The 72089-nt window shown below is 42.1% G+C and overlaps 2 protein-coding genes and 1 long non-coding RNA gene across 4 annotated transcripts; all 3 read left to right on the forward strand.

Annotated features, from left to right (window-relative positions):
* The first annotated feature begins 32260 nt into the window (after window positions 1–32260).
* LOC119561807 (serine/arginine repetitive matrix protein 1-like) lies at window positions 32261–58228 on the forward strand. The gene is made up of 5 exons (XM_037875286.1): window positions 32261–32637; window positions 32797–33244; window positions 33307–33652; window positions 57799–57882; window positions 57945–58228. The coding sequence occupies exons 1-5, from the start codon at window positions 32261–32263 to the stop codon at window positions 58226–58228; spliced, it is 1539 nt and encodes a 512-aa protein (XP_037731214.1).
* Window positions 58229–66814: 8586 nt separating this feature from the next.
* LOC119561812 (probable cytosolic Fe-S cluster assembly factor GE22682) lies at window positions 66815–68861 on the forward strand. 2 transcript variants are annotated; one of them, XM_037875290.1, is made up of 5 exons: window positions 66815–66839; window positions 66901–66994; window positions 67073–67174; window positions 67232–67889; window positions 67944–68861. In XM_037875290.1, exons 2-5 carry the CDS (start codon window positions 66932–66934, stop codon window positions 68561–68563), a joined length of 1443 nt encoding a protein of 480 aa, XP_037731218.1. In that variant the 5' UTR covers window positions 66815–66839; window positions 66901–66931; the 3' UTR covers window positions 68564–68861. The 2 variants fall into 2 exon arrangements, with proteins under 2 accessions (XP_037731218.1, XP_037731217.1); XM_037875289.1 differs by lacking the exon at window positions 66815–66839 and having other exon boundaries at window positions 66848–66994.
* Window positions 68862–69646: 785 nt separating this feature from the next.
* Window positions 69647–70682, forward strand: LOC119561814. The gene is made up of 3 exons (XR_005221459.1): window positions 69647–69688; window positions 69748–69852; window positions 69907–70682. It is a non-coding gene; the product is annotated as an uncharacterized LOC119561814 (long non-coding RNA).
* Window positions 70683–72089: the final 1407 nt, after the last annotated feature.

A 72089-nucleotide genomic window follows, 5' to 3' on the forward strand; every position in this document is an offset into this window, starting at 1 on the left:
ATGGTGTCCTCAGGATTTTCAGTTAAGATCTGGAAGGCGTCGTTGTCTTTTTCTTCTTCTGGGGTTACGTAACCGGGGGTGCTGTTACACATGCATTTACAACTGATGCATCGAAGCACTTCGGTGGGGGTTGAGTGCTGGACCAACTTGAACTTGCTTCTTCTGCTCCTACTACTACTTGCTTGAATTTTTGCGTTTTGGTTTTTGCTTAGTTCTGGTTCTAAGTCTGGATGTTGGTGGTGGGTTATATAGTTCACGTATTTAGGGAATGTAAGTCAATTATGAACTGCCTTTGAATTTGACTGCCCAGCGCTATTTATGGCGAATTTCTGCCTACGATATTTTATATTTTTTTTTGATTGTATGAGGATGCTAGGTTTATTTTCACACAATCACTTGCAATACAAAGTATGTGTTTTTTTGTTTGATATGCCTTTAAACACCGGATGCGTGATAACTGCATCCAATGCAAAAAAAAAAATTATTAATTTTTTTCTTTTACCCCCCCGCTCAATTTTTTTATTTGAGTAGTTGCCTTGCTGAATTTTAAAGTTGTGTGTGATAACGAAGAAAAAATGTGTTTTGAATTTCTAGCTGTGTAATAACAGTATGCTTAGAGAAAAAAATGTGATTTAAATTCACAACTGCGCAATAAGTGTGTGTATGATAAGAAAAAAAAAATTCCCTTTAAATTTTTTAGATGTGTGAATTGGGGATGTGGATGTGGTTGCGATTTGATTTAAATTAAAACCCCCTCCCCCCTCCCGCTCTCGCTCTCCCTCTCGCTCTTCCTCCCGCTCCCCCTCCCGCTCACCACAATATTAAATACGATTTAATTTCACCACAATATTAAATATTAGTATTTTATTTAATTTTATAATTTTTTTTTTGTTTTTATCATTGTGAGGACAATAAACATTATAAAGTTCGTGATTATTATTTCGATCTGCTGCTGCTGTATCGACGATCATCGCAGCATTGATGCAGTCTATATAACAAGAAAAGACTATTTGAAATATTACAATTGCAAGATAGATTAACAAAAGCAATACTAAAAATATAATAGTAATGTTAAAATGATAGATATATTTTGAGATAAGTGGTGTTTTTGAAACGCTAACAATGTCAAATTCAGAAGAATCAGCGTCCTCGTCGTCGTTGTTTGATTCATCATAGGGTGCTGCTGCTGCTGAGGCTGGTTCTTTGGTGGTGGTTGTTGTTGTTGTTGTTGTCGGGGGTGGGGTTGTTGTTGTTTGATTTGAAGTGATTCCAGCGACTGCGCATACTAGCAGTAATGGGAATACGCAAAAATGGATTTTTTTTTGTGTTCGAAATGCTAGAGAGAGACTCGAGAATATTTTTCAACAAACTAAATCTACTGGCAAACATACAGTCAATTTTATAGCCGAATCTATACTATATATATATATATACAGATCGCATTCTATCTTGCTTTAATTTTCCATTTTTTTTTTGTTTCCTTTTTACAATCTCTTGCTCTATAATACACACACACAACACCTGAAGCCTCCCACTTATCATTCGGATATACTAGATGATGTCGATCTAAAATATAAAACCAGTAAAATAATTGTAGCGCATATATAGTAGATAGATATATATATTAGTAGTATACTTCCAAAATTTGGTAGGAAGTCATAATTTGTAATGCTTCATGCTCATCAACCAATTTTTGTTGAATGTACTTGGAATGTTGTTCTTTTTCACAATCTACTTCATCATCAGCTGCAGCAGCAGCAGCATAAGTTGTATTCATCTCTTTATTCGTTTCCATTTGATTAAAGGTAATATACAAATTTTTAATATGTTCTAATCGCATATGTATACTTTGGAGAGTTTCTTTATCCTCGGGCGACAGAATGTGAAGATATTTTAGAATGAAATCATAAATTTTTTTTGTAAACGTCATTTTTTTTAGATTTTTGTGTTGTTGTTATTATTGAATACGTATTTATTGAATATTCATATGCAAAACCTGTTGATAATCATTGATGTTATACGTTCCGATGTGTCTCACTAACTGAAGGCTGGTGGGGTTGGGTTCATCATCTTCCTCATCGTTGGTAAAGTCTCGTTCAAACAAATAATTTTTCTCTACCAGGTTTCGCTCATTGGTATTGCTTACAGCTTTATAGTGGTGGCCATAAATTCGTAATGTTTTATTTTTGAAATCGCTATGATAACTGCATCGAATCTTGACAATACTTCTCAAGTATCTTAATTTGAAATATCTTCCTATCTATATCCCCTTCTTTTCTAATTAACTCTCGGCAAAAATTTTCAACTGCCTCATCGATCGTGGGGAAAGAATGAGGCATTCGCTCGTATAGTACCACATCTCTACCACATCTATTATCATGTTGATTTTTGCTGTTCTCTCGAATCACTTCCACAAATGCGGTATTAAGTTCAAAAATTAAATTTACTTTGATAGTCAATGTTTTATTTACAACGAAATCAAATCTAGAGTATTTAATTTCCGTTTGATAGGGAATTTTGTTGATATCATAATCCCTTTTTACTTGCGCTATTCCGACCCCAAGTACAAATAATAATAATATCAAAACCGTAATTATTTTAATTTTTTTTTTAATTTTATTAATTTATTATGCGATTATATACTTTCCCTGTAGGCGAATGCTTAGCGACTAGTTTTACAGAATTGTGATTAAAGTAAATGCATTTATGTCTATATAGTATATAGGTATAAAGATTATAAATTTTTTTTTGTCGTCTCTCTCTCGGGCTCTGGCTCTCTACTGATTATCGGGTATTAGCTCCATCTGTTTTGGGGTGATACCTTAGCAACACTAGTTTTACTCACAGAATTGTGCTTAAGTAAATGCATGAATAAAGTATGTGTATTTATATATTTATATATATATATAGGTATAAGTATAAAAAAGATTAAAAAAGTTTTTTTGTCTGCTCTCTCGGGCTCCGGCTCTCCACTGATTATCGATTATTGGCTGCGTCTGTTGTTGCCATCGACCTCTAGCGCGTGCCCCCTCTCTCTCTCTCAAGTGATTGTCATTGCCTCAGTTTGCACATAGTTGTTGATGTCTTCGTTGAGGATAATGTGCTTCAGGGTGTTGGGGTTTTTTTGACAAATGTTTGTTCAATCTCACCGTTTGCCAATAAACGTTCAACTATTGTTGTCTCAATGTATTGAGTGCATTTTATATTTAAAGTTTTTTTCTCATAATTGCTTTTATACAAACAACGAATTGATATAGCCGACTCTTTATATTGGAGATTAAAGTGCCTATAGAATGGTACTGTTGCATTCAGTATTCCTCCAATATTTTTCTCCTTTTCTATTAGGTTTGCTTGAAACAATTCGATTACTTCATCCACTGTAACTTTAATATTATCCTCGGCATTGTCCTCATCGTTAGCTTTTGATGTTGGTGCTGCTGTTGTTGTTGGTGGTGGTGGTGTTGACGATACAGTTATCAACTTCACCCACTCACTGGGTTTTATTGTTGTGGTTGGTGGTGGCGCTGATGCTGCCGACATTGATGGTTGTCTCATAAATTCGAATGAGAGGTTTACTTTTAACACCTCGTTGTTCGATAATGTTATATTAAATTCCACACTTTTTGTATTTGCATTGATATTATTGGTGATATTCAGAATAAAAGCAAATTCAGGATTCGGAATAGGATTACAGTTTCCTCCCGATTTATAACCGAATAGTTAAATAATTGCAATGATTATTATTCGCAACAATTTTATTTATTTTTTTATTCCCGTTTGATTGTAGTCTCTAGCTTGCAGTTTGACTTGCCACTAATGCTTGCTTGCTTGTATATATGTATATATATTTATAATATTTTTCTAACCTCGTTTGATAGCGGTGTATATTCGAATAATTTATCATGAATTATGAGACAGTATGCAGATGTTTTTGGAGGTATATTACTTTGTGTTTTAATCTCAATTCGTATATCAAGGGGTCCACTTTTTACTAAGACAATAATGGGAGCCTTATTTTTATAAGTCTCTAGCGATAATAACGGTTGTGACTCACAGCCGTAGTAACTTTTTTTGAAAATTGATATACATATCGAATAATAGTGCATATCTATTATACTTGTAAGTAAAATTTTGGTTTAATCCATCATACGGATATACTTCAGAATTTAGATATACTTTCACATCGACTAAATCACAATAAACATACTTCTTATTGTTTCAGTAGCTAATTTAACACTCCAAATAAATGTAGTAGTCTGTGGAACTACTGGGTTGTAATATATAACCCAACTCTTGAAGGGAATCAATAATGGCGTTTGTTTGATTATCACAGTAAGCATGTACAATTTATAAGCATCAGACAATTGTACATGAGGCATTTTCCAAACAATGCTCGAAATCGTCATTTTCAATTGACTCATTGTTAAAGCTACAGCAGTGCTCTTATAAACATCATCGTTATCTTTTCCTCTTAATAGAACTAGCTCGTGTTTCCCATTAAGCAATATTTTATTGTAGTCTTCAGCAAATCCAAGTAACACATTCAACGGCACGCAAAAATTTAAGTTTCCTCTTTCAAGTTTTAAATTGTCTGTGATGGACCATCCACAATTTTCGAGTAAGTGTTCTTGATTTCGTTTAATTGATAAATAATTTTTTAAATCGCTTGTTACACCCAAATGTCGTGTTCGATCAATTTCAATACCATTCAATTCATATCGTATTTCACTAAATAGATACGCCATACAATTATTCAATAAAGCTATTGTGGTTTCGATTTTATCATCAACTTTTGAGATATGTCCTTGAATGTGAAGAGAACTTTCGCTTGGCAACACATACAAATCTTGATTTTGTATCGCAATCCGAATTTCGTCATTGTTCTCATACGACCGTAAATAGAGTAAATAACTATGATAATCTTTCATTATTATTGAAATATCAATAGTCGGTTTCTCGAGCACGTTAATTATTTGAGACATTTTTTAATTTGAATCCTAAACTCAATAAAAATTTTTTATTGCACTCCGTTCATGGGATTTGTTTTTGTTGTCGTCGCCGTCGTCGTTGTTGTTGTTGTCGAGTAGCTAATCTGTTCAACGTTGGTAAAGCGAGTGAGGGAGATTTAAGTGATACTGCCTTTTTATAGACGTTGTTGTTGTTGTTGTAGTTGTATATAATCATTTTTTTTATATTGGTTTTAAATGCAATCTTATTGTAATTCTTTCACCGCGAAAATTAATCAGATTACCGTCTTGATCACAGATTTTTAAAGTTATCGAATGTATTTCTTTTGTGTTTACTGGTATATATATAACATTTTCTGGTACCTCAGTTATTTTATATCCAGGACTAACGACAAGCGCAAACTGATGTAGTGTGTGTGCTGTTTCGTTGTTTATATATGTTCCATTTATAATATTGCATTGTACACAAATGGTATTAATTTTTGTGATATCAATTGCCTTATCAGAAGTATGTAATATATTAGGGCTTAATGTATTCGAATCCCAATAAAGAGCCGATTGACTTTTCCTTATTGAAATATATTTCATCAGTTGCAGAGAAAATTTTCGATTGCAAAGTGTTATAGTTTGGAACTAGATAAAATTTGGGACTTCCGTCGGGCTCATTCTGTGTTAACTTTCTATATTTTCGCGTCAATAGGTCATTAATATCGCTGATTTCATAGGAACATACAGGGATTTTTATCATATGTTTACCAATGTGAAATAAATTATTTCCTACGTCAACGTTTGGAATCGAATTATAAGTGTCCAGACTGATTAACGCACACTGATAGTTCTGATCAAGTTCAATTGGAGGAAAATAATCTGCAACAAGTACTGACGTATTGCCTGTTAGTGTTAATGTTATCGACAGCTTAACGGTTCGGGAGGGAATGATTTGTTAATAGGCTTTACACATACACATATATAGTACGGTGTGTGTGTGTTTACAAATCAATCCAGGAATTATGCTCTGATGAGAATTCTAACCATTTAACGAATGCTGTACCATTTCGACGTATAATAACCTTCTCCACTAGATATGTATCGGGAAATTTAGTTTTCATTAACTCATATTCGTAAAATCCTCCCTTAATATCATTTCCTTGATAATCTTTCAATATATACGTAATGGGATTGGTATTTTGTATCAGTTTGATTTGGAACATCTCAGTTGTCCAGTTTGGAGTATAACCTTTTTCGAACACATGTTTATATTTACTTATTCGCACATAATCGTCAACTTTGAATTTTGGTTTATGAGTGATTTTCAGATGATTGTAAACGGTATCGAGGAGTAATTCTTCATTTAGAAAACTTACATCGTTTGGCGCCATCAGAATTGTTTTATGGTATGTGTTATTATATTTAGCAATCAATGCCTTATAAATATTAATCCATTTGTAGCTACCTTGATAGCTGAACTCTTTCGACATCATATATTTAATGGTCCTATTAAATCGTTCAACGATGCTGGCTTTTAAAATACTATACGTTGAATAATGATTAATATGATTTAATTTCATCAGATTTTGAAATGTCTTATTGATAAATTCTTTGCCATCATCTGTTTGTAAGTTTTCGGTTTTCTTTGTGCGTCATCGAAAATGCTTTTCATACTTTTTGTGACGCTGTCTCCTGTTTTGTTTTTAATAGCAACAGCCCATGCTTGCTTCGGAAACGTGTCAATAACAGTTAGAAGAAAACGATATCCCATATTATAGAATTGATAAGGTATCATTTCAACTAAATCGGCTTGCCATAAATCATCTATCCCCTTCATTATCACACGTCGTCTGATAAAATGTTTTCGTCCTTGTCTATGCAACTCTTCGGTGAGTTGTCTTTTATCCGCATTCAAGTTGTTGTTGTTGTTGTTGTTGTCACTCATTTTCTTTATTTTCAATACCTTTAATAATAATGGGCAACTGGACTTTAATTCTTTTCACCTCATCCGTAGGTAGGTGTGTAGAGAGTAATTTAAAGAGAACGCCCTCAAGCCATTGAATATTTTCTTCTAATCGTTCTATATACTTAGTATAAATAACTTGAGAGTAGTCCTCTAAGGCTAATTTTATAAAATTCGCACTTTCAGAGACATCTGCTTGAAGGTTTGATACTAATGTAATTATTTTGCTTTTTATAATATTTATGCTCTATCCAAGCTGTTTAAATCAATATCCGTTTTCTCTAGTCGATTTAAGATATATTATTTTAGACTTGAACCGCTTCCTCCTCCTCCTCCTCCTCCTCCTCCTCCTTCTCCACGGGACGACAAGGAATTCGAGCACGAAGAGCTTTCACCAAATTTATTTATCTGATTCATTTTATTATATTTGCCTCTCTAAGCTCTTCTATAATGGATATAATTTCGTTTTTGTGATTGGTATTTCCAGCACTCTCGGATGCTAATAGTAATCGCATTAATTCATTCGGATCATCCCAATACTTGTATCCTCTATCCTCCTTGGAGTAAGATTTTGTTGTTGTTGCTGCTGCTGCTGCTGTTTGTGTTGTAAGCATACCTTTACCAATAAGTTGTGTTTTCGGTTTGAATAGATTTTTTATAATATGCTGATATTTAAAGGATTTAGACCCCTTAACTTGAGAACTACTCTGATATTTTCGTTTGTGTACGTTTGTTCTTAACACAATATCTCGATAATTTATCAAGTCCAGATTTGAATAATGCACGGGCTTCGTGTGAAATAGCAATTCAAATAGACCAGGAGTCGATTTCCATTTTTCCTTATCAGTAATAATTGTATTATTATTATATTTCAATTTTCTATTGCCAAAATACCACTCACCATTTTCTTTTATATTCAGACCATACAACATGTCCAATTGTTTTTGACTTTTTAAAAGTTGAATATTACGCAAAAACGGTGATTTCATCGAAACTTTTCTCTTGATTGCAATTTGTTTTTCCTTTTTGATCACATTGTTGTTGTTTTGTTGTTGTTGTTGTGGTTGTTGTTTTGTCTTGTTATATCTTGGATATCTGGGTCCATTTATCAAAAAACTTTTTTCAAGCATAGAATCTCTTTTTTCGATTAATTTTAATCTCTTAGTAGAGGAAGAAGAAGAAGACTGAGGTAGAGGTAAATTTTCTGTGTGAGCACTTCGTTTTTTGTGTGGTCTTGACGCAAAATTTATAGTGTTCGACGACGTCTGTGCTGTTTTTTTAAATCTATGAAATGAAATTGTTTTTGTTGTCGTCGTCGTTGCCGTTGTGTGCAGGAGTGTTTTCTAATGAATTTGAGTATTTTGCTCTTTGACTATCTAAAAATGAAGTATAGTTTGATAGGATATCGTTGGAAGTATCTATAAAGTCGGTGGGTTGTTGTTGTTGTTGTTGTTTTTGGTTATTGGAAAACTCGTTATTTGCGGACGATCAAATTCCATTTCAAACACATCAACATCATCATTGTCATGGTCAGCAGCAGCAGCATCCTTATGCTGGATGTTTATTCGTTGATAAGGTCTTCTTTTCCTTCTGATTCCATTATAGGATTTTACTTTTCTCACTTTATCCCAATCGTTGTCGAGTCTTCTTCGCATAAACCTCTTTGGAGAGTATCGTCTTTTGTGTTTAAGCATTTCAACATGTTGTTGTTGTTGTTGTTGCTGCTGCTGTTAACCTTGTCGACGACCTCGATGCTGATGATGATCATCATATTTTATCAGTTCACGCTTATTGTTGTTGTTGGCGTTCGGGTTAGTCGGGTTCTCAACGTTGTATTTATTTGCCTTCTTGTTATTTTTTAAAAAATTTTCCGCAATCACATTCAAAGGTTTTGTAATTGGTTTAAAGGTATTTTCCAGCATATTAATTCGATCCATTTCATTCGACTTCATGCTCTTCAATTTCTGTGTCAACAACAATCTGGTTTGAACCAGATCATCCAACACTTTAGACTTATTTTTTGATTTCACCATTGCTGCTGTTGTTGTTGTTGTTGATCCAAAGCTGATGCCGAGCTGATCAAGAGTTGATCCAAAGCTGATGCCGAGCTGATCCAGAGCTGATCGAGAGCTGTGTGTGTGTGTGTGTGTTTTATAGATGTATAAAACTATAGAATCCTTTTCTATGTCGTCCTTTATCAATACCATTTTTTTTTCTAATGAGAACAAAATCATATTTTTGCTTCCAGCATTCCTCGCAAATTTTTATAAATTGCTTAAAAGTCATATCGCCTATAACATGATCATTGTAAATAAGTTTAATATTCATTTCATCTTGTTTAAAAATTATAATCAAATAAGCGTTGTCACGTATTAAATGTTTTTGTATTTTTGTATAAGAATGAGTCTATGTATTTGTGGCGACCCATACAGAAATAATCTCTTATTGCTGTTTGCTTATCACAGATTACGTCATCAAATATCATTATTGAGTGTGGTCTAGTTCTTTCTGGACTGACGACTTTTTCCTTGTCTGAAAACGTGAACATGTGTATCCCCTTAATTGGTTTAATCAATTTCATTAAATATTGATACTTGGGCTGATACAGCGATTTTAAAAAAATTTATATATTTTGAAATTTAAGTCCATTGGGACTTTCGATTAAACTTATCATTACGTTTGTCTTTCCACAATTAGAGCGCGTATCGAATTCGGTAACAATGGGCTATGTGTAATTTTTCCGCTCCTATCCCCCTCACCACAAATTTGATCGACATTTCGTTGCTATTGTTGTTGTTGTTGTTATATTGAACAAATTTTTGAAACTTCTAATGAAAATACTATAAATATTTGAGTATATATTTCGTTTTTGTTAATATGCGATTGTCATTGAAACAGAATAGTCATAAACAAACATACACACACACACACACACATACAGAAATGCAAATACATAAATGCAATAATTCAAATAACAAAATAAATAATGCGTATAAATTATAAACATAAATTAAACAATCAGTCCGACCAAGTTTTCATCGAGGTCAACGACGACGACGAGGTCGACTAGGTCTATCGAACAATATCTCCAATATTCCGAAGGTGATACCATTACCAAAAATTGGTGGACTCCTACCGTTGATACCAATATTGACAGCACTTGGTGCACTTGGTGGTCTTGCTAGTGGTGGATCTGCTGTTGCTAAAGCAATAAACGCTATCAAAAATTGTAAAGAACAATTAGCCGAAGCGACACGTCATAGCCGCTATATGGAATCAATTGCGATGGGAAAGAGACTTTTCCTGAAGCCATATAAGAAAGGCTATGGACTATTTTATAAGCCATATTCAGCAAAAAACTAATAGATATGCTACCCAAACAAGCACTTACCGATATTGAATTAATTGATTTTGGTAAACAGCATTTTAGACCCTTTCGTGGTGTTTTTATGCGTGATCGTCTGCCCAAGAAACCATGGACCAACGAATGTGGAATAATAAATTTAGATAACGAAAGCGGTAGTGGCACGCATTGGGTAGCATATTTCAAGAATAGAAATTGAATTTTCTTTAAAATCAGTCCATGCCGAAGACATTGCTGTAAATTTCTATAGTGAATTATATAATTACATTTGTTTGTCAAGTCTGCAATCAATTTTGATTGTTGCATATTTTCATTTTTTTTGTATTGCGAACAAAATGGTAAATCATTGTGCTGGCTGTGTAAGTTTTCGGTGTATTCCAAATCTACCTTTAAAATATAACCAATTGATTGATCATCTACGCACGTGCTTAAATCGAAATTTTCAAAATTTCCATCTTCTGTTTTTTCTAGCCATTTATAATTTTTTTATGGAATAGCTTGTGACATAGCATACCCATATATATTCTTAACATCTAAATATGCAATATAATTTGATTCTTTCTCACAGTCGTAATCGTTATTTAGATATTTGTTATTTGCAATAGAATGACGTTTACTACATTGAACAAGACCGCCTCTAATACCTTTCATCATAAAATTATACATATAAATGTCTGTGAGTAGTTCTAATTCAATTTTATTTGTCTTTAACATAGCATCCCATGATTGACCAGGAGTTGTATAATATTGACAAGGATCTAAATTATAGATTTTTTTTACATACTTTTCCAAAATTCTCAAAGACATCACATAGCAACAGCACATCTGCCTTCAAATATAACAATAAATAATCTAATAAATTTGTGCACTCGAAGGCATTCCAAACGTTTTGAGCGTGCTGATAACTCTCTTCAGAACAGTGTCTATCAGTAAATTAATTATACAAATTTTCGTGCGACGGTAATTGTGTATCTGACAAGCGTTCAACTGAATTTAAATAGCTATACGGAAATATGCCTTTACGTTTAACCATTTGAAATTTGTTCGAGTCCGTGAAAAATGACTTTATTGGGGTTAGATTTTCTTCTTTTAAATAACTGGCTAAGCTGTCGAAGTTCTAACATTTCATTGGGATTTATATAAATTTTCTTTGAGATCGAAATATAAAACTCTTTGCTTAGCGGAATTATAGAAATTTCACCAGGAATTTTAAATTAATTCTTTCACAAATAAATGAGCATCGTATGCCGAGAGATTATGGAAAAATATTGGGAAAAATTTTGCTTATTTATAGTTTAAATTGCAATTATTATGAGCTACACCTTTATATTTGCCTGTTAAGTGACAATGATCTATAACTTTAGATTGATCAGTGAATAAATTACCGCATATACTACAATTTTGTTCTAAGTCAATTATTTTTTGTTGCTCCATTGATAGCGGATATAAGGGTATCGTTACATTTAAGTGATTTTGATATAACATTAAACAATTGATATATATTCTCTCAACAAAATGTGCTGCACAATCTTCACCACAATATATTCGATATATATCCAAACTATTGCCAAATGAACACTTTATATAATAACTATATGCATACGGTGTATGCTTTTGAATTAAATTTATGTTATCCGAAGTTTTCAGATTCATTCCTTCTAAAATCCCCTTAAAATCAGCATATGCTACATCTAATTGATTTTTAAAATTTTTAAATCTTAAAATCGCCGTTTCATTTGAGGGCATCTCAGTTATAATCAAACAAAAACACCTCTTAACGACTTAAAAAGTAGTGGCGAACGCGTCTTTAACAAAAATTTCTGATATCAACAATTGTGACGAAATATGATATTACATTCGATAAAATAAATAAACTATATTAAATTTATGATTTCGGCCCGCAACAGTAAATTTTTATTTACCTACACGTAAATTTTCAACAACAGTAGCGTGCCGATAACATAAATTTAATATAGCTTGTATATTTTATCGAATGTAATATCATTTTTCGTCACAATTGTTGATATCAGAAATTTTTGTTAAGGACGCGTTCGCCACTACTTGTACCTCGTTAAGAGGTGTTTTTGTTTGATATCAGAAGTTTTTTTTTGCACAAGAGCTTAAGTACCCCAATACCATGACTAGGAGTCGTCCCCATGAATATTAAACTTTTTAATAACAAGTTTTATCGCTTCAATAACCTATTTTAATAGCACAAGTTTGGAATCTCAAGGGCTGTATAGTTTCAGATTCCAAGAGAAATCTGTCGTTTCTTACATTTCCCGATGAACAAGCGGGTTTTTCCAAAGTGGTAGAATAAATAGATCAAGTTTCCTAATTCGATTAGCTTTATGCAAGTAAAGGACCCTGAAACCAGATTTTTCGTTTGAAAAAATCTAATAAGAATATTTTTGATCAAATTGGTTTTTTCTTGTTTACTCCAATAAGTATGAAATATTTCGTATACGGAGCTGAAACGAGTTGCACTTTTTATCGCTTAGTATCTTCCAAACGGTAATTTTTAGCGCAAAAAGTGTTATATATCAAAAGTTGAGGAATCTCAAGGGCTATATGATTTGAAATTTAAAAAGAAAGAAAATGAAAATTTTGAGAAAGTAGTCAAAAATTGGTTTTAAAAAATAACTTTTTGTCATAGCTCTAAATCTATTATATTCAGACAATTTTACTATATAAAGAGTATTTAGCAAATTAAATTATCTTTTCAGAAGCACGTTTCTGTAGCATTAGTTGTTTAGATACTATAAGCATTTTAAATCTGGCTTTTTTTTTTGATTTTCCGCTAAACTAGCGGGTCTTTCCAAAAGTCGTAGAACAAACGTTTTCTATTTCAAGCTACTTTATACACCCATAGGGTTTCCAAAACCCTAAAACTAAGATGGGATGCATACAAGCCCACAAACAAAGGGACAAACATTTTCATTTTGGGAAGAAGAAGAAAATCTTGTTTTTTGAATTACTTTTGAACGGTACATCGGATTTCAACAAATGAGGTGTCATTCGACGCGTATTCTCAGTAAAAATAAAACTAGCTAAACAGCCGGGGGCTTTTATCCCCACCGTATACAGCACCTCCAATTTTCTAAACATTTACTTTTACACTTTCACCGCTTTTTCTCGCAAACAAATCTATATTGTGAATGTCTTGGTATGCATTCTTCTTAGTTTTTGCGATACCATTCGATTGGTGTATCACTCGTTACGATCGGACCATAATGGTAGATTTTCAATTCTGCGGCTATATATAGTAGTTGCCCTTCAGTTCTGCAGTAGGGACGCGGTGACATGGCTCAAGGCAAAAAGCTTTTTTTGTTTTTTTTTTTGTGCCTAAAACGCTGTGCCGCTGTTGACGTCAGCAGAGCAGTCGGCGCAGCGTAGAAGACTGCCCACGAAAACGATCGTGCAACAAAGAGAGGCAGATACTCGGATATTTCCCTCTCTTTCTTGTCTTATAATCTGCCTGCACTCCGTGCTCGCAGAGACAAATTTCGGCCGGTCCGTTATTTTTTTTTGCGTCTCTCCGTTATGTTCGGCTAGCGACTAATATTTCGGCGGAAAAATTTTCGTGAAGCAGCGACATGTGAATGCCCTAATATTTTAGGAGCATTATTGTGTATCGAAAATATACAACTTATATTGATTTATAAAAGTAAATTATTTGATTATAGTAAAATTAAGTAATTTGGATTTACTTATAATGTTATGTTTACTTATTATACATTTTTATTACAATATATTTTTTTAGTGTAATTATAGAAAATTAGTCCGTTAAAATTGATTTCAATATTTAAAACATTAGTAGTATTAGTATTAACATTTTTAAAAAATTTCATATTGTATTTGTTACTCAAGAAGTAAAAACTATATAGTCGGATATATTTCACTTTAGAAAGGGTATAGGTGCAGTGGCACGCGCCAACAGCGAAGAGAAAACAAAATAAATCTAGTAAAGGGGTGACTTGGTGCATTCTGTTTGAGTGATTGAAAGGGAAGCATCCATTTTAATGGTGCGCAGCAGAGTTACTTTAATCGTTTAGTTAATATAATAATATCAGGTAAGTGCTACATTAAGTTTAAGATGTTGTGCATTGATCTTAGTTTAAAGTACGTAAATTTTGAAGGTATTGGTTCCGTTAGCCGAAAGTGGATGACGAAATGTTTTGTGCCAATAAAAATTCTGCAACCTAGCTATAAAAGGTAAATATACAATTAAACAAATAAAACGCATTTTTTAAACATATGTTTTTTCAGGAGCGTTGGCCAAGGATTCAGAGGACCCGGACAAAGGTTTAAGAACGGCGATGTCTAACGTTAAAAATAAGCCTACGAATCAAAAAACAGAAACAATAATTGTAAAATTTTTGAAAATCTAAATAATACCATATAATTAAAATGAAAACTCAAGGAAAAATTCTGATTTTCCCAAGTGATTCACTTGGGACGAGTCACCGGCACGTGACAGGCCATACGAAAAATGAGTATAAGGAACAAGTGAAATCCCGTAGGACTTTGAAAAATTTTCATTTGAATTTTCACTTGTGAAAATGCGGACATCCCATAAAATTTTCTATATGGAGCGTCACTTGTTCTTCACTTGTGCACGAGGACATGTCCCAGGTGATTCCCAAGGTGATTCACAAGTGAAACTTTTTTTTTGGAACTGAAGGGTGTCTTCGCACGCTCTCTTGCGCGCTTCGCCACTACGTGTACTGCCGTCCACAGTGATTCTCTTACACTCCATAATATGTCGTTCCAGTTTGTCGCTATCGTCGAAATGTTGAAAACAGCCATTGCATAGAAGAATCTTCCTCGTACTTTTCGTTATTTGTTTGCGAAGTTTTTTTTTTAATTTTCTAATTTAATACTTGGAAATATTTTTAATCCAAGCATAATGATATTTGTCATCCTTCTCGAGAAGTAGTAGATATATAGTGTGTAAGACGTTGCTAGTTTTATTGTTAGTTAAATAATATGGACCGATGATTGTCTTTTCATCGCTGTCTACAACCAACACAGTTATACTAATTTCAGGATTATTTTCTTCAAATATTTTTATGCTTTTAACCCACTAAAATTTAACGATTTATTATTTATATTTATTGTATCCGACCTAATGTTGTAAATGCCTTTACGTTTATATTGATTGGGTCGATTCATATGATAAGGAAATATCACAAAAGCCGATATTAATGCCCATTTAAAACAATATTCGTCTCTATTTTGCACGTTGATGCAGGCTTTTCTGTTTACTATTTGTCTTGGCAAGTCAATGTAATTCGAGCCCTTTATGAGCTGATATTTATTTATATTAACTTCTAAATGAACTATTTCAATTAGTGACCAACCACTGTCTCGTTCTTGAAACTCGCTCATTTCACTCTTTTTATAGTCATTTAAATTATTGATTATTTCATTTAGATTTTCAGTCTGACTCGTTGTTGGATTTAAGGCTTGCATTTTTGTTCGAAATGACTTTAGATTTTTTTCACAATGATCTTCACTCTCTTTAATCAAAACATAATTACAGGATTGTTCAAAATTAAATTTGATATTGACGTGTTTTTTGAGCTTCTTGGAGTAGAGTGATCACTTGTTATTTGATTGATTGTTGAAATAATTTGATATCCAAGCATTCTTCACTGTGATTTGTGATTATAAAAGTTTCAATACGATTGCGAAATGCTCTTCTTATACACCGCAAGTTATCACTTATTTGCGCACTAGATAATTGTTTATGCATGTTGGTGCGTAAGTGATGCGACCAACTAATTTTAGCAACATTTAGATTACAAACATCACAATATTGTATTTCACTAGCGACAGGATTGTTACTAGGCCCAGGATTGTTATTGTTATGTAAAACACCAGCCATTTTTTTTTTATAATAATTAAAAAAGTTTATTGATTTTTAGTTTTATTTCTCTTCTTCGTTATAAAAGTTTAGAGTATAATTATCTCCTTCCGATTGATGCTTGATTAGCTTGTAGCCCCCCGTCGCAATGTGCTCCACAGCTTTCGGAGGCAGCGAACTAAACCGTTCTGGTAGGAATACCACAAAGTCTTCGCACGTAAGCATATTTTTTTCCCCGAAGCGTGTCCGTTTTACTTCGGCGTTCTATATCGGGATAGGCGTGTTGAATGGCAGAGCTTTAACACTCTTTATTGGGGGTAGAGAGACGGCGCCAAGCTCGTTCCACTGATCTTCAAAGTGATGATGATGATGACGGATTCTTCAAATAGTGCGAGTGACTTCTTGGTCTGAATTTGACTTCTGCTTTCTGAATTACTCTAGTACTCTACATCTCATATTTATATTAGTTTGCGAGACGAAAAAGTCTGAGAAAGTTTGCGATAAATACTTATATTTAAATAAAATAAATACTATGAGAAAGTTTGCGATAAATACTTATATTTAATTAAAATAAATACTTGTGTTAAGTGATAACAATACAAGGTGAGTTCCAAAGTAAACAGGACTTTAAAAAAAAAGACAGAACAAATAGTTTTTTCGGCAAAATCAATTTATTTTAATCAAAATAGTCTCCTTCTGCTTTAATACAGCGTTTTGCACGGTCCAAACCCATGTCGAACGAGTGTTTTAGCTCGTTGCGCGGTATGGCCGCCAGTATGCCGGTGCAAGCCTTTTGAATGGCCTCTTCGTCTGCATAACGCTTTCCTTTCATAGGCAAATGCATTTTTCAGAAAAGGTAGAAGTTGCACGGTGCCATATCAGGTGAATACGGGGAGTGGTTGATGGTTAAAATGTGATTTTTGGTCAAATAGTCGGACACTAGCGTCAATCGATGAGACGGCGCATTATCGTGCAACAACCCCAACTTCCATCTTCGCGATATTCGGGCCGAACACGTCGAATACGGCGCACCAAACGCTTCAAAACTCCAAGGTAGAATACCGCATTGACGATTTGGCCGGCGCCTTCCATTCAGCACTGTGGCGTTTCGTTTCGGGATCATATTGAAAACACCACGTTTTGTCACCAGTTACAATCTTGTAAAGGAAGTTCGGGTCATTTTTTGCCTCTTTAATGATGTCCTTCGAATGTTGAATTCTGAGCAATTTTTGGACGTCAATCAATTTGTGCGGAACAAACCGTGCACACACCTTTTGTAAGCCCAAATGTTCGGTCAAAACCGATAAATCGATGTTTTGGAGATGTTCAATTCTATCTGCTTCGCAATTACAGCAACGGAGACAACACCGCAGTAAGCCTGGAGCTGCAGAGTGGCTCTATAAGGGTCCTATCGGCTTACTTGGCCTTTGAAAAGGAAAAGCCCCCAGATGCGCTGGTCAGAAAACTGACAGAGGAATGCGAAAAGCTCAGAAAAGGTTTAGTAATAGGCTGTGACGCCAACGCCCATCTCACCCAGGGGGGTTGCCGAAACAACAACGACAGAGGTGAATTTTTGATTCTTTTATAAATTCTTATGCAATAGGGGCAATGTCCCTACATTCATAACCAAAAATTTGCCAAACGGTCATAAATCTTACTTTGGTATCAGACTTACTCGTAGGCGCAGTCAAAAACTGGGCAGTCTCTGACGAGCACTCCTTTTCGGACCATAGATTCATAGAAACCGTATTGTCCCTTGATCTGCCCTTGCCGGTCAGCTTCGCTAGCATGCAACACTGCCTTCAAAGTGGCATGCCCCACAGAGAAACCAAGGGAAAGGAAAAAACCCCCCTGGTGGACCCAACAACTATCAATCCTCAGAACCAACTGCAGATGCCTGTTTAACAGAGCAAAGGCGTGAAATGAGGACACTAATTGGCTGAAATACAAGTATGAACTAGCCTCTTACAAAAAGGTTAGAAGTGCAAAACGAACGGCATGGCAGACCTTCTGCTCTGACAAAGAAAAAACAACTGATGCCGCAAGGCTCAGAAAAATACTCTCTAAGACAGCCGCGCCTTTGGGCTATCTTCAAAAAGCAATTGGATCATGGTCAGACTCCAGTAAAGAGTCCTTAGACCTGCTCCTAGACGCCCACTTCCCGGGGAGCCAACAAGCAGGTCATCCTCCTGAAAGAGGAGCAGGAGAGGGAATCGAATTAGATCCACTCCTATCAGCCCGCAACCTGAAATGGTCCATTCACAGTTTCAAACCATAAAAATCGCCGGGACCAGACGGGATAACACCGTCTCACATCCAACAAGCAGGACAGATAGTCATAAACTGGTTGAAAAAAATCTTCCAATCCTTCCTGGCGGTAGGAGAACTACCAACAGCATGGCAAGAAACAAAGGTGGTATTCATTCCCAAGGCAGGGAAGGCCACTCACACCACAGCAAAGGATTTTAGGCCAATAAGCCTAACATCATTCCTGCTTAAGAGCTTTGAAAGAATGATAAGCCTACACATAAGGGTAACCATAGACCCGACACAAATTTCAGAACCACAGCACGCATACACCAAAGGTAAGTCAACCGAATCGGCGCTACACTTGGTGGTAAGCAGCATCGAGAAATCACTCAGCATCAAGAAATACACACTGATCGCCTTCCTGGATATAGAGGGAGCCTTAAATAATGTGCTCTTCACTGCTATAACAGAATCTCTCACAGAACTAGGGGTTGAGCCGCCAATGGTGAGGCTAATCCATAAATTGCTGATAAGCAGAATGGTCACAGCCACACTAGGGACCTCAACCCAGACTAGACTAGTGAACAGAGGCACCCCGCAAGGAGGTGCACTATCACCCCTCCTGTGGAATACGCAGTAAATAAACTACTGCGGATTCTGGAAGGAGGAGGTTGTAAGGTAGTGGCATACGCAGACGACCTTTAATGGAAAATATCCACAAGCACTTTGCGATCTTATGACCGCTAAACTTAAAAATACTACATCGGAAATACTATCGGAATGGACGATAGAGAACGGACTTGGGGTAAGTCCCTCAAAAACGGAACTTGTTCTATTTACAAATAGATACAAAATTCCACAACTCAACACACCCATTCTAAACAATTGAAATCTCTCTTTTAGCGATCACGCCAGATACTTGGGGTTTGTATTAGATAAGCGTCTCAAATGGGGCTTAAGTAACCAAGAGAGAACCAAGAAAGCAACCATTGCACTTTACTCCTGTTAAAAAGCAATTGGGCTTAGATGGGGCATGTCCCCTAGAATGGTCAACTGGATATACACAGCGGTAGTCAAGCCAATCCTACTATACGGAGTGGCTCTGTGGTGGACCGCTCTGCACAAACAATGCAAAGTACAGCGAATGGCGGCTTTGTGGATTAGTGGAGCCCTTCGAACCACCCCGAATGAAGCTCTGAATGCGATCTTGAACATCCCTAGCCTGGACTTAGCAGGCATGGAAAGGGCCAAATCGGCCGCTATTTGATTGAGGGACACCGGGCAGTGAAAAGTCCAATTTTATGGCCATGCTAAAATCTTCCAGCATGCAAATCTATGCAAATCCATTGAATATAGGCCCTGATTCCAGATAGAGAGGGATGGGAGCAGGGTCGACAAGGCACGACGAACGCAATCTGCTTCTATACAAATGGCTAACAATTAAAAGGACAAGTTGGCGGAGTTGTATACTCCGAACAATTACATATCAGGAAGTCATTCATGCTCCCGGACCACTGTAGCGTCTTCCAAGCGGAGGTCCACGCTATAAAAGAAGCACTAACCTGTTTAGGGAACATAAGCCTCCAAAGAGGACACCTAAATATATATTAAATCGGCTATTAAATCGATCTACTCGACAAGCACCAACTCCCGTACAATAGCAGACTGTCGCAGATCTCTCCTCGAGATGGCTAATCAGTTTACTATCAGCCTAATATAGGTTCCGGGTCACCGGGGTAACGTGGGCAACTGCATAGCGGACGAGTTAGCCAGGCAGGACACCATCATGCCTCTCCTCCCAGGAAAGGAGAATGTCGGCATGCCCATGGCAACTTACAAGCTAAATATAAAAAACTATTTTAATAAAATAGCCAACACCCATTGGCAAAACGCACAACAGTGTCGTATCTCTCACCAGACATGGCCTGTGATAAACAATAAAAAAACCTCGGAGCTTCTCAAATTCATCCGCACAGCGTGTGGCATGCTAGTTCAAGCTCATACAGGCCACTGGCTCGTTGGCACACATGCCGGAAGGCTAAAAGCCCCAAAAAATTACTTCTGTAGAAGCTGCTTCTGCTTCTGTCCAGCCCTATGCAGACTCAGAATGAAACACTTAGGAAACCCCTTCATCGACGATCTTACCGAAATATCGGGGATTAATCTGAAAAACGTAAGTGCTTTTATTAAATCTTCCGGGTGTAAGGCTTGCTGATCAGCTAAACACAGGTTGAAACATATAAGTTATGGGACCCTAGAGAAGGAAAAGATCGAGACTATGTGGTATCACAATGGACCCATAGAGGTCTAAGTGTGTCGGACTACAGTCTGACAGCCGGCCAAACCTAACCTAACCTATCAAATCCCCATTAGGGACAAAGTGCATTTGCTTTTCTTAAGGCTGTCCAAAATTTTCGGCACCTTCAAAAGGCCGGAAAAAGTCAGCTTGTGCTGAATCGTTCGCGACCGCTTTACATAGGAAATTCCTATAGAAAAAGGCGAGGGCTTATTAATGTTAAAGCTAAAGAGAGTATCTTAGATCTAAAAATTAAAGATGAGTAAGGAACTTGTGATTATTTTCTTTCTTTTTGATTATTTTCTTAGTCCTGGGGTTCCTTGTAGGTTCTATTCCTTGACTTTTGAAGCGCCTCTCGGACATTTTTGGTATAGTCTCCGAAACTAGTGCCGTCAGACCTGTTGGCTTCTGAAAATATAATAAATAAAAAATGAGTAAAAATAATATTTTTAAAACTTAACATTTAAGACTGTTCCAAACCAAAATGTTTGTAAACAAAATAAATTCACATATAACATAAACATAAAAATACAAGAACAACGGCCACACACGCTACCGTGGCCGGCTCCGCCGGTAGTACAATTATACGTTTAAATCTAGTTTTGTTTACATATATACTGTCACTATGTTAGAAAAACTACAGCAAACAATAGTTTTGTTATAAAACACATTAAAAACAGTAAAAACTTACTTTTTTGGAGTTCTGTCACCTACACTTCTATGCAACACGCCAAATTCAAGGGGTGAAGACGAATAGCAAGTGCATTCGATAGCATTGTTGCATCCCTGAGTTGCAATTTAGTGTTTCCTTTTTGATTTTTGTAAACTTGAATTTGTTTTAAATAACTTTTCCTAAACCTACAACTAAATCTCTACCAATTTTTTCAATATACTTACCATTATTTTAACATAGTACGCAATAAATCCAATTTTCGCTCGCTTCTAAGGGAATATTTCCCCCTGAATTTGTTCAATGGAATTTCCTATGTACACGAGCAGCGAACGCTTCGTCGAAAAAATTCCGTATGGTTTCATAGGAGGGGTTTCCCCTGAAAAAGTTCACGTGGTGCCAACCCCTGAATTTGTCCTATGGAATTTCCTATGTACACGAGCAGCGAACGCTTCGTCGAAAAAATTCCCCCTGAAACCCCCTGAAAAAGTTCACGTGGTGAACTTTCCTATGAAAATTATTGTGGAATTAAGCACGACATGCCTGAAGGTCCGACTGGGGTCTTCTTACCTTTCAAACCCGCCTGTGCGTTGCCTACGTGGAAGTCGGATGCTGAAGTGTGATCCTTTGTTGATAAAGAATCACTTCGGGGTCACCAATGTTCTTGTCTAATCGAAATAGACAATGTTCGGGTTACTCCGCGGGACAAGGGGGTTACTGAACGCTTGTCGCTGGCACGGGGACACTAGATATGACAGGACGATCGCGTCGCGATTAACTATGGTAAGTACGGTGCCGGACCACAGGCGATATATGAACTATGCTGGGATGGGTTTGACGAGAGTTAAGCGATGATGGAAGTAATGAGTCAAGTGAGGTTTAGGCTTGTAACTTACTTTGTTGAACTGTTGATCAGGGCTTAAATACTACTCTGACCCGGAAATTTGGTCTATAAATTATCTGCTGTGTAGTGCATCTGTGTTGGGGCTGCGCCTGTACCTGGGTTGACCTAATTGTAGATTCTGGATCGTTAACCATACCGGCCTTGGTTAGAAGAGTTGTTCCTAGATGGTAACTGTGGCGACGATCCTTCCTCCAGTCAAGAGGAGCGGTGGATCTAGCGGTGGGGTCGCCAGTCGGATAGATGGGTCAGTACCTCCAACGAGCAGAACTCATGACACCTTATAAAGATGTGGTATTCCGGCAGAAGGTTCTTGTAAATCCTTTCGAGCTCCTGGTCGACCGAGTAGTTCGCCCGCTGCAACTCCGAAACTCCCGCTTGAATGTTTTCCAGAGCACGGCGTACCAGCCTTCTGCGTGGCCCGAGAGCAACCCGGCGATGGCCCGTGGCCCGCCTTCCTCGACCCGTTCCATGAAGTGCACGTCAAACAGGACGCCCCATACCCGAAGCTTTTCGGCGAACACGGTCGCTGACATGTGACGGGGCGGCGAGTGGGGTGCGGGGTTGGATACTTCCGTACCGCGTCCTGGGCTTGGCGATGTTCTGGAAGCGGCACGCATAGTAGGGTATCTCCTGCGCCTGGCATTGGTGAGGTGAACCGATTGGTCACTACTTTTTGCGAAGGGGCCTCCGGATATATTGCCTACAATGCGGCAAAACGTTCCCGGAGAGCCGGGCTGTGGTTCGATCCTCCGATGTGTCAAAAATACCTCTGCGCTTGTTCAGGTTGGTAATAAAGTATTTATTGACAAGGAATTTAATTAAATATACATAGAACACAAAGTTTATAGAAATCTGGTTAGCTTGTGAGCGTGCGGCACACGCCTTACTCCTTTGAAGTTGGCAACAGTATTGCCCTATTTTTGACATCTCGGCCCTTCCTGACGACAGTTAGTCTTCTGTTGAGTAGTCATAGTTTTCATCATTGGTATCCAGAACTGGGATTAAAGCACACCAAGGCTTCATGTGATCTATGGATACTACCTTGTATCGTCGTTGAGAAACTGAACGATCTGGAAGGTCCTCAATTACGTATCGGTCGTTACACAAAACCTTTTAACAATATAGGGTCCTTTAAAAGCTGGATCCAATTTATGTGTATCTCCTGTCGCAGCTGGAACAAAATCGATCATAACCAGATCGTGTACACCGAATTTCTTTGGGGAAGTATGCCTGGCATCATAGCGTATCTTCCATTTTTGCTGCTCTGCTTTAATGTTTTTTCTCCTTGCTGGCGATTTACTTCAACATTGACTTCTGGTTCAGATTCCTGAGTTTAAGCTTGATTTAACCGATTTTTGGAAGCATCTCTAACATTGAAGTTAAGTACCAGATCGTTTGGAGTAAGCTTTGTGGTGGAATTGTTGTTTGTATTCATGCTCCACTGAATTTTACCAAGGTTTTGATTCCAATCATTGGCTGTGCTAGTTTTCAATGCTCTTAGTAAAGTTTTATTCATACGTTCAGCCTGTCCATTAGCGCGAGGCGTGCGAACGGCCGTTTTGATGTGCTGAATTCCATTTGCATTAATAAAATGGTCGAGCTCCTTTGATGTAAACGATGTGCCTCTATCCGAAATGAACGTGTTGGTATTAGACAGGTGTATTTAGTAAAAGCACACACAACTACCAGTATGTGACAGTTTCCGATTTACTTCTTATGAACGGCCCAACGTGATCAATGTTAACTGTTCGGAACGGTATGGGTACTACTTCCTGCAAGTATAGTTCACCCTCAGATTTTCCGCCTTTTACCTTATTCACACAGCATTCAGGGCAAGAAGGAATGTAGGACTTTATATATCCACGCATTCTTGGAAACCAAAAATATTTCTTTAGTCATTCCAACGTCTTTTCGGTTCCAAAATGTCCTGCTTCAATATGGTTTGTGAGGAGTTGAATAACTCCCCACAAATAGAAGCAGCAGCAGATGGCCGGCCGCTTACCAGATACGCGGCGAATTCGCGTAGTAACGGCGCGGCGAGGAGAACGAGAGAGTTTGGAGACCAAGGGTGGAAATCGAGAGAGTTTGGAGACCAGCGAAGGAGAGCGAGAGAGTTTGGAGACCAACGAAGGAGAGCGAGAGAGTTTGGAGACCAACGAAGGAGAACGAGAGAGTTTGGAGACCAACGAAGGAGAGCGAGAGAGTTTGGAGACCAACGAGGAGAACGAGAGAGATTGGAGACCAAGGATGGAGATCGAGAGAGAATGGAGACTTCGCGGGCAGAGCAAGAGTGCCGTGTGCAAAAGCGGATAACGGAACTTCACCGGACTTTGGACTCTCCCGTGAACTTTGGACCGGGAGAAGAAGTGCCACATCTCGGCAGTGGAGTGGCACACAGGCGTGCCACAAACATCATGGGAATCAGCAGGACAGCAGCAGTGGGCGGAGCATCGATTGGAAGCGGTACGTGAAGGACAAGTGGGTCAACCAGGAGGCGCGGACTTGGGACCCGGAGTGGAGAGATCCAGCGTGCCGTGCGCAAAAGGGGAATAACGGTTCCCGGAGGCCCTATATAAGGCCGCAGAGCGCTGGCAGCTGGATCAGTCGATCACGAGGAGTCAAACCTTCAAGATCAGTCAAAGTACCAAGTGAACAATCAGTCAAGCAAGTAATCTACGAGGGAGCTACAACCAAGCGAGTCGTCGGAAGCAGCGCCGTGGGAAGCACACAAGGAGCAAGATCGCCACGTCGAGACGTTCGGGATTGGGACATCAGGAATCTCCGAATTGAGACACAAGTGGCTGAGTTCCGGAAGGCATCACCCGGCTAAGTCAAGGCTTTCGTTTTCCAACTTTGTCACGACCACACCCTGGCGAGTCGCCCGGCGGGTCTGTCAGAGACAAGCGAAAGAGTCCTACGACGAGGAACCGTCAGTTTGGGGAGGAAAGTTGTCTGAGACCCAGCGTACCTTGCCCGACCAAGCAGGACCTGGCGTGACGGACGAGCGGTAGATCGATTTGCGGTTTCGAGAGGCGAGCGCCTGGAGAGCCCTGCGATTACCGGCGAAGTTCCTGAACAGCAACCGCCCAACTCCCCGAGTGCCAGAACGACAAGCTACTGGTCAGGAGACAACGCAGAAGACATCGACAGCGACGCCAGCAGACATCTCCGGCAGCCACGTTACCATCGCCGCGCGGAGCTCACTGGGGAGCGCAGGCGCGTCACGGACGTTAAGCAGTAGGGTGAAGTCGGGTGGAACGTTCGTCTGCGCTAGGCGTAAAGCGAAGTGAACTGCTAGGCAGCCTCCTGGCGCCAGCCTGGACTGTCAGCGCGATCTGAGCAAGAACCTAGCGGGACCGTCCGGGACAGAGCAAGGGACAGGTATTGCCTCAAAAGGCGTCGGCCTGGAGAGCAAGGCTTGTTCACCCTAGTCTGAGAACGGTGACGCTTCCCTAAGCCCACAAGGCCGAACCATCTGCGAGTCTAAGGCGCAACAAGCGACCCCGAGGCAGCGCGTCGGCGAGTGAGCAGAGGCGGCCACTACGAGCGTCCAGAGACCCAGGAGCCAAGCGGAAGCCGAGTCAACGCGTCGACAAACCAGAAGGAGGAGCACCAGCAGTCAGAGGAACCAGAACGAGGAGATACAGAAGCCAGCATAGCCACACACCCGCTGTACCAATACCACGAGAATAAATCCCACTGTTGCCACTTGAACCCATTGTTTTCTCACTGATCTACGGGGCAGTCACGTCATATAAATTTGGTGGGACGAACACACAATCTTCTGAGCTAGCCGCACGAATCTCGTAGCGAGCAGACATACAAAATCAGTTCGTTACATCTGGCGCCCAACGTGATTGTCCCAACAGTGAGAACAGCACAGTAAAAATGGGAAAGAAGTGGATTTACCGCCTCAAAAAGGAAGACTTCGCCCATGTCGCACAGAGGCTCAATGTCGCCCTGGAGGGCAGGCTAGACGACATGAGGAAGGCACTATCGGAATACTACTCCGAAACGGAGAATGATCCACAACTCGCCGACATCTGGGCCGAGCTGGAGGCAACATACTACGACAGAGCCGGCCCAAGCATCACGCTAACGAACGCTGAAGGGGACAACTTGGTGGCAAGCCTGAGCATTGACAACATGCAAAAAGAGGCCCACAGGAGAGAATCAAGCCAAGAAAAGAAAGCAGCAGCGCTAACCCCGAGACCAAGCCAGTCGGACTATGCAAAGGTCGCTAAACAGGTCCGTGAATGGTCGTTCAGGTTCGACGGGGCGGAAAAACCATTCGAGTTCCTGGAGCAAGTAGAATGGTCCGCCAACACGTACGGTTTGGAGCTCGATATGATCCCTCGAGCGATGCCAGAGTTGCTAAAAGGAAGGGCTTTGAAATGGTTCATCGCCAACAATAAGCAGTGGAGAACTTGGGCAGAGTTCATTGAAAGTTTCCACACATATTTCCTGCCAAGAGATTTCTTCACCAGGCTGGCGGACCAGGTCCGGCAAAGAAAGCAGGGCTTCAGCGAGTCGTTCAAGGACTACATGATCGACATGCAGACGATGGTGAGGCCACTTAATTACTCCGCTAAAGAGACCCTAAGGATCATCAAGGAAAACTGCACCCCTAGTCTAAGGATCTTCCTAAGGGCATACAAAGTGTCGGACCTGGACACGCTGATGATACTAGCAGACGAGTACGAAGAACTCGAAAAGGAACGGGAAGTTTTCGCACAGGAGAACAAGTTCTCAAGGACCAAGTCGGCGTCACCAACACAGGTGACATGCAGAAGATGCGAGGAGACAGATAACCAGGACATACGAGGAAGCGACCAATGGTCACCACCACACCAAGCCAGACGACAGCAGGCAACAGACGCACCACGCGGAGGTCATGGCACACCACCCCCACAGCAACAGAGACACCTAAACAACACCTTGTGGAGGCCGCCAAGCAACACACAGAGGCCACAAGATGCCACCCATATCACAGACCCGCAGGAGGCCTGTCGGAAATGCGGTGGGAACGGACACTGGGCCAGAGGATGTCGTAACCAGCGGCTGCTGTTTTGCTGGATATGCGGCAAGGTGGGTGTTAGGAGCGTTGATTGCTGCCAACGATCGGGAAATGGCCAGCGATCTCAGCCGCAGAGAGGCGAGCGGGGATCGCACAATGCCACCTCTCCAAACTAACGGGCGAGCTAATCGAGGAGGAGCAGCAGTTGTCCGCAGCTGTGATGATTGGTGGGAAAAGCTACAAAGCCACAATCGACACCGGAGCAACGGCAAGCTTCGTTAGCGAAAAATTGGCGGACAATATTGCTGCTCTAGGAAAGATTACCAGGACGAGACGGCAAGTTAGGTTGGCAGATGGAAGGTGCGGCGGAATTAATGCGCAGCTCGAGGTGGAGGTCAAATTCGGCAACAAACAAGTGACCATGAGCCTGTTGATTTTACCCGGGGTAGTGGATCCATTAGTGTTGGGATGGAACTTCCTGAAACAAGTCGGAACCGAGATAAGGTGTGCTGGACACGAAATAATAATACCAGCCAGGAACCGACACAATGGATGGCTCGAGGAGAAGCTATCAGTAGCAGTCGTTCAACAAGTAAACGAGTTGGACGATACTACAGCGTTCCTTGAAACAGAGCTGGCAGACTTCAGCACAATGTCGGGAACATCGAATATGGCAGAACACCAGATCAAAATGAAGGACGACAAGCCAATCAAGCAGAGATACTACCCGAAGAACCCAAAAATTCAAGGGGAAATCAACGCAAAGGTGGACGAGCTTCTCCAAATGGGGTTCATAGAGCATTCAAAGAGCCCATACAGCTCCCCCATCGTGATGGTGAAAAAGAAGACAGGCAAGTGGAGACTGTGTGTCGACTTCAGGCAGATCAACGCGAAGTCAGTGAAGGATGCCTACCCAATGCCCCGCATAAACTACATCCTAGATCAACTAAGAGAAGCGCGGTACATCAGCAGTTTGGACCTGAAGGATGGATACTGGCAGATCCCACTGGAAGAAAGTAGCAGGCAATACACAGCATTTACGGTACCAGGCAAAGGTCTGTTTCAGTGGAGGGTAATGCCGTTCGGACTTCACTCGGCGTCGGCAACGTTTCAGCGAGTCTTGGACCAAGTAATTGGCCCCGAGATGTCACCTCACGCATTCGCTTACCAGGATGACATAATAGTGACCGGTCGCACGCTGGAAGAACACAAAAGAAACCTGAGGGAAGTGTTCCGGCGTCTAAAGGAGGCAAATCTTAGGCTGAATCCAGAAAAATGCCAATTCTTCAAAAAGGAGCTGCTGTACCTGGGTCATCGAGTGACTAGCGAGGGAATAGGAACAGATCCAGAGAAAGTAGCCGCCATCGCCGAACTAGAACCGCCATCGACTGTCAAAGAGCTCCGGCAATACCTAGGAGTAGCGTCGTGGTACCGCCGATTTGTACCAGATTTTTCCAGAATCGTCAAACCCCTGAACGACCTGCTGCGCAAAGGCAGTAAGTGGGAGTGGACACCAGAGCACCAGATGGCGTTTGAGGAGGTTAAGGCAAGACTCGTGGCAGATCCAGTGCTAGCATGTCCGGACTTCAGTAGAACTTTTATCCTGCAAACAGACGCCAGCGACTACGGCATCGGAGCGATACTGACCCAGGACACCGAAAAGGGCGAAAGAGTAATCTCCTACTCGAGCCGAACACTGAACGGCGCGGAAAAGAACTACTCGACAACGGAGAAGGAGTGCTTGGCCATCGTCTGGGCGATCCGGAAGCTCAGGCCATATCTGGAAGGTTACCACTTTAAGGTAGTAACCGACCACATGGCCCTGAAGTGGCTCAACAGCATCGAAAGCCCTTCAGGAAGGATCGCCAGATGGGCCCTGGAGCTACAACAGTACGACTTTGAGATAGCGTACAGAAAGGGCCAGCTAAACGTGGTGGCTGACGCATTATCAAGACAACCACTACCAGAGACGCTACGAGGAGTAAAAGAGGCATCGGCAACAATAACCTCAGGAGAGTGCAGCTGGGTCAAGGACATGGGCGAAAAGATAAGGACCCAACCGCAGAAGTACCCGGACTATGTCATGGATGGTGAGACACTGTACAGAAACATACCTCACCGAGCAGGCAGTGAAGACGTCGCGTCATGGAAGATGTGCGTCCCGAAGTCGCTACGAGAAACAGTGTTGAGGGAAAACCACGACGCACCGTCCGCGGGACACGTAGGAAGCCGAAGGACAATTGCACGATTGGCAGCCCGATACTACTGGCCAGGCATGCATAGAGACGCCCGAGCCCACGTACGAAAATGCGAGATTTGCATGCGGTTTAAGCCCAATCAGATGCAGGCTGCCGGGAAGATGTTGACCCAAGTGCCGGAGGAACCATGGGCCACGGTATGTGCAGACTTCGTTGGACCCCTACCAAGATCTAAGCACGGGAACCAAATGCTGCTGGTCATGATTGACAGGTTTTCGAAATGGACGGAACTGGTGCCCCTACGCAGTGCGACAGCAGAGTCGCTCAAGAAGGCGTTTAGGGAGCGCATAATCGCAAGGTACGGGGTCCCGAAGGTGGTCATAACGGACAACGGAGTACAGTTTGCAAGCCGCATATTTAAAAATTTCCTGGCTGAGATGGGTATCAGTCAACAATTCACCGCGCCATACACACCACAAGAGAATCCGACCGAACGAGCAAACAGAACGGTCAAGACCATGATTGCGCAGTTCGCAGGGCAGGACCAGAGAAACTGGGACGAGAAGTGGCCGGAGATTATGCTAGCAGTGAACACGAGCACATCGGAATCCACCGGCCATACACCGGCGTTTCTTACCCAGGGAAGGGAACCACGTCTACCCAACAGCCTATACGATAAGGAAACCCTAGGAACTGGACGAGCTACGGAGACCCCTGAGGAAAACGCCAACAAACTAAGAGAGGTATTCGAGATCGTGCGGCGAAATATGGAAAAGGCGTCCCAGGACCAAGCCAGACACTATAATCTGAGAAGGAGACAATGGTCACCAGCGGTGGGCGACATAGTGTGGGCCAAGGAACATCACCTGTCCAAAGCGGCTGAAGGATTCGCTGCAAAACTAGCCCCGAGGTACGATGGCCCTTACCAGGTGGTAGATTTCGTCTCTCCAGTGATCTGCAAAATTCGCCACACACAGTCAAAGAAAGAAAGGACGGTTCACGTTGGCGAGCTCAAGCAACAACAAAACGAGCAGACAGCAGAAACGTCAGGTACGAGGCGACAGGATTAGGCGTCAGGCCGAAGCGAGAGTCATCCATACGCCACACGGAAAGGACAATCAGGACAGCACATGGACATGGATAAGGATTTCACGTTGATCCAGACTGCGAAGCTACAGGATTATGCGTCAGGCCTAAGCGAGAGTCATTCACAAGCCACGCAGAAAGATCAACCATAAGGATAGGTCGCAAGGACATGGATAAGGAATTCACATTGACCCAATCAACGAGGCGACAGGATTATGCGTCAGGCCTAAGCGAGAGTCATCCACACGCCACACAGAAAGGACAATTACAAGGATAGGTCACAAGGACGTGGATAAGGATGGATGGTGATCCCGACCGCAAGGCAACAGGATTCAGCGTCGGGCAGTTGCCAGAGTCATCCGAGATTACGCCAGGCGGAAAGGTCACTTACGAGGACGACACAAAGACACGAGTAACGATAAGGGATCCACCCGCAAGGCAGCAGGATTCAGCGTCGGGCAGTTGCCAGAGTCATCCGCGATCACGCCAGGCGGGAGGGACACTTACAAAACGGCACAAGGATACAGGTAACATGTAGGGATCCAACAGCAAGGCAGCAGGATTCAGCGTCGGGCAGTTGCCAGAGTCATCCGCTATCACGCCAGGCGGGAGGGACACTTACAAAACGGCACAAGGATACAGGTAACATGTAGGGATCCAACAGCAAGGCAGCAGGATTCAGCGTCGGGCAGTTGCCAGAGTCATCCGCTATCACGCCAGGCGGGAGGGACACTTACAAAACATTATAAGGATACGGGTAACATATAGGGATCCACCCGCGATGGCAACAGGATTCAGCGTCGGGCAGTTGCCAGAGTCATCCGGGTTTAGGCCAAGCGGGAAGGAAACGGACAAGGTCGACAAAATAGTAGCGAAAGCATATCACGTATCCAAAGGACACCCGAAGGATACCCTAAGTGTGCCCAAATTATACCCGAAGGATACCCAAAGGACACCCGAAGGATGCCCTAAGTATGCCCAAAGAATACCCAAAGGACACCCGAAGGATACCCTAAGTGTGCCCAAATTATCCCCGAAGGATACCCAAAGGACACCCGAAGGATGCCCTAAGTGTACCCAAAGAATACCCAAAGGATACCCGAAGGATACCCTAAGTGTGCCCAAACCGTACCCGAAGGATACCCTAAGTGTGCCCAAACTGTACCCGAAGGATACCCTAAGGTTGCCCAAACTATACCCGAAGGATACTCAAAGGACACCCGAAGGATGCCCTAAGTGTGCCCAAAGGATACCCAAAGGACACCCGAAGGATACCCTAGGGATAGCCCAACGATACCTAAGGATACCCCAGTAGGACTCGAAAGACACCTCAAGGATACCCCAATAATAACACAAGGACACCAAAGATACCAACCAGGAACGCCCCGAAGCAAGGTATAGGCCCAAGGACAACTTCCAAGAACACTCACCAAAGGCGATCAAGTTAATTACGGAACCGGGAGGTACAACGCACCGCAGCATCCGGAGTGCCACGGTGATCTGAGGGAATACAACATGTGGTTTACGAAGAAAGGGGGAAGACGGTACAGCAAAGAGAGCTGTACCGTAAGAGAGCGAGCGCCCCAAAGAAAGGACATAACGGTATCGGGCAAAAGGAAGGCACGCAACCGAGGTTTCATGTATGGGGTGCCTGGCGACGGTCGAGCACAAAAATTCAGAACACCATCATGAGCGCACGCATTACTAGAGCCGAGGCACGCAGGAGGATGGCGGCCCTCCAGGAACCTCGCCCGGGGCAAGGATGGTCGGAGACCCGGCCTACCCGAGCTTCGCGGCGGGCCCTGAAGCGGACCCGAGACGAGGACTCCGCACCGGAACCAGTGGTGAGCTCCGACAGCGACGTGGAGGTGATCGGCGATCCCGCCGTCGAGGAAAGGAAGTGGCGACTCCGGAAGGCGGCGGCGGGCGGTCGGATACCGCGCGGGACGACGGACGTCGGAGGAGAGGAGCTCCCGAGGAGCCACGCGGAGGCGGTCTGTCGGGCCACCGAGGAGTCCCAGAAGCGGTTCCGAGACCGGGAGCCGTCGGTCGAGGAGCAGGAACGGTCGACGGAGGAGGAGGCGAGACGGCAGGCGCGGCTGCGGCAGGATCACGAGGCGGCGGCGGCGCGGTGGCATGCCCGCTTGCGAGAGGCGGAGGAGGAAGAGCGACGTCTGTGGGAGGCACCGGTGGAGGACGCGTGGGAGGTACCACTCACCCCCAGGTACGCGGCCGAGGATCCCAGTCCGAGGGAAGAGGACGAGGACGAACCACGCGCGCCATCCCCGCCGCGGTGGTTACCCGAGGTGCCACCCACTCCCCGCTACGAGGGAGAGTGGCTCACGGACGGCGCTCGAGACGGCGACGAGGGAGCACCGTCGGCCACGCCGCCGTGGAGGCCGGCCCGGCCACCCACGCCGCGTTACACGGAGCCACGACGACCGGAGGAGCAGGCGCAGAGCGAGGAGTCGACCGCGCAGCCGATGCCGCCACCGCAGGAGGAGGACGTCCACCAGGCGAGGGCGGAGGAGCCATCGGTGGTGCGGACGGAGGTGCCAGCCGCGCACGTGAGCCACAGCACGCGGGCGTTCGAGGCCGAGGGCATGCGGTGGCGGCAGCAGACGGTGACGTGGACGTGGCCCGAGGGGCCCGCGACAGAATCTGCGAAGGAGGTGCCCAGGATATGGGAGGAGGGGGTACCTAAGTTGAACCCTCGGGACCCCCGGACGAGGAGCCAACGGGATGCGTGGGTCCCGCCGACGCCAAGTACGGGCCCACCAACACCGGCGACGACGGCAGCGACGGGGGAGGCGGAGTCGCCGGAGAAAGGACCGTGGGTGTGGCCCGAGCCACCGGCCATCCCGAGACCGACGTTGCAGCGGCAAGACTCGGACCCCGGATCGACGCGCCCGCGGCCGCAGTTCATGCGGCAAGTTTCGGCCCCGGAGGAAGGCGGTTGGCGCGAGGTCGCCAGGAGCGAGTGGCCGGTGGGCATCGAGGAAGCACCCGCGGTCGCGACGGCACGGCGGAAGGGCGGCAGGCGGTGCGTCCTGGTCTGCGAAGGCGGGAGGAGGTACCGGGTGAGGCTCGGAGTCGCGGGTATCCGAGTCTTCGCACAATAAATAAATATAAAAAAAATCACAAAAACAACCAAGGGTTTTTCCACACAAAAACAACAAGAGAAGTGGTGCGGGGCCAAAGTTTGATTGGGGTGGCTGGAAGAAGAACGGGGCATACATGGGCCACTCCAGCAACCTGTAAGGCGAATGGTCTTAGTCCAGGAAGAAGAAATGAACGCCAACTACTTACCTGCTGTCCCGGTTGCAAGGTGAATGCGAAGTCCTCTCCGCACCCGCTCTCGAGAGCTGCCAATATGGAGTCCGATGCAGCCGATAGAGGACGAGTGAAGGGCGAGAGAGGACGAAAGGAGAGAGAAGGATAAGATGAGAAGGAGTAGAGGAAATGTAAAAGGAACTTACCCATGAAAATTGCAAAATCACCACGAGCCAGGGAAGGGGGCGCCTCGATAGGCGATCGATTGGCACTAGATGAAAGTGCGATCGATGGGTACACGTCAAATGGTAATATCGGCCAACGGTGGAAATATCGCAACGAGCAGGTGGCAACGCCGCACCGTCGATATCGATAACGCACATCGATCACGCACGAATGGTGTGACCAGGCGGAGGAAGCGAATAGAAGGAGTAGAACGCCGCAATGAGCAGCGAGCTGGGGATCGATAGCCCAGGAGTATCGATGTCCCAGTGGGAACACAGGAAATATCGGCGCGGGAGATTTAAAGTTGCTACGAGGAGGATGACCCGCTGTAGAAACTCATGGGAGTTAAGAGCGTCGAGGGAGCATCGAGGGAGCAACGAGGGAGCGCCGTGGGAATCACAAGGACTCAAAGGCTAGGATAAGCAAGGAAACGCCGGAGAGTAGGAACCAGTCTTAAATGTTTCCCGAAGTAAGGGGGGAATGTGAGGAGTTGAATAACTCCCCACAAATAGAAGCAGCAGCAGATGGCCGGCCGCTTACCAGATACGCGGCGAATTCGCGTAGTAACGGCGCGGCGAGGAGAACGAGAGAGTTTGGAGACCAAGGGTGGAAATCGAGAGAGTTTGGAGACCAGCGAAGGAGAGCGAGAGAGTTTGGAGACCAACGAAGGAGAGCGAGAGAGTTTGGAGACCAACGAAGGAGAACGAGAGAGTTTGGAGACCAACGAAGGAGAGCGAGAGAGTTTGGAGACCAACGAGGAGAACGAGAGAGATTGGAGACCAAGGATGGAGATCGAGAGAGAATGGAGACTTCGCGGGCAGAGCAAGAGTGCCGTGTGGAAAAGCGGATAACGGAACTTCACCGGACTTTGGACTCTCCCGTGAACTTTGGACCGGGAGAAGAAGTGCCACATCTCGGCAGTGGAGTGGCACACAGGCGTGCCACAAACATCATGGGAATCAGCAGGACAGCAGCAGTGGGCGGAGCATCGATTGGAAGCGGTACGTGAAGGACAAGTGGGTCAACCAGGAGGCGCGGACTTGGGACCCGGAGTGGAGAGATCCAGCGTGCCGTGCGCAAAAGGGGAATAACGGTTCCCGGAGGCCCTATATAAGGCCGCAGAGCGCTGGCAGCTGGATCAGTCGATCACGAGGAGTCAAACCTTCAAGATCAGTCAAAGTACCAAGTGAACAATCAGTCAAGCAAGTAATCTACGAGGGAGCTACAACCAAGCGAGTCGTCGGAAGCAGCGCCGTGGGAAGCACACAAGGAGCAAGATCGCCACGTCGAGACGTTCGGGATTGGGACATCAGGAATCTCCGAATTGAGACACAAGTGGCTGAGTTCCGGAAGGCATCACCCGGCTAAGTCAAGGCTTTCGTTTTCCAACTTTGTCACGACCACACCCTGGCGAGTCGCCCGGCGGGTCTGTCAGAGACAAGCGAAAGAGTCCTACGACGAGGAACCGTCAGTTTGGGGAGGAAAGTTGTCTGAGACCCAGCGTACCTTGCCCGACCAAGCAGGACCTGGCGTGACGGACGAGCGGTAGATCGATTTGCGGTTTCGAGAGGCGAGCGCCTGGAGAGCCCTGCGATTACCGGCGAAGTTCCTGAACAGCAACCGCCCAACTCCCCGAGTGCCAGAACGACAAGCTACTGGTCAGGAGACAACGCAGAAGACATCGACAGCGACGCCAGCAGACATCTCCGGCAGCCACGTTACCATCGCCGCGCGGAGCTCACTGGGGAGCGCAGGCGCGTCACGGACGTTAAGCAGTAGGGTGAAGTCGGGTGGAACGTTCGTCTGCGCTAGGCGTAAAGCGAAGTGAACTGCTAGGCAGCCTCCTGGCGCCAGCCTGGACTGTCAGCGCGATCTGAGCAAGAACCTAGCGGGACCGTCCGGGACAGAGCAAGGGACAGGTATTGCCTCAAAAGGCGTCGGCCTGGAGAGCAAGGCTTGTTCACCCTAGTCTGAGAACGGTGACGCTTCCCTAAGCCCACAAGGCCGAACCATCTGCGAGTCTAAGGCGCAACAAGCGACCCCGAGGCAGCGCGTCGGCGAGTGAGCAGAGGCGGCCACTACGAGCGTCCAGAGACCCAGGAGCCAAGCGGAAGCCGAGTCAACGCGTCGACAAACCAGAAGGAGGAGCACCAGCAGTCAGAGGAACCAGAACGAGGAGATACAGAAGCCAGCATAGCCACACACCCGCTGTACCAATACCACGAGAATAAATCCCACTGTTGCCACTTGAACCCATTGTTTTCTCACTGATCTACGGGGCAGTCACGTCATATAAATTTGGTGGGACGAACACACAATCTTCTGAGCTAGCCGCACGAATCTCGTAGCGAGCAGACATACAAAATCAGTTCGTTACAGGTTGCACTTGGTTACGCGCCATCTGATTGCTTGAGAAACCACCAACTTGTTGCCATCATCAGTTTTTCGATAAAATCGACATTTACAGATGACATAGTCTGTTTAAATTTGACTTCACTGGTTACTGGCGTGCTTGTTGGCCAAAACCTCAAAGATGTCTTCTATTTTTGGGTCCTGCATCTTCATTGTGTAAATCCAGTCTTTGTCGATGGGAACGATCTTTAAGACGTTGTCTGCTACGGTTATTATTTTGTCCTCCGGTGGATGTACTGGATTCCTACTCATTCCGTCTACATGAGGCATTTGCTCTCCAGGTCGATGTTTGCATTTAAAGTCGAACTCTTGTAGTCGTTCACCACTACAAACTCGGATCCAATGAGATAAATGCGGAATCTTTCCAATAGCTAAAACTTCTAGCGGATAGCTTGAGTAGCGGCTCTCAGCATCCGAGCAAAGCCTGCTGTAATAAAATACAGGCCTGAGTCATTCGTCTTCTTCTTGCAGTAGAATGCCTGCAATACCCTTGTTGCTTGCATCCGTGTGTACTTCGTGGCGCCGAGCTGGATCATAAAGAGTCAATACGGGCTGTGATGTGATAGCTTCCTTTAAGTTTCGGAATGCTGTTTCTTGTTCTGCGTCGCACAGGAACTCTTGACTTTTCTTCAGAAGCTTACCTAAAGGAGCTGCCATCATGCTATATTCCTTGACGAACTTGCGGAAGAATCCAGAATTGCCGAGAAATCTGCGTACATCAGCATTGTTTTGCGGCGTTCCATAATTGCTGATGCATATGGTTTTCCCGATTCCTGGAGAAATTCCGTTTGCCGTTACTAAGTGTCCTAAAAACTGGACCTTACTCTGCAGGAAGGAACATTTGGATGGCCGTAAAGTTAGACCAGCAGAACGGATTGCCTGTAGAAACTCGCTGTTCGTCAACTGTTTTTGAAGGTATAATGACTTCGTCTATATTACTGATTATGTTGCGTTGGTGTTCTAGCTGTCGTAGCAAATCCATGATGACCTCCTGAAATACCATTGGTGCGTTTAGCAAGCCAAATGGCATTACATTGAACTCGTAGAGTCCATCGGAAGTCAGAAATGCAGTAAATTTCTTGCTTTCCTGGCCCATAGGAATCTGGCAATATCCTGAAGTCATATCCAGAGTTGTAAAGTACGAAATTATAGCCAGCTTGGCCAATTGTTCTTCTACAATTGGCATTGGATATCGCTTTTTTACAGTGACTGCGTTGAGAGCTCTATAGTCGATGCACAATCGACTTTCTCCGTTTTCTTTGGGGCGCCGATGATGGTGCTCTTACTGATGATGTTGTGCTTGAGTAGGAGATCAAACTGAGATCGGAGTGCATCCCTTTTAGAAAATGCAACTTGGTATCGACGACCCAGTATCGGTGTTGCCGTTGTCATCTCGATGTCCATTACAGTGGTATTGCATCTGCCAATATGGGAAAGGTCTTCGGCAAAGCAATCTGTATATCTATGCAACATATAGCTCACCTCATTGCGCTGGGAGCTACTGACGTCAGCGCTTATATTAAAGTTGATTTCTGATTCCTCTGCTTGCATTATCGAGCCTGAATTTCTAATCTGTTCGTAGGCCTTACTGTAGAGTAAGTCTCTGACCATGAGAACGTCGTAAGGAAGAATGTCATCGGGTTATCCACCAAGTCCTTGACGTCTTACTGATTTCTGTCGAGTTGATCCACTTTGAACAGCCGACTCTTTAATAAGTGTATGATAGCTGCCAGTATCGACGAATGCTGAAAACTTTCTTCCTCCAAGCTCAATAGTCTTCATTATGGGTGGATACTCTTTGGTATGTGCTACATCTACTTGAGCGACTGATGATACCTTTACCCTGCAATCCTTAGATTCATGCCCACCCTTTAGACAGATTGAACAGCGTGGCTTCTTCTGCGGATCTGGACACTTAGCAGCTATGTGACCCATTTGGTTACAATTAAAACATTTTGGTCCTTTGGGTTTAGCCTCACCACCTGCTACATCTTGGCCTTTCGTGTAAGCAGACTGAGAAAAAGCACTTTGTTGCTGCAGTGTTTGCACTGTTTTCATATTGTCTACAGACCTGAATACTTCTCAACACGTCTGAGGATTCATAGATAACAAAGCCTTCGTTCAGTCGCTTTGGTTCAATCTGTTAATAATATAAGAATTGATAGATGGGTCATCCATATTAGCTCGTCTTCCAATTGCCATCATGATGTAGAAGTATTCGCTAAACGATTCGTTGGGTTTTCTTTTACGTCGCATCAGTTCCCTGTGAACATCAGCTGTGTTTACCACGCTTGGAAAATCTCGTAAAAGGAAGGACTTAAACAGTTCCCAAGTTTGGAATATAGTCTGTGCATCTAACCATTCCTTAGCGACACCTCTCATTTTATGCTTTTCGGCAATCAATACTGTCCCATCATTCCATTCATAAACGCTTTGCAACTGCTCGGTTTTGCTTATAAACTGTTGTGAAGTAATGTTGCCCCTAACTGGGTCGAACTCGGGCAACACACCGATCACATCCTTGATGATGGTGTTGGTATATGTTGTGCGTTCGGGACTTTCTCTGATCCTTTGATGCGGTTTTTCTTGGCCTGGTGGTGGTATGCCTAACGTGTTTGCCTGACATTGTTGTTCTAAAGCAGCCGGTGGACCTGCGGTGCTCCCTACGTTAGCTTGCCCCTAAGTCGCAATTTCCTGGTAAGCACTTAAGACCTGAACCGTTTGGGATAAGCATCAACTGCTTCAGCTCGTCAATCTGAGATTGTACTGTATTTGCATCGAAATCGTAGTCATCGCGTTAGATTTCATCACATCCCAAGATCCGTGTGAGTTCGTCGATTTTAGCCTGTTTGTTTCCCACGACTGGAATAATGTTCGTGCGTAAAGCAATACAACCCTAAGTTGACCTAGTTTAACTAACATTTTTAGTTAACTTCGTGGTACGTGGTTCCTTCCCAAGTTTTGGCTCACTCTTGGTGCTTTTTCACCGCTTAGCCCGCTGTGGCGTTGCCGTTTTGTCAAATTTTCTTTCTCCTTTCTTCGTGAATAAAATGCAGCTTTTTAAATCATTTTATTGCTGTTTGGAGCTCGTATCCCACTTCTGATTTGTCACAAATACCTCTGCACTTGTTCAGGATGGTTTGGTGGATTTATTGACAAGGAATTTAATGAAATATATAAAGAACACAAAGCTTATAGAAATCTTGTTAGCTTGTGAGAGTGCGGCACACGTCTTACTCCTTTGACGTTGCCCACCTTACTGCCCTATTTTTGACAGATGAAGGATGCAAGACGTGGTCGAAGTTCGTCCACTTGACCGTGTGTATTTAGGCCAAAGGGTTTAGGGTTTATGTTCTGCACCCTCCGACGCTATCTTCTCTAATTCCATTTTCATCGGTCTTCCCGGTGAACGGTGCTTGTGTGGCTGGTGGCTTCGCGCGGGTGACCGCTGTTGTTGCGCCTCCGGGTGGGCGTCACGCGGATGCTGGATGCTGAGGTGGGCGCGGCTGGGCCTCCCGAGGTGCGATGCGGGTGGGCAGTGCGTGAGTTGCGCTGATATTGCGCCTCCGGTGCACGTGCGTCACGGGGCTGCTGGATGATGAGGTGGGAGCGGCTGGGCCTCCCGATGATGCAGCTGATTAGATGCTGGTGTGTGCAATCGGTGGTGGCGCAGTGGCGAGTCTCCTGGCGGTGGGTGATCGGGTGTCCACGGTGAGCATGACAAGCGCCAAGTTGCTCCTGGTACGGGTGGTCTCTGGGAGCGCTCGGTGGATGGCGCAGTTGGTCCGCTGGGGTGCTTCTGATGCGCGCGGATTCCGGGAGCGCTCGGTGGGCGGCGCAGTTGGACGGGGCAGTTCGGCCGCAAGGGTGCTCATGAGGGCGCGGATTCCGATGTGTGAGCGTCGTGGGCAGAGCGGCGTAGAATGGGGATTTGCGTAAGCGGCGGTACGGAGTCCCCTATTCTACATGTCCTATCTAAGCTTTTACTTTGTTTCCTCAAGAAAATCACTGCGGCTGGACATGGGTCTTTAAGCCATGCGGTTGGTAACGAAAAACCCAGCTCTTATAGGATACCTATACCTGGATACCGGAATCGGTCCCTGTTCGGGCGCCAAACTGTAAGGACCTTTATCATAGGCTATCTACATTTAAATTTGTAGAAACACAGGAGACGACAACTTGGGACAACTTGGCCTGGGTCTCCACGTTTACACGAATGGGAAAACTTGCCAGGAGGGGCTGTTGGAGGTGATCCGGAGTCGAACGCGGCACAGAGAAAGCGGCTCGGAGGCGCTGCGTTAAACCCGACCACCTGGATTTTCCCTGAGGGCGTCCTAATACTACTGTGGGGACTGCCCGTGTCCCGCGCCCTTTGCTCGTGACGGTCAGGCAGCCGCGTTGCACATAGAAAACGGCTCGGAGACTCAACACGGTAGTTTGGCCGACAAGACTTGCCAGGATGAGAGAGAGAGAAAAGATCGGTGAACGTGGGGAACCGAAAGTGATCCTTTTCTTAGCGCTCCTCAGGGACAGTTCGGCGGCCGCGTTGGGTAGAGAAAACGGCTCGGAGATGCAACACGGTAACCTTGCTGACACGAGACACCGCTCAAAGCTCACCGATATATTCACAAGTGTCGGGGGTTTTCTTTCACTAATCCTATATTTATTTCACTCTGATTTCCTAACCTTCGCACTCAAGTTGGCTTTTCTAAAAATCTAACTTACTTCGGGGATCGTTTACGACTTGCCTCCGCCGTGTCCTTCCGCTGCTTGTCGCTGTGGTCCGTCCACCTCCGCTGCTGCAAAAGAATGAGACTGAGCTTCTCTGATCGCTGTTCGACGTGAGTTCGGCTTGCGCCTTACAGCACGGAGTTGTAACGTATGTATATGTAGAGGCAGTCCCACTGGGACTGTCCCAGGCACTCAACGGCGATCATTTTACCGGGCACTTGAAAAACTGTTTCGGACTTGGATTTGAGTATACATATTGTGGCCAAGTGTGTTTGTAATAATATTAATGCATAATGCTGAGTACAGTATGCATTAAATGAAGTGATTATGAAATAAAAATTTTTGAATAAATTGATTATGAAGTAAGAAGTAAAATTTTGTAACCTATCTTTATGTACTGTTTTTTTCTTGTGTATGTTATTTGAAATTATTATATATTCATATTCTTCTATACTTTCCACCTTCTATGGTCCAGTATAGGTAAAATCTAGCTTATGTACTGTTTCATTTCTTAAGGGGTTATATACCTTTTTTATTTTCAAAAAATCGAAAATTTTTTTATTGCTTTAACTTAAAGAACAACTCCTTGAGAACATTTTCCCAAATTTTCATAGAGATCCGAGCAGTAGAAAAAAAGTTATAGCGCTCCTAACCGCGCGCCTCGTCGCGCGCATATACTGAACTTGAAACTTTAAACGTGAATATCTCGAAATGGTGCTTCTTGAAAAATGACTTTGCGGTGATATGGATTGGCGGAAAACTACTGAACCGATTTACTTAAAATTTTTTTTAAAATGTTCGACATGATCGACATTTCACGCACAAACTTTTTTTTCGCCGAAATGAATTTTTTAGTGAAATTTCTAGCGACCAATAGGTTCATTTTTAGCATAAAACGTTCCCGTATGCACAAAAAAAAAATCTTAAAAACGATCGTTCAAGCACAAGGAATTACACTAAACTAATGAAATTTGTTTACTTTTATGGTTTCAGTTGACCTGTTCTACCTGGGGAAGTATCACCGCAAGGCTCTTAAAAAAAAAGGCCTCTCAGGGAAACAGCCACCCCTTAAAAACTATTTAATATTTTTCCACGAAATTTTGCACAAACATTGTTAATAAAGTGTACTATCAAAAAATTAAAACATTCGTGTATTGAAATAATTGTCGTCTTCGCGACCGCTGAAGAGAGCGGACGTGTCTTGTGCGAGCTCCGCGAAAAGTGCAAGAAAGTTGATCAATTAAATGCAAACAAAACACAAAAACTAAACTGGTTAATTTCGAATAAGCGAAAAGACGCTAAAACCCAAAGAAATTTAGGTTTCAACACAGAAAATCGGTGTAATGACTTTGACTAGCACATACATTGTCTCATCTTATAATATTAAATAAGTGCCACGCTAATAAAAGCTCAATGAGCTACGAACAGAATAAAGAGCGACTCAGCTCCGCGAGCCGAAGAGACGGTTACTTTTCGTATGTCTCAACGCGTGATAGCGAAGTGCAAGAAACGACGGTCGATAGCCAAAGAGCACGATCTTGCTCACCATGCTTACTTACGGCTACCCCTACTCCGACGGCGTGGAGTCAACAATGCAAAACCCCCCCACCATCAGTTTTGACCCCTGGCGCACCAACAACATGCAACGGTAAAACTTCTGCATCCGCTCTAAATTTGTCAGCAACAACTACAGCTACGGCAAAAAAACCAACAACAACCACAGCTACGACTATTATTTCGGAATCGACTGCAACCGCAGCTCTAAATACAAGGGCAACAAAAACCACGACAACAAATCAAAACCAAAACAAAATTCAGCAAGCGGGTCCGGCCATACAGACCGGACTAGATCGGTACATCCATATCAAGCGTAAGCTTAGCCCGCAGAACACCGCGGTAGGTAACAAGGCAAAAATAAACCGTGTCCAAATAGAAGATAAATTACCCGGGAGATCCAACAGCAATAGATTAGAACCAGAACGGGCTCAGGAGACCCAACCGAAACCTAAGCCCCCACCAATTTACATTAGGGAGAAAATCTCGAACGCCCCGGTCAACAAAATTGTTGCGCTGACCGGGGACGGAAACTTTCATGTTGTTCCGGTCACAAAAGGGGATATCCATGAAACCAAGCTTCAGACCAAATCTGAAAAACATTTCCGAGCAGTATTCAAATACCTGGAGGAAGCTAGAAAAAGCTACTACACGTACCAACTAAAAAGCAGCAAGGGCCTGCAAGTGGTACTGTTTACTTCGAACAGTCTGTGTAACTGGTGGAGACTTCCACAATTCGGCTAACTGCCCTGCCAACAAAGAAGACCCCAAAAAGAAAAAATGCGTTAATTGCCAAGGTAACCACACGACAAACTACAGGGGCTGTCCGATCTACAAGGAGATGAAGGACCGCATGCGAAAAGTGATAGCAACGCGACATCAGAATACCCAAAATGCGTACACTTACTCGCGTACGACGCCGGAAGTATTTTTCGGCACGGCTGCAAGATCATCATTTGGTTAACTAAATACCCAGAAGGGATTCTCATACGCCGATGCCCTTCGATCGGGGACGGAAAACCCACTCCTGTCTAATTTAGGAAACGCTCAGCAGATCCAAGTACAGTCGCAAAGCACTCTGGAAACTATGATGGTCACCATGCAACAAAGTATGATGGAACTCATGTCATTCATGAAAACGACCATGCAAACACTGGTTCAAAACCAGAACATGGTGATACAGCTACTTGTAGCTAAGCAGTCCAAATAATCAGATGGCAAATCTACGAATAACCATGTGGAACGCCAATGGCGTTTCACGGCACAACCTTGAAGTAACACAGTTCCTGAATGAAAACCATATCGGCATTATGCTACTGGTAGAGACGCACCTCACAAACAAATACAACTTCCAAATAAGGGGCTACACTTTCTACCGCACAGACCATCCAGATGGTAAAGCCCACGGCGGAACCGGCATCCTAATCAGGGAACGCATCAAGCACCACTTTCACCAAAGGTTTTCAACTAATTACTTGCAAGCCACGTCCATCAAAGTGCAGTCAGGCAACGGAAACATCACCATAGCCGCTGTCTACTGCCCGCCTCGCTTTACAATTTCTGAAGGACAATTCATGGACTTCTACAACTTGCTTGGAGATCGCTTTATAGCTGCATGGGACTATAATGCCAAACACACGCACTGGGGATCACGCCTTGTGACTCCCAAAGGAAGGCAATTATACAATGCAATCATAAAACCGAATAACAAATTAGACTATGTTTCCCCTGGCAGCCCCACATACTGGCCAACAGACCCCAGGAAAGTTCCAGACCTAATAGACTTTGCGGTGACAAAAAACATTCCCCGCAATATAATAAGCCCCAAAGCGCTTTCGGACCTGTCGTCAGACCATTCGCCAGTGCTAATAACTCTTCTTCAAAGCACAAAAACCACAGATCACCCCCTCAGGCTGACGTCGCACACAACCAACTGGTTAAAATATAAAAAGTATGTAAGCTCACACATCAAATTAACCCCTCACTTCAACATCGAAGCGGACATCGACTGCTCTACCGATGCTCTTGAAGAAGTATTCGTGGAGGCAGCCACTATCTCAACACCACAAGGCAGGGACGTGCAAACCAACCACTTCAAAACTAATCTGCAAATTGAACGGTTAGTCCTAGAAAAGAGGCGCCTGCGACGTGCCTGGCAAACCAACAGATCGCCGTCATCAAAACAACGTCTTAAGAAAGCCACTCGCACACTAAATAGAGCTCTAAAGCAATAAACAGAAAATGCACAGCTGAAGTACAATAAAAAACTTTCACCAACCAGTACAAAACATCCTCTGTGGAGGGCTCACCCAAATCTGAACTCTCCAATCGAAACAGTCACTCCGATAAGAAACTCATCTGGCATCTGGGTCCGCAGCGACGAAGATAGAGCCGAAATTTTTGCTTTACATCTCAGAAACGTCTTCCAGCCGAACCCTGCCACTGGTTCATTTTTCCTACCACAAATCGAATCTGAATCTATTTCCCTACCACCATTGTTTCAGCCAAAGGAGATCGCGAAAGTCATTGGGGAACTTAAACCACACAATTCCGTCATCCTACCGACCAATTAGTTTATTATCTAAGCTGTTCGAAAAATGCCTTTTAACTCGCATAACACCATATCTAGAAGCACACAATGTTATCCCTGCTCATCAATTTGGATTTCGTCAAAACCATGGAACAATCGAACAAGTTAACAGAATAACATCAGAAATACGCACAGCCTTTGAGCATCGGGAATACTGCAGCGCAATATTCCTCGATGTATCTCAAGCCTTCGATCGAGTATAGCTAGATGGCCTCATGCACAAAATCAAAACACACTTGCCTGATTACACTCACAAGCTTCTTGAGTCGTATCTATACAACAGGACTTCGCAGTAAGGTGCAATACAACAACATCCGACGACTACATTATCAAAGCTGGAGTCCCGCAAGAAAGCGCGGTAGGGCCTACTCTGTTCCTCCTATACACAGCGGATATTCCCACGAACGAGCAGCTAACAACATCTACGTTCGCTGACGACACCGCAATTTTAAGTCGCTCGAGGTGCCCAGGCCGAGCCACAACACAGCAGCAAACCACCTCCTCGTAGTAGAGAGGTGGCTATCTGATTGGCGGATTAAAGTAAATGAACAAAAATGTAAACATAAACATAACATAACATAACATAACATAACGTTTACTCTCAACAGGTAAACATGCCCTCCACTGTTATTGAATAATACGCAGATTCCCCAAGTCAACGATGTAACGTATATCGGCGTCCACCTTGACAGACGACTAACCTGGAGAAGACACATCGAACGCAAGAAAGTACATCTAAAACTAAAGGCCAGCAGCTTCCACTGGATTCTTAACGCTCGTTCGCCCCTTCGTTTGGACTACAAGGTTTTGCTCTACAACTCCACTCTCAAGCCCATCTGGACATATGGCTCCCAGCTATGGAGGAACGCCAGCAGAAGCAACATAGACATTATACAGCGCGTTCAATCGCAAATCCTGTGAACTATCACTGGGGCACCATGGTATATTCGCAACCAAAACATCCACAGGGACCTAAGCATTCTTACCGTAAAAGATGAAATAGACAAACAAAAAGCATCCTACAACGAAAAACTCTCTGTGCACCCCAATCGCCTCGCAAGAGGCTTGACTTGGGTTTCCAGCCGATCCCGTCTACAACGCAACGACCTGCCAAGCCAGCTATAACTTTCGGGCCCCTTTAGCACAACATCAGTATGACTGTGAGTTAGATTAATTAGTCTAAGATTTGATACACTTATTGTTAGTATCCAAAGGGAGAAGATTCAATAAAAAAATAGCAAAGCATTTAAAAAAAAAAAAAAACCATCACCAGCCTATAGGAACCGTGGAGCGAAGCCACAGAACATTTAATGAGTTCATCCGCCCATACATCTCAGTTGATAAAACAGATTGGGATGTATGGCTCCAATACTTCGTATATTGTTTCAGCACAACACCCTCTATGGCCCATGACTATTGTCCATATGAGTTAGTTTTTGGTAAAACATCAAATTTACCTAAACATTTTAATAGTATAGACAAAATAAAACCACTATATAATATAGATGACTACGCTAAAGAATCTAAGTTTAGACTAGAACAAGCATTCAAGAGAGCTAGATTAATGTTTGAATCTCATAAACAGAAACAAAAGATTAGCTATGACAAAAATACTTTAGATTTTTATTTAAAAATAGGAGATCAGGTTTTATTGAAAAATGAAACAGGGCATAAGCTAGACTTTAAATATACTAGACCCTATAAGGTTGAAAGTATAGAAGAAAAAGATAACATAGTAATTTCAAATAATAAAAATAAGAAACAAACAGTACATAAGAATAGACTACAAATGTTTACTCTTAATCACTTTAATTCTCTTATATATATATCACGTATGGCCATACATAAATTAAGAACCTTAATTATAATGGACAAAATATATTAAAAAAATATAAAATTAATACTTTCTGATTCAAAAAAATTAATAAGTAAAACTTTCTGAAAAAAAATAATTATAACTTAAGGTGTTCATTTATATTTTACAAGGGTGGTCAAAAGTATTTTCACAAAAAAAAAAGTTAAATATATTCATAATTTGAACTTACATCTTGTTAACTTTGGCATCAATGGAAAGGTAATTTAAATGCCGTTTGAATGATACAATACATTTCTTAACACATTCAGTACTTATTGAAAAGGACGAATTTGTGTGAAAATGTCCTTTTTGAACTTTTTTCCTCGACTTGGAAACTTAAATTTTTTGATGCAAAAAGTTTCTTCAAACAAAAATAATAGTAACTGCAAAAAGAATTTTTCAAAAATCATTTTGCTTATATTTTTTATGATTTTTTAAAGGTGACACTGTCCGAAAAAATTTGTATGAAAAAGAGAAAAATATGGCTAAAATGCATGTTTTTAAGCATTTTCAAAAAATCATAAAAAATATAAGCAAAATGATTTTTGAAAAATTCCTTCTGGCTTGTCGACGCGTTGACTCGGCTTCCGCTTGGCTCCTGGGTCTCGGGACGCTCGTGGTGGCCGCCTCTGCTTGCTTGCCGACGCCGATGACCTCTGCGCTGTCTCCTGACCAGTAGCTTGGCGTTCTGGAACTCGGGGTTGCTGCTCGGGAACTTCGCCGGTGATCGCAGGGCTCTCCAGGCGACCGCCTCTTGAAACTGCAGATCACGCCAGGTCCTGCTTGGTCGGGCAAGGTACGCTGGGTCTCAGACAACTTTCCTCCCCAAGCTGATGGTATGACTCTTCCGCTTGTCTCTGACAGACCCGCCGGGCGACTCGCCAGGGTGTGGTCGTGTCAAAGTTGGAAAACGAACGCCTTGACTTGTCCGTGTGATGCCTTCCGGAACTCAGCCACTTGTGTCTCAATTCGGAGATTCCTGATGTCCCAATCCCGAACCTCTCGACGTGGCAATCTTGCTCCTTGTATTCTTCCCACGGCGGTGTTTCCGACGACTCGCTTGGTTGTGGCTCCTTCGTAAATTACTTGCTTGACTGACTGTTTCACCTGGTACTTTAACTGATCTTGAAGGTTTGACTCCTCGTGATCGACTGATCCAGCTGCCAGCGCTCTGCGGCCTTATATAGGGCCTACGGGAACCGTTATTTCCCTTTTGCGCATGGCCCGCTTGACCTCTCCACTCCGGGTCCAAAGTCCGTGCCTCTTGGTTGACCCGCTTATCCTTCGCGTACCGCTTCCAATCGATGCTCCGCCCACTGCTGCCGGCCCGCTGATTCCCGTGATGCTTGTGGCACGCCTGTGTGCCGCTCCACTGCCGAGATGTGGCACTTCTTCTCCTGGTCCAACGTTCACGGGAGAGTCCAAGGTCCGGTGGAGTCCCGTTATCCGCCTTTGCACACGGCACTCTTGCCTTGCCCGCGAAGTCTCCATTCTCTCTCGATCTCCATCCTTGGTCTCCAAACTCTCTCGCTCTCCACCGTTGGTCTCCAAACTCTCTCGCTCTCCATCCAAGTCTCCAAACACTCCTCGCCGCGCCGTTACTACGCGAAGTCGCCGCGTATCTGGTAAGCGGCCGGCCATCTGCTGCTGCTTTTATTTGTGGGGAGTTATTTAACTCCTCACAAAGTACAAACAGGTTGTATCACTTGACCATACCACTTACATACAAATCTACGACCCAAGCAGTTCCCCAAGCGCTCGGTAATATGACCACCCTTGAGTGCACTGGGACTGGACATTGCAGAGTCAGCATAATTGCCATGCGTTGCCTGGAATTCATATATGTTGGGATGGATTAATAAACCTTTTAATACTTGGCTGCTATAATCTTTTCAGCAGCGAGTATCAGTCTTGTAATTGTATGTACAATTGCAAGAGCCCTCTGAGCGACGTTTGTAGTCGTAAATACTCAGCGTTTTGCCGATGTGCGCACCTTAACAGGTGGTAAATTCGATACTTCCCGCTAACAAACATAATTGTCAATTAATTAATTGATATATATATATGCATTAGCCAATATTATGTTACTCATCCACGGCGCACGCCGATATATATATATATTACTCAATAAATTTATAATGTAAAAAGAAATCAAACCCATAAAGTACTGGAACTTTAACAAGGGGGGTGTGCTGACGCGAGAAGTGGAGTAGGTCAAGAACAATGACATAACTTTCAACGGACAACCTTGACAACAGGGGATCGTATTGCGCGGCCCGCGGCGATCCATTGGCACACGATTGTGTGAAGTAAAAAGAAAATGCCCAAAACACAGCCCGATCGTATTACGATTAAGCGACAGCTAAGCTTGTGGGGTAGTGTGGACTGCCTACTGACGAACTGTATGAACTAATATTATTTTCCAGGCACTTTAAATATTTATTCTCGTTATGTTGGAGAGGAGAGAGGCTTACCAAGATCCCACGACCCAAATACGACGTAGCGTATGCCGGCAAATGGTGCCTTAACACAGGACGCCTCTCCATTGGCCCAAGTCCCTGTCAGGACTCGGGCACTAATATGCCCACGTAACAAGTCAACGAATAGAACCTACAAGGAAGGCGCCAGGACTAAGAAAATAATCAAAACAGAAATAAAATAATCAAAAGTTCCTTACTCATATATAATTTTTAAATCTAAAATACTCTCATATAGCTTTAATTAACATTAATAAACCCAAAATGTAGATGTACATTAAAAAAACTAGCTTAAAGCATATTTTGTAACTCAAAAGAAATTTAAGCTTTATTAGCTAGTTTTGAAGAAATTTTCCGTAACCAATTCCATAGGAATTTCCTATATCCAATTCCATAGGAATTTCCTATATCCAATCCTGTAGGAAATTCCTATGTAAAATGGCGAGGGAAATTTAGGGGGTCAGGCCCGAAAATATGAGACCCCCTGAATTTCCCTCGCCTTTTTCCATAGGAATTTCCTATGTAAAGCGGTTGCGAACGTTTCAGCACAGGCTGACTTTTTCCGGCCTTTTGGACGTGCTGAAAATTTTTCCATAATGGGGATGTGAAACCTGCAGCCGATCTCCATAGGAAAAATTTACAATATTCTTATGTTTCCATAGGAAAAATGTACATTATTCTTATGGACAGGTCCGACAGAGGGAGGGATACCAATTTGTTGGTTTTGACTTCGCTTCCAGCGGCAGCATCGCCTGAGTCAACCATGGTCAACTGAACACTACAATTACTGCAAATAACAATGAATCTCTATAACAACCTTTGCGTACAGAACATTTGTTGCATAATAATGATTAATTTAAATAAATAACATTGATGTTATGTTGTAGATCTCGAGGCTATGCGGCTGTACGACTACTCACTGCAATCACATGTATGTGTGAGTGTGTGTTGGATGGCGTACCAGTCCACGTGGATGATCCGCCTTTTGTACGAGCTGGGAGTGTTGCCACGATCGTCCTCTGGATGTTTCTCCAATGCCTTTGGTGTGTGTGCGCTGGTTGGCTTGTGTTGCGGCGCTTTTGCCTGAACTTCGCTGCGAGACGCTTTTGTGATCTGGCGGCCTGTACAGCACCAACAACTTGAGACTGTCGGACGGATCGCTTGTGCTGTCACGGTCGCCAAATAATGTTCAGACCTTTCTCTGAATAAATCAGCCGAATTTCTTCGGGTACGGGGCAGCTTTCGATTGCAAAGACAGTGCCTGGGCTATTGTAAAAAAAAAGCCTTTCTTTTACGTTCTTCAGCGTCAGCTTATTTTCTGTTAACTTTCCAAGAAATAACATTGGAGACGATCAATTCAACTAAGTTAAGACTTGGGCTCCAACACACTCTGTGATTCCTGCAACATTAACGAAGACATTTCACATATTTTGCTAAATGGCTCAAAATACACATAAACAGGACAACATTTCCCAACATTACTTAAATACAACGATATCTATCGTTTACTTAGAAGTGAACCAATTGAAAATTGGACGTCGATTAGCAATTTTATTAAGGCTGCTAATACTAATATTCAAGACAACACTACTCACTACATACATTAAAGCACTTAACACCTCTTATAAAACAATTCAAAAAATTAATTAATATATTATAACTCACACACATCGATAGCTTCATCGCCATCAAAACACATCCCCAGCAACTACCGCACGCTATTAACGTTTTCAACTAAATCATTTTGTATTATTTGAAATCTAATTCTACACATTAGCGGTGGCGTAAACCCGTTCTAACGGGCAGGCCAAAAAAATGTACCACCTTCACGGACAGAAAGTAACTTAATATATAGGAAGTAATACAAAAAAAATAAAATAAAAGAATTCAAGGAAATTTGGACAAGATGACGAAAATACATGGTATTGGATCTCTTTACCACAGTGCACCCACCCTGCCGTTGGGAAGTCTAAGAGGCGCCACCCATTATCCACGGTCGGAATTACTCCTAGCGGTCTACGGCCGCTCCGTCTCCCCTAGAGGATCTCCTCCAGCACGTCAACTATTCTGCGGATTTGCCCCTGTTGTCGTATTGCTTCCTGTCGGTCAAGTCCCACAATAATGGGCAACAGCTTGGATAAGCGTCCTTTTTCATCTGCACTGAACTCCTTTAAACGTTTTTGGGTTTTTTCTTCCATTAAAAATTTTTAAATTCCTCACCGCTTCTGCACGAACACCGCCAAAGATTAAAGCCTAGTACTCACATCGACGAAAACCGCGAGCTAACCATAGGAGTGAGCGAGAGGCAAGCAGGCGGCTAAAGCTTTTCGTCGGGACAACTCACTCACATCTTTACATTGGTACTCCTATTAACTGATTTATCTGTTTTTAGCCTTCAAGACGAAAAGTTGGTCGCCGCCTTCAATTTTACGCGGTCAAAACCGAGAATACGTTCCCCACTGGAGAAGACTTTACTATTCATGCATTGGTAGAGCTCGTATAAAAACACGGCATACAAAAAGGGACACCCGCGATGCGCGATGTCGGGTCACCTAATCCTGTGGAGCCCCTTGGACGATCGAGATCATTTAAAAGAATTCCCGATCCCGGTTCGGTATCAGTATTTAAATAGCTAAATCGCCCAATGACCAACATTAGGTGGCGTCTCCCAAGTGAATCACTTGTGAAAATCAGAATTTTTCCATGAGTTTTCATTTGTGAAATCACTTGCAAGTGACACGTCCCATGTGAAATCACTTGGGAAAATCAGAATTTTTCCTATGAGTTTTCAATTATGAAAATATAGAATTTAAAATACATACATATTTAATTTCATTTTAATTAGATGTTTATTTTAAAATTTTCAAAAATTGTTTCTGTTTTTATGTTTCGTAAGCTTATTTTTAACTTTAGTCATCGCCGTTCTTAAGCCTTTGTCCGGGTCCTCTGAATCCTTGGCCAACGCTCCTGAAAAAGCATATCTTTAAAAAATGCGTTTTATTGGTTTATTTGTATATTTACCTTTTAGAGTTGTGTATAAACCCTTTGCGGGATTTTTTTTTGGCACAAATCATTTCATCATCCACTTTCGGCTAACGGAACCCATTGAATACCTTCAAAATATACGTACTTTAAACTAAGATCAATGCACAACATCTTAAACTTAACGTAGCACTTACCTGACTTTATTATATTAACTTAAAGAGACGACTAAAGTAACTCCGCTGCGCACAATTAAAATGGATGCTTCCCTTTCAATCACCCCTTTACTTGATTTCTTTTGTTTTCTCTTCGCTGTTGGCGCGTGCCACTGCACTTATAAATATATCCGACTATATAATTTGTACTTCTTAAGTAAAAAATACAATAAGAACTTTTAAAAAATGTTAATACTAATACTACTAATGTTTTAAATATTGAAATCAATTTTAACGGACTAATTTTCTATAATTACACTAAAAAATATATTGTAATAAAAATGTATAATAAGTAAACATAACATTATAAGTAAATCCAAATTACTTAATTTTACTATAATCAAATAATTTACTTTTATAAAACAATATAAGTTGTATATTTTCGATACACAATAATGCTCCTAAAATTTTAGGGCATTCACATGTCGCTGCTCCACAAAAATTTTTCCGCCGAAATATTAGTCGCTAGCCGAACATAACGGAGAGACGCAAAAAAAAATAACGGACCGGGCGAAATTTGCCTCTGCGAGCGCGGAGTGCAGGCAGATTATAAGACAAGAAAGAGAGGGAAATATCCGAATATCTGCCTCTCTTTATTGCGCGATCGTTTTCGTGGGCAGTCTCCTACGCTGCGCCGCCTGCTCTGCTGACGTCAACAGCGGCACAGCGTTATAGGCACAAAAAAAACAAAAAAACTTTTTGCATTGAGCCATGTCACCGCGTCCCAACTGCAGAACTGAAGGGTATACATACATAAATAAAACATTCGTTGAACATTCGATTTATTGATATGTCAATTTCATTGTGCACCAGCAGACTCTTCTATTTTAAATTATTCCTGTTGATTTATTTTCCGTTTGTCAACAAACCCAGCTGGTTGACAGTAAGACCATGCTACATGCATTACGAGTGAACTTTGAAAACTTCGGTCACACTTTAAAGAATAAGATTCTTCAGCCTAGTACTCAGATCGGCTAAGAGTTTCACTAGTCGAAAAATCTTATTCTTTGTAGTGTGACCGAAGTTTTCAAAGTTCACCCGCAATGCATGTGGCATGGTCTTACTGTCAAGCGGCTGGGTTTGTTGCCAAACGGAAAACAAATCAATTGGAGAAATTTAAAAAGGAGAAGTCTGCTGGTACACAAAAAAAGTAAAATAAGAATAAATAGAATGTTTAACGAATGTTTTTATTTATGTTAATTAGTAGTTTCAAGCTTCCTTAACGTCCAACGAATGCTTCGCCATCTTTCCCGCGCCACAGCAGTCCAGCTCAGAGTCCCAATGGGCATATTGGACCTTGAGGAAGTGGGAGCCGGATTCGGAACGGAGTTGATCCGCTGATGCTGCAGGAAGTCGCCCAGCATCCTGGCCATGGCTTCTTCAACTGTTCCTTAGCGGGCGCCCTATTTTTCTCCTCCCTATAGAAGTCACCGCGTCCTCCAGCTCCACTTAAGCTGCCAAGTAGCTGGTGGTGGTGGTGTCCGGAGTCCTTATGAAGAGGTCGGCGGATATCGTATTACTGGTGGTTCTGCTAAAAAGATCCTTCTATTAGTACAACGCAACCAAATTATTTAGGCCAGATCTTACATTCTTTGCGAGGACACGCTCGGCAGGATGTCCATGTAGAGAGCGAAGTCCCGGCATGTTCCTTCCCACTGGGATTTATAGAGGATCTCCTCCAGCACGTCAACTATTCTGCGGATTTGCCCCTGTTGTCGTATTGCTTCCTGTCGGTCAAGTCCCACAATAATGGGCAACAGCTTGGATTAGGCGTCCTTTTTCATCTGCACTGAACTCCTTTAAACGTTTTTGGGTTTTTTCTTCCATTAAAAATTTTTAAATTCCTCACCGCTTCTGCACGAACACCGCCAAAGATTAAAGCCTAGTACTCACATCGACGAAAACCGCGAGCTAACCATAGGAGTGAGCGAGAGGCAAGCAGGCGGCTAAAGCTTTTCGTCGGGTCTGTTTTTCAGCGCGGTACTCAGATGAGCTAAGGAAATAAAAAATACCAGATTTCGGGAGTAAATTTTCGATGAACGCCGTTAGCCGCGGCCCAAAGAATAAGAAATTTAATCTTTGGCGGTGTTCGTGCAGAAGCGGTGGGGAATTTAAAAATGTTAAATGGAAGAAAAACCTCAAAAACGGTTTAAGGAGGTCAGTGCAGGAAAAAGGACGCCTAATCCAAGCTGTTGCCCATTATTGTGGGATTTGACCGACAGGAAGCAATACCACAACAGGGGCAAATCCGCAGAATAGTTGAAGTGCTGGAGGAGATCCACTAGAAAATCCCAGTGGGAAGGAACATGCCGAGTGGGACTTCGCGCTCTACATGGACATCCTGCCGGGCGTGTACTGGCAAAGAAAGTAAGATCTAGCCAAAATAATTTGGTTGCGTTTTACTAATAGAAGTATCTTATCAGCAGAACCACCAGTAATATGATCTCCGGAGACCTCTCCATTAGGACTCCGTACACCATAAAAATCAGCTACTTGGCAGCTTAAGCGGAGCTGGAGGACGCGCTGGCTTCTACAGGGAGGAGGAAAATAGGGCGCCCGCTAAGGAACAGTTGGAGAAGCCATGTCCAGCCACTGCCAGGATGCTGGGCGACTTCATGCAGCATCAGCAGATCAACCCCGTTCCCAATCCCGGTCCAACACTTTCAAGGTCCAATATGCCCATTGGGACTCGGAATGCGGTGACGCGGGAAAGATGGCGAAGCATCCGTGGGACGAAAAGGAAGCTTTAAACAACTAATTTACTTAAATAAAAACATTCGTTGAAAATTTTATCAAATTTTAATTTAATTTCTTTGTGTACCAGCAGACTCCTCCTTTTTAAATTTCTCCAATTGTTTTGTTTTCCGTATGACAGCAAACCCAGCTACTTGTCAGTAAGACCATGCTACATGCATTGCCGGTGAACTTTGAAAACTTCGGTCACACTACAAAGAATAAGATTTTTCGACTAGTGAAACTCTTAGCCGATCTGAGTATTAGGCTTAATTTCATGTCCGTCAAATTAGCGTCGGTGACTTAGCGGCGCTGGCGGAACGGTGGAATCTGGAACATGGGGCCAATTTTTATTTTTTGTTTTTCTCGGCTTTTTGGGGCCGAATCGAAAAATATTAAATGCAAAGTTGTTTAGAATAAAAATATCTATCGATCTAGATAGCTTGCAAACATATCCGACTTCTAGAAATGTATTAAAAATCTATTTAAAAAATCGGGTCCCCACAATTTTGTTTATTGCTCCCCTCACAGAGGTTGTACCAATATGCACGGTAAACCTGGTTATTGGGCGTTAATTCAAGTTTCTTGTCAGAAAGTATCATTGAGCTAAAGCCGTCAGTTTTTGAGAAAATAGCTTAACAGTGAAGGCACCTCGGATTTTCCCCATACAAAAAAGGGGGGCAAATATTAAATTGCACAGGGCTCCACTCTCAGACGTTGTACCAACATGCACGGTATATTGGCAGATTGGGGATCGCCCAAAGCAAGTTCAGTGCAAAAATCATAACGATAAAGCCGTCAGTTTTTGAGAAAATCGCTTTACAGTGGGGGAAGATAAATAATTAAAAGAAGTGGCGCCAGATTAAAATTTGAACCAGTAAGTTCCAAGACATGAACCACTATGTAAAAAATGTATTCAGGACACTAACCATATGGGAAAAAAATTATGTTTCGACGCTATCCCTATTTTTAATTAATTTGACTTTCACAGACGTTGTACCAACATGCACGGTACCTCGTTGGAAAGGAAATTCATTTTACTAACTGATAAATGCGGTTCGGCGATCGAAAAGCCGTCAGTTTTTGAGAAAAAAGCATAGTTCCTTGTGGGCATCTCATATGATAAAAAATTTTATGCAGTTCCACCCTGTTCTACGCTCCCAAGACACTAACCATATGGCAAAAAATTATGTTTCGACGCTATCTCTATTTGTAATAATTTTGACTTTCACAGACGTTGTACCAACATGCACGGTACCTCGTTGGAAAGGAAATTCATTTTACTAATTAACAAATGCGGTTTGGCGAACGAAAAGCCGTCAGTTTTAGAGAAAAAAGCATAGTGCGTGGCTTGCATCTCATTTGTAACAAAATTGTTCCACCCTGTTCTAAGCTCCCAAGACACTAAGCATATGGGAAAAATAATGTTTCGACGCTATCTCTATTTTTAATTAATTTGACTTTCACAGACGTTGTACCAACATGCACGGTATATTAGCAGATTGGGGATCGCCCAAAGCAAGTTCAGTGCAAAAATCATAACGATAAAGCCGTCAGTTTTTGAGAAAATCGCTTTACAGTGGGGAAAGATAAATAAATAAAAGAAGTGGCGCCAGATTAAAATTTGAACCAGTAGGTTCCAAGACATGAACCACTATGTAAAAAATGTATTCAGGACACTAACCATATGGGAAAAAAATAATGTTTCGACGCTATCTCTATTTTTAATAATTTTGACTTTCACAGACGTTGTACCAACATGCACGGTACCTCGTTGGAAAGGAAAATCATTTTACTTATTAACAAATTCGGTTCGGCGAACGAAAAGCCGTCAGTTTTTGAGAAAAAAGCATAATGCGTGGTTTGCATCTCATTTGTAACAAAATTGTTCACCCTGTTCCAAGCACCCAAGACACTAACCATATGGGAAAAAAATAGTGTTTCGACGCTATCTCTATTTTTAATTAATTTGACTTTCACAGACGTTGTACCAACATGCACGGTACCTCGTTGGAAAGGAAATTCATTTTACTAATTAACAAATGCGGTTCGGCGAACGAAAAGCCGTCAGTTTTTGAGAAAAAAGCATAGTGCTTTGTGGGCATCTCATTTGTTCCAAAATTGTAACTAGGAACACATTAACCTTATATCGATACCCTATATCGATACTTCGATAAAGGCAAGCTGAAAGTGTGGCATCACTCCCGATTCGCGGGAACTTTTATTTACCAAGAAAATGTCGAGGGTGCTGCTGGTGAAGTGCGTAAGTAATTTATATGTATTAATTTAAACGAACTGTTAATAATTTTTTATTCCCATTTACAGAACGTCGACAAGTTCATCGTTGGAGATGGCGAGGGAGGGGCTCCCCCCCCAAACGCAAACAACCAAAGGCCAAAAGGCCGCAGAAGCGCCGCAAGACTGCAAATCAGGAGGCGGCAAAACAGGAGGCGGCAAATCAGGAGGCGGCTAGCCGGGAGGCGGCTAGCCGGAATGCGGCTAGCCGGGAGGCGACTAGCGAGAAGGCGGCTAGCGAGAAGGCGGCTAGCGAGAAGGCGGCTATCCAGGAGGCGGCCGTCGATAAGGCTGATCTAAAAATTTCCGAATAAATAAATACATATGAAGAAATAAAAACATCTAAAGTAAATGCGTCGAATTTTTATTTTTATACCCGTTACTCGTAGAGTAAAAGGGTATACTAGATTCGTCGAAAAGTAAGTAACAGGCAGAAGGAAGCGTTTTCGGCCCCATAAAGTATATATAATCTTGATCAGGATCACTAGCCAAGTCGATCTAGCCATGTCCGTCCGGATGAACGCTGAAATCTTGGAAACTATAAGATCTAGGCTATTGGGATTTGGCATGCAGATTCCTGAGCTTCTTACGCAGCGCAAGTTTGTTTCAGCAGCGTTTATTAAAAGTAAGGAAAATATCTAGTTTTTTTAATTTTATTTTTTGTAGGGTATGACAAATTCGTGTATTTTGTACAAATTCTGAGTTCCTTAAACGGGGTCAGCTACACAATGCTGTTTCCCACCGATTTTCATTACAATTATTTTTTTATAAAATACACTAAGGAAAATATCGAGTTTTTATACCCGTTACTCGTAGAGTAAAAGGGTATACTAGATTCGTCGGAAAGTATGTAACAGGCAGAAGGAAGCGTTTCCGACCCCATAAAGTATATATATATTCTTGGTCAGGATCACTAGCCGAGTCGATCTAGCCATGTCCGTCTGTCCGTCTGTCCGTCTGTCTGTCCGGATGAACGCTGAGATCTTGGAAACTATGAGAGCTAGGCTATTGAGATTTGGCGAGCAGATTCCTGAGCTTCTTACGCAGCGCAAGTTTGTTTCAGTAGAGTGCCACGCCCACTCTAACGCCCACAAACCGCCCAAAACTGTGGCTTCTACAGTTTTGATGCTAGAGTACAAATTTAAACTGAAATGAATTGTTCTCATCAATACCTATCGATTGACCCAAAAAAAAGTTTGCCACGCCCACTCTAACGCCCACAAACCGCCCACAAACTTCAAAAAATCGTAAATATGAACGCGGATATCTCGGAAACTATCAAAGATAGAGTATTGGGATTTCAGATTTAGATTCCGTAGCCTTGTGCGCAGCGCAAGTTTGTTACGCAAATATGCCACGCCCACTCTAACGCTCACAAACCGCCCAAGCCTTTGGCGCCCACAATTTGTATGCTAGATTAAAAATTTTATCTGAAATGTATTGGTCTCGTCAATGCCTATCGATTGATCCAAAAAAAAATTTGCCACGCCTACCCTAACGCCCACAATGCTTAAATCTGTCTTCCGCCGGTAGGTGGCGCATTTAAATCTCGCTTTGCAGCTTGCATATCTCCATTTCCCTTTGGTCCCTTAAGCTGAGTAACGGGTATCTAATAGTCGAGGTACTCGACTATAGCGTTCTTCCTTGTTTTAATCTTATTTTTTGTAGGGTATGACAAATTCGTGTATTTTGTACAAATTCTGATTTCCTTAAACGGGGTCAGCTACACAATGCTGTTTCCCACCGATTTTCATTACAATTATTTTTTTATAAAATACACTAAGGAAAATATCGAGTTTTTTTAATCTTATTTTTTGTAGGGTATGACAAATTCGTGTATTTTGTACAAATTCTGATTTCCTTAAACGGGGTCAGCTACACAATGCTGTTTCCCACCGATTTTCATTACAATTATTTTTTTATAAAATACACTAAGGAAAATATCGAGTTTTTTTAATTTTATTTTTTGTAGGGTATGACAAATTCGTGTATTTTGTACAAATTCTGAGTTCCTTAAACGGGGTCAGCTACACAATGCTGTTTCCCACCGATTTTCATTACAATTATTTTTTTATAAAATACACTAAGGAAAATATCGAGTTTTTTTAATTTTATGTTTTGTAGGGTATGACAAATTCGTGTATTTTGTACAAATTCTGAGTTCCTTAAACGGGGTCAGCTACACAATGCTGTTTCCCACCGATTTTCATTACAATTATTTTTTTATAAAATACACTAAGGAAAATATCGAGTTTTTTAATTTTATGTTTTGTAGGGTATGACAAATTCGTGTATTTTGTACAAATTCTGAGTTCCTTAAACGGGGTCAGCTACACAATGCTGTTTCCCACCGATTTTCATTACAATTATTTTTTTATAAAATACACTAAGGAAAATATCGAGTTTTTTTAATTTTATGTTTTGTAGGGTATGACAAATTCGTGTATTTTGTACAAATTCTGAGTTCCTTAAACGGGGTCAGCTACACAATGCTGTTTCCCACCGATTTTCATTACAATTATTTTTTTATAAAATACACTAAGGAAAATATCGAGTTTTTTAATTTTATGTTTTGTAGGGTATGACAAATTCGTGTATTTTGTACAAATTCTGAGTTCCTTAAACGGGGTCAGCTACACAATGCTGTTTCCCACCGATTTTCATTACAATTATTTTTTTATAAAATACACTAAGGAAAATATCGAGTTTTTTGTTCCGTATTTGCGCGTGGATGAGTGTTAAGATAAGTATGTAGGCTTATATAAATAGTCGCATGTTCGAAGTCTGCTGGATAAGGTTCACCCAAGCCCGCTGCTGCTACCATCGCTCCACTTACAGATCCTTAACCACGATCGGCACTCTGCAGGCGGTGTGTATGATCGGCGAGCATAGGTTTCGATTCTGGATAATATAATATAAATTAGTAAATATTCTTCTTTAGTAACCCTTTTATCCACTCACGTTGAACCAGGGACTTGGTGTAGTGCTGCTTAATGACATTCTGCAGATGTCGATTCCGAAGCTACAATTGGTTCAGGCGCTGTTGAAGCGTCAAGTAGGTCTTACTGGAGGTCTCGCTCTTTTTATTTTATTAAAGTATTTTATAAAAAATAATTGTAATGAAAATCGGTGGGAAACAGCATTGTGTAGCTGACCCCGTTTAAGGAACTCAGAATTTGTACAAAATACACGAATTTGTCATACCCTACAAAACATAAAATTAAAAAACTCGATATTTTCCTTAGTGTATTTTATAAAAAAATAATTGTAATGAAAATCGGTGGGAAACATCATTGTGTAGCTGACCCCGTTTAAGGAACTCAGAATTTGTACAAAATACACGAATTTGTCATACCCTACAAAACATAAAATTAAAAAACTCGATATTTTCCTTAGTGTATTTTATAAAAAAATAATTGTAATGAAAATCGGTGGGAAACAGCATTGTGTAGCTGACCCCGTTTAAGGAACTCAGAATTTGTACAAAATACACGAATTTGTCATACCCTACAAAACATAAAATTAAAAAACTCGATATTTTCCTTAGTGTATTTTATAAAAAAATAATTGTAATGAAAATCGGTGGGAAACAGCATTGTGTAGCTGACCCCGTTTAAGGAACTCAGAATTTGTACAAAATACACGAATTTGTCATACCCTACAAAACATAAAATTAAAAAACTCGATATTTTCCTTAGTGTATTTTATAAAAAAATAATTGTAATGAAAATCGGTGGGAAACAGCATTGTGTAGCTGACCCCGTTTAAGGAACTCAGAATTTGTACAAAATACACGAATTTGTCATACCCTACAAAACATAAAATTAAAAAAACTCGATATTTTCCTTAGTGTATTTTATAAAAAAATAATTGTAATGAAAATCGGTGGGAAACAGCATTGTGTAGCTGACCCCGTTTAAGGAACTCAGAATTTGTACAAAATACACGAATTTGTCATACCCTACAAAACATAAAATTAAAAAACTCGATATTTTCCTTAGTGTATTTTATAAAAAAATAATTGTAATGAAAATCGGTGGGAAACAGCATTGTGTAGCTGACCCCGTTTAAGGAACTCAGAATTTGTACAAAATACACGAATTTGTCATACCCTACAAAACATAAAATTAAAAAAACTCGATATTTTCCTTAGTGTATTTTATAAAAAAATAATTGTAATGAAAATCGGTGGGAAACAGCATTGTGTAGCTGACCCCGTTTAAGGAACTCAGAATTTGTACAAAATACACGAATTTGTCATACCCTACAAAAAATAAAATTAAAAAAACTCGATATTTTCCTTAGTGTATTTTATAAAAAAATAATTGTAATGAAAATCGGTGGGAAACAGCATTGTGTAGCTGACCCCGTTTAAGGAAATCAGAATTTGTACAAAATACACGAATTTGTCATACCCTACAAAAAATAAGATTAAAAAAACTCGATATTTTCCTTAGTGTATTTTATAAAAAAATAATTGTAATGAAAATCGGTGGGAAACAGCATTGTGTAGCTGACCCCGTTTAAAGAAAATCAGAATTTGTACAAAATACACGAATTTGTCATACCCTACAAAAAATAAGATTAAAAAAACTCGATATTTTCCTTAGTGTATTTTATAAAAAAATAATTGTAATGAAAATCGGTGGGAAACAGCATTGTGTAGCTGACCCCGTTTAAGGAACTCAGAATTTGTACAAAATACACGAATTTGTCATACCCTACAAAAAATAAAATTAAAAAAACTAGATATTTTCCTTACTTTTAATAAACGCTGCTGAAACAAACTTGCGCTGCGTAAGAAGCTCAGGAATCTGCATGCCAAATCCCAATAGCCTAGATCTTATAGTTTCCAAGATTTCAGCGTTCATCCGGACGGACATGGCTAGATCGACTTGGCTAGTGATCCTGATCAAGATTATATATACTTTATGGGGCCGAAAACGCTTCCTTCTGCCTGTTACTTACTTTTCGACGAATCTAGTATACCCTTTTACTCTACGAGTAACGGGTATAAAAATAAAAATTCGACGCATTTACTTTAGATGTTTTTATTTCTTCATATGTATTTATTTATTCGGAAATTTTTAGATCAGCCTTATCGACGGCCGCCTCCTGGATAGCCGCCTTCTCGCTAGCCGCCTTCTCGCTAGTCGCCTCCCGGCTAGCCGCATTCCGGCTAGCCGCCTCCCGGCTAGCCGCCTCCTGGCTGGCCGCCTCCTGATTTGCCGCCTCCTGATTTGCCGCCTCCTGTTTTGCCGCCTCCTGATTTGCAGTCTTGCGGCGCTTCTGCGGCCTTTTGGCCTTTGGTTGTTTGCGTTTGGGGGGGGGAGCCCCTCCCTCGCCATCTCCAACGATGAACTTGTCGACGTTCTGTAAATGGGAATAAAAAATTATTAACAGTTCGTTTAAATTAATACATATAAATTACTTACGCACTTCACCAGCAGCACCCTCGACATTTTCTTGGTAAATAAAAGTTCCCGCGAATCGGGAGTGATGCCACACTTTCAGCTTGCCTTTATCGAAGTATCGATATAGGGTATCGATATAAGGTTAATGTGTTCCTAGTTACAATTTTGGAACAAATGAGATGCCCACAAAGCACTATGCTTTTTTCTCAAAAACTGACGGCTTTTCGTTCGCCGAACCGCATTTGTTAATTAGTAAAATGAATTTCCTTTCCAACGAGGTACCGTGCATGTTGGTACAACGTCTGTGAAAGTCAAATTAATTAAAAATAGAGATAGCGTCGAAACACTATTTTTTTCCCATATGGTTAGTGTCTTGGGTGCTTGGAACAGGGTGAACAATTTTGTTACAAATGAGATGCAAACCACGCATTATGCTTTTTTCTCAAAAACTGACGGCTTTTCGTTCGCCGAACCGAATTTGTTAATAAGTAAAATGAATTTCCTTTCCAACGAGGTACCGTGCATGTTGGTACAACGTCTGTGAAAGTCAAAATTATTAAAAATAGAGATAGCGTCGAAACATTATTTTTTTCCCATATGGTTAGTGTCCTGAATACATTTTTTACATAGTGGTTCATGTCTTGGAACCTACTGGTTCAAATTTTAATCTGGCGCCACTTCTTTTATTTATTTATCTTTCCCCACTGTAAAGCGATTTTCTCAAAAACTGACGGCTTTATCGTTATGATTTTTGCACTGAACTTGCTTTGGGCGATCCCCAATCTGCTAATATACCGTGCATGTTGGTACAACGTCTGTGAAAGTCAAATTAATTAAAAATAGAGATAGCGTCGAAACATTATTTTTCCCATATGCTTAGTGTCTTGGGAGCTTAGAACAGGGTGGAACAATTTTGTTACAAATGAGATGCAAGCCACGCACTATGCTTTTTTCTCTAAAACTGACGGCTTTTCGTTCGCCAAACCGCATTTGTTAATTAGTAAAATGAATTTCCTTTCCAACGAGGTACCGTGCATGTTGGTACAACGTCTGTGAAAGTCAAAATTATTACAAATAGAGATAGCGTCGAAACATAATTTTTTGCCATATGGTTAGTGTCTTGGGAGCGTAGAACAGGGTGGAACTGCATAAAATTTTTTATCATATGAGATGCCCACAAGGAACTATGCTTTTTTCTCAAAAACTGACGGCTTTTCGATCGCCGAACCGCATTTATCAGTTAGTAAAATGAATTTCCTTTCCAACGAGGTACCGTGCATGTTGGTACAACGTCTGTGAAAGTCAAATTAATTAAAAATAGGGATAGCGTCGAAACATAATTTTTTTCCCATATGGTTAGTGTCCTGAATACATTTTTTACATAGTGGTTCATGTCTTGGAACTTACTGGTTCAAATTTTAATCTGGCGCCACTTCTTTTAATTATTTATCTTCCCCCACTGTAAAGCGATTTTCTCAAAAACTGACGGCTTTATCGTTATGATTTTTGCACTGAACTTGCTTTGGGCGATCCCCAATCTGCCAATATACCGTGCATGTTGGTACAACGTCTGAGAGTGGAGCCCTGTGCAATTTAATATTTGCCCCCCTTTTTTGTATGGGGAAAATCCGAGGTGCCTTCACTGTTAAGCTATTTTCTCAAAAACTGACGGCTTTAGCTCAATGATACTTTCTGACAAGAAACTTGAATTAACGCCCAATAACCAGGTTTACCGTGCATATTGGTACAACCTCTGTGAGGGGAGCAATAAACAAAATTGTGGGGATCCGATTTTTTAAATAGATTTTTAATACATTTCTAGAAGTCGGATATGTTTGCAAGCTATCTAGATCGATAGATATTTTTATTCTAAACAATTTTGCATTTAAGATTTTTCGAATCGGCCCCAAGAAGCCGAGAAAATAAAAGAATAAAAATTGGCCCCGTGTTCCAGATTCCACCGTTCCGCCAGCGCCGCTAAGTCACCGACGCCAATTTGACGGACATCTTAATTTCTTATTCTTTGGGCCGCGGCCAACGGCGTTCATCGAAAATTCACTCGAGAAATCTGGTATTTTTTCTGGTATTTCCTTAGCTCATCTGAGTACCGCGCTGAAAAACAGACCCGACGAAAAGCTTTAGCCGCCTGCTTGCCTCTCGCTCACTCCTATGGTTAGCTCGCGGTTTTCGTCGATGTGAGTACTAGGCTTTCTACTAGTGAAACTCTTAGCCGATCTGAGTACTAGGCTTTGGGAAGGAAAAGTCGCTGAAGCCGCGAGCTAACCATAGGAGTGAGCGAGAGGCAAACAGGCGGCTAAAGGTTTTCGTCGGGTCTGTTTTTCAGCGTGGTACTCAGATGAGCTAAGGAAATACCAGAAAAAATACCAGATTTCGGGAGTGAATTTTCGATGAACGCCGTTAGCCGCGGCCCAAAGAATAAGAAATTTAATCTTTGGCGGTGTTCGTGCAGAGGCGGTGGGGAATTTAAAAATTTTAAATGGAAGAAAAACCCCAAAAACGGTTAAAGGAGGTCAGTGCAGATGGAAGAGGACGCCTAATCCAAGCTATTGCCCATTATTGTGGGATTTGACCGACAGGAAGCAATACCACAACAGGGGCAAATCCACAGAATAGTTGAAGTGCTGGAGGAGATCCACTAGAGAATCCCAGTGGGAAGGAACTTGCCGAGTGGGACTTCGCTCTCTACATGGACATCCTGCCGGGCGTGTCCTGGCAAAGAAAGTAAGATCTAGCCAAAATAATTTGGTTGCGTTTTACTAATAGAAGTATCTTTTCAGCAGAACCACCAGTAATATGAAGAAGACCTCTCCATTAGGACTCCGTACACCATAACCACCAGCTACTTGGCAGCTTAAGCGGAGCTGGAGGACGCGCTGCCTTCGACAGGGAGGAGGAAAATAGGGCGCCCGCTAAGGAACAGTTGGAGAAGCCATGTCCAGCCACTGTCAGGATGCTGGGCGACTTCCTGCAGCATCAGCGGATCAACCCTGTTCCCAATCCGGCTCCCACTTCCTCAAGGTCCAATATGCCTATTGGGACTCGGAGCTGGACTGCGGTGGCGCGGGAAAGATGGCGAAGCATCCGTGGGACGAAAAGGAAGCTTTAAACAACTAATTTACATAAATAAAAACATTCGTTGAACATTCCATCTATTTTTAATTTAATTTCTTTGTGTACCAGCAGACTCCTCCTTTTAAAATTTCTCCAATTGTTTTGTTTTCCGTTTGGCACCAAACCCAGCTGCTTGTCAGTAAGACCATGCTACATGCATTGCGGGTGAACTTTGAAAACTTCGGTCACACTACAAAGAATAAGATTTTTTGACTAGTGAAACTCTTAGCCGATCTGAGTACTAGGCTTGAAGCGGAAACCACCTCGGTGTGAATAGGCTGTATGACGTAAGTTGGATAGATCCAGTGGGAAGAGGATATAACAGTTTTTTTTTTAGATTATTTGTATATATATGGTTACTGATGGTATTTATTTACAGGTACTTATATCATTTTTTTTAACGTTCACCCCTATCATATTTTTAAGACTTTTTGTTGCAGTAATTCCTATTAAAGGAACCTTAGTAAAGCCATGTCAAGATTCAGTGGAGCCTTACAGCTCACCGATATAGATGACTTTATCACGCCGTCACAGGTTTAGTACTACATAATATTAGCATATAAGTACATATTTGCGAAGTATATGTAAATTTTAAAATATTTGAATACATAGATTTGCATTAAACCCTTGCAAACCGTGCTCATAGACAAGTTGACGTCGAGGACTGGAGCCAAAATCACCGTAAAGGGAGACAGCTATTTTGAGGAATCTGAGGTGGGTAGCTTTAAAGCTCTCCGGATTAGTCTTTCACAATCTGAAATCCTATTGCAGAGTGGTAACCAAAAACTTCAAAAAGTAGAAATCACTCTGCAAGACTGCCTGGCCTGCTCAGGGTGTATAACTTCCGCCGAAGGCGTTCTGATCAACCAGCAAAGCCTGGACGAGCTTCTCAAGGTCCTTTCTGAGAACTCAAAAAAAAAGGCGCGTGGGGAGTGCGATAATGTGCATACCATTGTGTTCACTGTGGCTACCCAGCCTTTACTGAGTTTAGCTCATCGATATCAGATGGGAGCGGAGGATGCTGCGCGCCATTTAACAGGATACTTCCGCAGTTTGGGAGCCGACTATGTTTTGTGCACCAAAGTGGCCGATGATCTAGCGCTGCTTGAGTGTCGTCAGGAATTTATGGAACGGTACCGCGAAAACAACTCCTCGACCATGCTCACCTCTTCTTGTCCGGGGTGGGTATGCTATGCGGAAAAGACTCATGGGAACTTCATACTGCCTTTCGTTGCCACCACCCGATCGCCGCAGCAAATAATGGGAGTGCTAGTGAAGCAATACTTAGCCGACAAGCTGAATATTCCTGGATCGCGCATCTACCATGTGACAGTGATGCCCTGCTACGATAAGAAGCTAGAGGCCTCTCGTGATGACTTCTTCAGCAAACTGAACAATGCGCAGGACGTGGACTGTGTAATCACATCAGGTAATGAGAGATAATCATAGCATTCGACCTGAAAATAATGTAACTTATATGCAGTTGAGGTTGAACAGATGTTGACCAAGCACCAGCGAGTACTGGCGGAATACGACCCCGATGATCTGGACTGGCCCTGGTCTGAAATAAGACCAGAATTCATGGTGTGGGCCCACGAGGCGACCCTGTCTGGTGGTTACGCAGAACACATATTCAAGTTCGCTGCTCGAGAGCTCTTCAACGAGGAAACACCGGAAAAGCTTGAGTTCAAACAACTTAGAAATCGCGACTTTCGAGAAATAATTCTTGAAAAGAATGGCAAGGTCGTCTTAAAATTTGCTATTGCCAACGGCTTCCGGAACATACAAAACCTGGTTCAAAAACTGAAGCGTGGAAAAGGTGCACATTACCATTTTGTAGAGGTTATGGCATGTCCTTCAGGCTGTATTAACGGAGGTGCACAGGTACGACCCATAACCGGGCAGCATGTTCGCGAGCTTACCCAGCAACTAGAGGAAATGTACCAGAAGCTTCCACGATCCCAGCCCAAAAACGCTTTAACAAAACACATATACAACGATTTTCTGGACGGCTTTCAAACGGAAAAATCCTATAAACTGCTTCACACTAGTTACCATGATGTGACAACTCAGCTCAGTACATCTCTAAATATTAAGTGGTGAAAGTAAATTGCTCTGCATTACTTTCTGTTAAATTTACAGTCATAGCATATGTTAAGTTTTTAGGAATCAATATTATTTGTTTACATTGGTAGATTGATGAACTTTTTTGTGCGAGCTACAGTTTTCAGTCGGCTGAACTCCAACAATTAGGTCGGTGGCTGGAGTTCCTATTATAGCTATACTAATGATGGTCAAAAAAAAAAAAATATAAATTGATTATCTTTCGTTTTAATATTTTAAGTTAAAAAACTAACTGCTGCGCCGATCAGGTTGACTTTTTAATAAACCGTTAAAATAATGCCACTCTGCTTTTAAAATCTTTTTAATGCGAAGAAGAAACCACACATTAGTTTGAAGCGCAAAACACGATAAGAAAAATAATCATTAAATTACCCATTTTGACATTTTTTGTTATATGGTTTTACCATGTACAGTGACGAACTTGAGTGTTGGCACACTTAACATCTTGAACTTCAAGTGCTCTTTTTTACCTCTATAACGTTTTATAAAATTCAACAATTATTTCGAATAAATGGAATATTCAACAATCTAATTAATCTTGTTTCACTGAATTGTCTCTTAAACCTACATTTTGTAAGTTTATTATTATAAATATATTATTTTTGTATTATTATTTATAAATATATATGTATTATTTTCAGGACCAGGGTCAATTGTATACAAACATTTGTGAATAGGAGCCCTGATGCCGTTTTTATCGTTGGAAGTCTTTCATGGCGTTCTAAAGGACTTTAAACATGCAATGCACATATGACGATAAAAAGTTTCAAGTGACCAGGGAGGGGAAAGGATCACATAAAAGGATAATGACAACCCTAGACCTACTCAGAATTGTTCTAAGTTTAGGATAAGAAGGTTTTTGGCAAGGATATTTTCCCAGTAGCATTCCGAAAGGCCATGTCAAGTGCTAGGTACAAGATATTTGCAGCTAGAACAAACCAATGTTACGAACTCCATTTTTTTCGGTGGCAGTGCCGATAAATCATATGTTATCCCAGGGCGGAGTACCCCGAATGCCAAAGCTCGCAACATGAAACATTGATAACTACGATGTCTCACATCACCAAACTATCTGTCACCACTAAGAACCAAACATAAACAAAGGTATATGAATACAATTTGACGGAAAAATTGGTTAATTTTGGTGGCTATCGTTGACTTAGCCAAGCGCTCCCACCCAACCAACTCGGTCGGCCGAAGCCGCTCCATCTCCCCCACAGGGGCAACTCACTTACACATTTCGGGTTTTACAGACATAAATAAATACGGTGAGTATAATCATTTACATTTGTCCTCCTATTAACTGATCTACCTTTCCTCAGCTTTTAAGACCAAAACTTGGCCGCCGTCTTTGACTTTACGCGGACAAAGCTGAGAATTCGTTCCCTGGAAAGGGCTAAGGGCGCCGCGGAGTGTTATGCTCTACCAGTCATGTATTGGTAGAGCTGGCATGGAAACACGGCACACAAAGAGGCCGTCCATATACCACGTGGACAAATTGTAAGCCCTTTTTGAACCCCCCTCCCTCGTGGACAATCGTGGATTTTTAACTAACACCCCCCCCCCCCCCCCCCTATTTTTGACCACCTTTTTATTGACAATTTTTTTAAATTTAAATTTAAAAGTGGAATCACTGTGCACGGCAGTACACGTAGTGGCGAAGCGCGCAAGAGAGCGTTCGAAGACATCTACTATTTATATCCGCAGAATTGAAAATCTGCCATTATGGTCCGATCGTAAGGAGTGATACACCAATGGAAAGGTATTGCAAAAACTAAGAAGATTGCATACCAAGACTTTCAAAATACAGATTTGTTTCGGAGAAAAGGCGGTGAAAGTGTAAAAGTAAAAATTTAGAAAATTGGAGCTGCTGGATACGGTGGGGATAAAAGCCCCCGGCTGTTTAACTAGTTTCATTCTTACTGAGAATACGCTTCGAATGGCACCTCATTTATTCAAAACCCCCGTTCAAAAGAATTTCAAAAAACAAGATTTTCATCTTCCCAAAATGAAAATGTTTGTCCCTTTGTGGGTTTGTATGCATCCCATCTTAGTTTTAGGGTTTTGGAAACAATATGGGTGTATAAAGTAGCTTAAAATAGAAAACGTTTGTCTTACGACTTTTGGAAAAACCCGCCAGTTTAGCGGAAAATCAAAAAAAAAAAGGCTGATTTAAAATGCTTATAGTATCTAAACAACTAATGCTACAGAACTGAAAAGATAATTTAATTTGCTAAATACTCTTCATATAGTAAAATTGTCTGAATATAATGGATTTAGAGTTATGACAAAAAGTTATTTTTTTTAAACCACTTTTTGACTATTTCCTCAAAATTGAGTCGAACGATTTCCTTTTAAATTTCAAATCATGTAGCCCTTGAGATCTCTCAACTTTTTAAATAAAACACTTTGCCCTAACAAGTACCGTCTGGAAGATACTAAGCGATAAAAAGTGCAACTAGTTTCAGCTCCGTATACGAAATATTTCATACTTATTGGAATAAACAAGAAAAAACCAATTTGATGAAAAATATTCTATTAGATTTTTTCAAACGGAAAATCTGTTATGGTTTCAGGGTCCTTTACTTGCGTGAAGCCACTTTGGAAAAACCCGCTAGTTCGGCGGGAAATGTAAGAAACGGCAGATTTCTCTTGGAATCTGAAACTATACAGCCCTTGAGATTCCAAACTGGTGCTATTAATTGAAGCGATAAAACTTGTTATTAAAAAGTTTTATATTCATATTAGATGTTTTATTCTCATTAGAATGTGAATGTAAACAACCCATACCTTATTAGAATAAAGTTAAGCCGAAGTGGAACGTGAAAGTTTATTATAGACTTTATACATTTCTTAGAATTATATATTTATTTACTTAAAACTAATGAAAGAAAAACTTTTCTTACAACTCTTAGAAGAATTCTTAAAGGAACCATTTCAGAAATAAGCAATATTATGGATTTGTATGTTTTAGTATCCAAGCAAAAGGTGCATACAAATGTACATGTTCACGTCAAAAGGGCGTTTAATTTCAGGAGGCAGTGTCGAGCGGCAGTTTTATCCAGATGTCTACATCTCGGGCGCTCGCACTGCCGTCCGCTCTCCCTCTCCATCTCTCCCCTAAGTCTCCGCTCTGCTCTGGAGCGCTTAAGTTAAGTTAGGCTTAGGCAGTTCATGTTTCAAAGTGTACTAATAAACACCTACGCTCGTCGCGAAAAAACCCCAAAAGTACTCCCGTGTTTTTTGGGTACCATTCAGTCTTGGGGCTTCAACTATTTCCATCGATCAAGCCGCACCGCCCCAACATTTTGGTCCAGTCGAAGCCGGATTTCAAAATCTTTGGATTTTCCTCTCCTGGAGTTTTCTTTGATTTTGTCCCAGCAGGCTTGAACCGCTCCAGATAAGTTCCACTTACTATAATTGCCGGTCATACGCCAGTTTTTCGAACCCTATTTCGACTAACTTTCTGTATGATATATTGTCTAAATCCAAAAGTGATTAATCC

Source organism: Drosophila subpulchrella, unplaced genomic scaffold (genome assembly GCF_014743375.2).
Source record: "Drosophila subpulchrella strain 33 F10 #4 breed RU33 unplaced genomic scaffold, RU_Dsub_v1.1 Primary Assembly Seq370, whole genome shotgun sequence".
NCBI classification, from domain to species: domain Eukaryota; kingdom Metazoa; phylum Arthropoda; class Insecta; order Diptera; family Drosophilidae; genus Drosophila; species Drosophila subpulchrella.

What these genes read in the sequence shown, in the direction of transcription:
- LOC119561807 (XM_037875286.1), top strand. Translation starts at nt 32,261, where the DNA reads ATGAGCGCACGCATTACTAGAGCCGAGGCACGCAGGAGGATGGCGGCC. An exon ending in CGACAGAATCTGCGAAGGAG is followed by an intron (nt 33,245 to 33,306) that starts GTGCCCAGGATA and finishes CCGGACGAGGAG; the next exon opens with CCAACGGGATGCGTGGGTCC. An exon ending in GGGTGCTGCTGGTGAAGTGC is followed by an intron (nt 57,883 to 57,944) that starts GTAAGTAATTTA and finishes TCCCATTTACAG; the next exon opens with AACGTCGACAAGTTCATCGT.
- LOC119561812 (XM_037875290.1), top strand. Translation starts at nt 66,932, where the DNA reads ATGTCAAGATTCAGTGGAGCCTTACAGCTCACCGATATAGATGACTTT. An exon ending in GCTATTTTGAGGAATCTGAG is followed by an intron (nt 67,175 to 67,231) that starts GTGGGTAGCTTT and finishes ATCCTATTGCAG; the next exon opens with AGTGGTAACCAAAAACTTCA. An exon ending in GGACTGTGTAATCACATCAG is followed by an intron (nt 67,890 to 67,943) that starts GTAATGAGAGAT and finishes ACTTATATGCAG; the next exon opens with TTGAGGTTGAACAGATGTTG.